The sequence below is a fragment of the Muntiacus reevesi genome, chromosome 5, assembly GCF_963930625.1.
Source record: "Muntiacus reevesi chromosome 5, mMunRee1.1, whole genome shotgun sequence".
Classification (NCBI taxonomy): Eukaryota; Metazoa; Chordata; class Mammalia; order Artiodactyla; family Cervidae; genus Muntiacus; species Muntiacus reevesi.
The window spans coordinates 54,557,568-54,629,656 of NC_089253.1; the positions used below are offsets into that span (position 1 = coordinate 54,557,568).

The 72,089-nt window shown below is 37.8% G+C and overlaps 1 protein-coding gene across 1 annotated transcript; it reads right to left on the reverse strand.

The window, feature by feature from the left end:
• Positions 1-1,188: 1,188 nt before the first annotated feature.
• On the reverse strand, positions 1,189-55,810 carry LOC136169339 (complement factor H-like). The gene is made up of 15 exons (XM_065937120.1): positions 55,696-55,810; positions 52,216-52,334; positions 51,791-51,909; positions 43,555-43,709; positions 37,133-37,309; positions 36,021-36,206; positions 35,731-35,910; positions 33,039-33,218; positions 26,946-27,128; positions 19,097-19,306; positions 18,236-18,409; positions 16,289-16,465; positions 15,012-15,185; positions 2,324-2,506; positions 1,189-1,879 (listed from the first exon to the last, which is right to left on the reverse strand). The coding sequence occupies exons 1-15, from the start codon at positions 55,808-55,810 to the stop codon at positions 1,671-1,673; spliced, it is 2,541 nt and encodes an 846-aa protein (XP_065793192.1). The 3' UTR covers positions 1,189-1,670.
• Between the last annotated feature and the right edge of the window lie 16,279 nt (positions 55,811-72,089).

A 72,089-nucleotide genomic window follows, 5' to 3' on the forward strand; every position in this document is an offset into this window, starting at 1 on the left:
TAGATTCTACAACCATTAGTTAAAAATTTTGGAGAAATAATATCTACAAAAATATTAACATTTACAGCAAAGATAAACTGTCAACTGTAACAATTTCATTTAAGGGTGAGAAAAGCAACTGTTACTAGCAATTCACATTTAAATAAATTAGCACCGAAAGTGATGGCCATGCTTCTTAGACTAAGAAGGTCACTTGACTTGATGCAGTACAAAGTAACAAGATATCACCTTAAATATTTTAGCTTAATTAACTATAGCTCTGTTTTAATAATAAAATTTTTATGATATTTAGAAATTTAAAATGTTTATAGTTAACTGATTTAAGCTTAATATGCTGTTTAAAATGTATGCACATAAAAACCACATTTCAGACTAGTGGTGAAGGTTTCTAAAATGCTCTGTACGAGCCAAATCAGGAAAAAGTTACTAGACCTGGAGATCATTACCAAATCGATCTCTAAAGCTCATGTTATATCACTTTGCATATTTCTTTTAGAAAATATTTTGTGGTTCAAAGTTGATATACATTAAAGACAGAAAAACTCAAGAATTCATCTAAGTAAAAAGAAGTTAAACACATTTTACACCTATTATCTGCGAATTCAACTCTAGCTATACTAAATATTTTCATACTTTTCTTGCCAATATTTTTCAATAAAAAATTATTCAGTATTTAAAGCAGAGTGTCTTTATGTGTGTGTGTTTATATTTAATGTTGAATTTTTTAATCACTTATATGCCATGTTATAGTAGTTATGCTATGTGATTCTCATTGTTCTTTATTTGAATTACTGTGTGTACTTTGATAACCATCTTATAAAATAATATGCGATCCACCAGTCCAGCATAAAGGAAATCTGTCCTGAATGTTCACTGGGAGGACTGATGCTGAAGCTGAAACTCTAACATATTGGCCACCTGATGTGAAGAACTGACTCATGTGAAAAGACCCTGATGCTGGGAAAATTTGAAGGAGGAAGAGAAGGGGATGACAGAGCATGAGATGGTTGGATAGCATCACTGACTCAATGGACATGAGTCTGAATAAGCTCCAGGAGTTGCTGATGGATAGGGAGGCCTGATGTGCTGCCGTCCATGGGATCACAGAGAGTCAGACACGACGGAGTGACTGAACTGAACTGAAAATATTATGTATTTCATCATTTTTGGTTTATTCACTTATTGATAGATGAGCAAAGGTAAGATAAACTACTGATATTTAATTACTGACAGAAGTATGACATAGTTTGCTTTTATATGTTTGTTAAGTGATATTATCAATATTTTGAATTTTTCCATTTCTTTCCACACTCTTTTCCCCATGTATTCTAAAACAGGGTTTCAGAAAGCCTCAGAAGTATTGGAGAAAGCTTTAAGAAAGTTAGGAAACTGACGGATGGAAGCAGGCATGAAAGTGATTGAATCTAATGCCTTGCTATAAGTGTCTCAAGAACAGGACACATAACATTTTGATTTGCCAAGTTTAATGAGGTACTTTTAAGAAGTGAGTCATTGGTTTCCCATCTCTCAATTGCATTGTCCCCATAATAATTAACACAAATCTGACTTATGATTCAAGATGAGTTAAAACATACTTGATAAAATAAACAGAACTGAATTAACAAGGAGAAATCTGAATACATGTACATATGCCAATTTTACAAACGCATTTAGCCAATGACTTTTCCACAGCTAGGATACACCACCTTTCCTTCCTGACAAGTTGTTCGAAATGTATGATCTGGTGTCGCTGGACGATAACCACGTTGACACGTAAATTCAATACTATCTTCTGTTTTAGAGTAAAGTTTTTTATCGTCTTTCCATTTTAACTGTATGTGATGTTTTCTCATTGTTTCTTCTGAAATTACACATGCCTCTAAAGTTAAAGAAAATAAACATGAACCTTTGAGTAACATGCAAATATTTTCTAGAGAATTTCAGGGTTTCAAGAAGTTTGGTTCAAAACTTCTTCCTCAAACCTTTGCCAAACCAATACAATGAAAATGTATAATGTAGGTATCATGATAGTAACAGAATTAATGTTCTAAGAATGTGATACTTTGTTTAGTGTAATCATTAAATGTTATAATGAAAGATGCATAATGTCAGTTGTCATATGAAGAGCTTTCATAAAGGAGCCATTGTTGCTCGAACATGAAATTTTCTAACTTTATTTCTATATACAGATATTAATACTTGATGGTCAAGCATGTAACAGAATGGTTGTTATTTAATCCAGAAAAACTCTATTATAAACAGTTAAACATCATGCTGAGTATAAGCATTATCCCAGGATTCAAGAGAAGTTTAAAGCATTTACCTAAGCATTTTGGTGGTTCTGACCACTCTCCACTCCGACATATTACGTTTCTGTTTCCCCGAAGTTCATAGTAGGCCTGACACCGGTACTCAACAATCATTCCTGAAGGATATACTGATTGCAGGAGTGAAGTAATGTCTCCATTGTCTATTGGTGGAGGAGGCCCACATTTTCCTTGAGGGTCTAAAAAATAATGGTGTTTGCTTTATTCAAAGACCACCCCTACAGTTTTAAAGGAATAAAACAAAAATGCAGCCAAATATTTCATATCAAAACTTATGATTTCTGATGACAAAAATGATTTATAGAAGGAATTTTAATCAGTTAATCAGAAATACACATTTTTAAGACCTTATTTTACCACCATGGAAGCACACATAGTACTTTAACAAATATGTCTGCTTTTCAGTGTCTTGATGTTCAAACATGTTTTCTTTCAGAATATATGCTGTAAAGATGGATAGTTAAGATAAAAGAAAATTACCTTTTTATACAACATGTCGCAGTGTCTGTGAAAGGAAATTTTGCCTTCCATTTCTGGACAGGATGAGGTAAAAACATTTGTGTTTAGACTGTCTGCTAAGTTTTCCTATTGCCAATTAAACGTCTTGACCATATTATAAAAGCCAACACAGGAGACTGTGAAATAAGGAGTAAGTCAATCTGCTTAGGGACATTGGGATTCAAAGAGTTACAATGATGAGAGTCCTTGGGGTTTTCATTTTGCCTTCTATGAATCCTGAATAGGTCCCTGAGACTGCAACCAAGAAATAATACAAGATCAGAAAGATAAAGAGTCTCATGAAGCAGTTGATCTCTTCAAGAAAAGGCCCAGAAAATAGTAGCCTAGCAAGACACAAACAGTTCTCACAATACTGACTTAGTCTAGAAATACACCTTGTGTGCACCAGAACCCAGAGATGCCACAGAGACTAAGCCAGATCACTGTCTAAGTGTCTCCTGCAGAAGTATGTGTCAGCAGTGGACTGCCACAGGGACAGGAAATCTGGGTGCAGTAGACCTGGGTTTGGCATAAGCCTTCTTGGAGGAGGTGGCAATTAACTTCACCATAGAGCTGCCAGAAATTACAGAGGACTGTGGAAACAGACTCTCAGAGGGCACAAACAAAACCTTGTGCCCAACAGGACCCAGGAGAAAGAAGCAGAGATCCCACAAGAGACTGACCCAGACTTGTCTGTCAGTGTCCAAGAGTCTTCAGTAGAGGCATGGGCTGGGGGTGGCCTGATGCAGGTTTGGGGGCACTGAGTGAAGCAGTGCATGCATAAGACCTTTTGAAGGAGGTCACCATTATCTTCCTTATCTCCACCATATTTGGCCACAGGTCAAAAAGAGTGAGGGAACACGGCCCCACCCATCAACAGAAAATTGGACTAAAGATTTACTGAGCATGGCCTTCCATCAGACCAAGACCCAGTTTCCTCCTAAGTCAGTCACTCCCAATAGGAAGCTCCCATAAGTCTCTTGTCCTTATCCATCACAGGGCAGATAGAATGAAAACCACAGCCACAGAAAACTAAGCAATCTGATCACATTGACCACAGCCTTGTATAACTCCGTGAATCACTGGACATGCTGTATAGGGCCACTCCAGACAGACAGGTCATGGTGGAGAGTTCTGACAAAAAGTGGTCCACCAGAGAAGGGAATGGCATAAATTACTTCAGCATTTTTGCCTTGAGAACCCCATGAACAGTATGAAAAGGCAAAAGAATAGGACACTGAAAGATGAACTCCACAGATCAGTAGGTGCCCAAAATGCCATGGGATATCAATGGAGAAATAATTCCTGAAAGAATGAAGAGATGGAGAAAAAGCGAAAACAACATCCAAATGTGGGTGTCACTGATGATGGAAGTAAATCTGATGCTGTAAAGAGCAATATTGCATAGGAACCTGGAATGTTAGGTCCCTGAATCAAGGCAAATTGGAAGTGGTCAAACAGGAGATGGCAGAGTGAACATCGGCATTTTAAAAATCAGCAAACTAAAATAGACTTGAATGGGTGAATTTAACTCAGATGACCAGCATATCTACTACTGTGAGCAAGAATCCATAAGAAGAAATGGAGTACCCATGATAATCAACAAAACAGACTGAAGTGCAATGCTTGGATGCAATCTCAAAAATAACAGAGGATTGTTATTCATTTCCAAGCCAAACTACTGACAAGCACAGTAATCCACATCTATGTCCTGAATAGTAATGCTGAAGAATCTGAAGTGGATTGGTTTTCTGAAGATGTACAAGGACTTCTAGAACTAACATGCAAAAAGATGTCCTTTTCATTAGAGGGGACTGGAATGCGAAAGTGGGAAGTCAAGAGATACCTGGAGTAACAGGCAAATTTGGCGTTAGAGTACAAAATGAAGCAGAGCAAAGGGTAACAGAGTTTTTCCAGGAGAACACACTGCTCATAGCAAACACCCTCTTACAACAACACAAGTGAAAACTCTACACATGGACATCACCAGATGGTCAATACTGAAATCAGATTGATTATATTCTTTGCAGCCAAAGAAGGAGAAGCTGTCTACAGTCAGCAAAATCACAACTGGGAGCTGATTGTGGCTGAGATCATGAACTCCTTGTTGCCAAATTCATACTTAAATTGAAGAAAGATATGAAAACCACTAGACCATTCAGGCATGACCTAAATCAAATCCCTTAGGATTAGAGTGGAAGACACAAATAGGTTCAAGGGATTAGATCTGATTAATTATGGACAGTGGTTCCTGACTTTGTAGAGGAGGAAGGGATCAAAATCATTCCAAATAAAAAGAAATGTAAAAAGGCAAACTGGTTGCCTCAGGAGGCCTTACAAAGTGCTGAGAAAAGAAGAGACACTAAAGGCAAAAGAGAAAAGGAAAGGTAAAACCATTTGAATGCAGACTTCCAAACTAGCAAGGAGAGATAAGAAAACCATCCTCAGCGATAAGTGCAAAGAAATAGAGGAAAACAATAGAATCGGAAAGACTAGAGATCTCTTCAAGAAAATTAGAGATACCAAGGACATTTCATGCAATGATGGTCACTACAAAGCACAAAAATTTTATGGATCTAACAGAAGTAGGAGATATTAAGAAGAGGTGGCAAGAATACACAGAACTATACAGAAAGGATCTTCATGGCCCAGATAACCACAAAGCTGTGATCACTCATCTAGAGCCAGACATCCTAGAATACAAAGTCAAGTAGGCCTTAGGAAGCATCACTGTGAAAAAAGCTAGTGGAGGTGATGGTATTCCAGTTGAACTATTTCAAATCCTAAAAGATGATGCTCTAGTGCTGTACTCAATATGCCAGCAAATTCAGCAGTGACCACAGGTCTCCAAAATGTCAGTTTTCATTCCAATCCCAAAGAATTTCTAACTACTCTACAATTGAATTCATCTAACACGCTAGCATGTGAAGAGTTGACTCACTGGAAAAGACCCTGACGCTGGGAGGGATTCGGGGTAGGAGGAGAAGGGACGACAGAGGATGAGATGGCTGGATAGCATCACTGACTTGATGGACATGAGTTCTGAGTAAACTTGGCGAGTTGGTGATGGACAGGGAGGTCTGGCATGCTGTGATTCATGGGGTCGCAAAGAGTCGGACACGACTGAGCACTGAACTGAACTGAACTGAACTGAACTGAACACACTAGTCAAGTAATGCTCAAACTTTGCCAAGTTAGACTTCAACAGCACATGACCCATGAAATTCCTGATGTTCAAGTTGGATTTAGAAAAGGCAGAGGAACCAGAGATTAAATTGCCAACATCTGACAGATCATCAAAATGGAAGAGAGTTCCACACACACACAAAAAATCCACTTCTGCTTTATTGACTACACCAAAGCCTTTGACTGTGTGGATCACAACACACTGGAAATTAAATAGACGGTAACACCTGACCTGCTCCTGAGAAATCTGTATGCAGGTCAAGAAGCCACAGTTAGAATCAGACATGGAAGAACAAACTGGTTCCAAATCAGGAAAGGAATACAGCAAGGCTGTATAGTGTCAACTGCTTACTTAACTTATATGCAGAGTACATTGTGCAAAACTCCAAGCTGGATGAAACACAAGCTGGAATCAATACTGTCAGGAGAAATATCAAGAACCTCAGATATGCAGATGACACCACCTTTATGGCAGAAAGTGAAGAAGAACTAAAGAGTCTCCTGACGAAAGTGAAAGAGGAGGGTGAAAAATTTAGCTTAAAAGTCAACATTCAGAGAACTAAGGTCATGGCATCCGGTCCCATCACTTCATAGCAAATAGATGGGGAAACAATGGAAACAGTGACAGACTTTTTATTTTGGGGGCTCAAAAATCACTACAGATGGTGACTGCAGCCATGTAATTAAAAGACATTTGCCCCTTGGAAAAAATTTATGACCTACCTAGCACATTAAAAAGCAGAGAGATTACTTTGCAAACAAAATTCCATATAGTGAAAGTTATGATTTTTCCAGTCATCATGTATGGATGTGAGAGCTGAACTATAAAGAAAGCTGAGCACTGAAAAATTGATGCTTTTGAATTGTGTTGTTGGAGAAGACTCTTGAGAGTGCCTTGGAATGCAAGGAGATCGGACCGGTCAATCCTAAAGGAAATCAGTCCTCAAAATTCATTGGAAGGACTGATGATGAAGCTGAAGCTCCAATACTTTGGCCACCGGATGAAAATACCTGACTCTTTGGAGAAAACCCTGATGCTGGGAAAGATGGAAGGTGGAAGGAAAAGGTGAATACAGAGGGTGAGATGGAAGGATGGCATCACCAACTTGATGGACATGAGTTTAGCTAAGCTCTGGGAGTTGGTGATGGATGGGGATTGATTCCTGGTGTGCTGCAGTCCATGCGGTTGCAAAGAGTCAGACACAACTGAGCGACCGAACTGCACTGATTTAGTCTAGAAACACATGATGGCAGAAACCTCAGACCAACCTTTCCACACCTTGATCTACAGGGTCCAAGTAAGCAGCCCACATTTCCACCCACATAATGAGTGAAGAAGAAATCTTGGCCCTTTCTCCTGGTGTCAGAGGAGGCCAGGTGGGAACCTTGGACTTGCACCCTACATGGCAGTAATGGAGGCCTGATTAATGCAGGAGTCCACTGACATCCTTAGTCTCAAGACATAAAAGCTCAAGTGTCTGAAAAGAGTTGAAAATCATTTATCAGACCAAAGACCAGGTAAACCTCAAAAGAGACAAAGCAATCAACAGGAGACTACACTAAGATGACACAGATACTGAAATTATTGGATGGTGGCTTTTAAAAATCAAGTCCAATTGATAGAACTAGAAAATAGATTATTAGAAAACCACATGGCTCAACAATATATTGCATATGGCAGAAGGATCAATAAGCTTAAATATTAACTAACTTTGAAAATAGACTGAAAAGAAAATGGACATGGCTTCAAGGACCTGTGGGAAGATAGCAAAGGACTGTTGAACATAAAGTTGAAAATAAAGAATAAGAGATAAAAAAAATAATGACTGAGTTCCCTGTGCCATATTTTCTGATGGCTTAAATGGAAAGGATATCCAAAACAACAGGTATATGTGCAGTTGATTCACTTTGATGTACAGTGAAACTAATTATATTGTAGAGGAAACATACTTCAAGATTATTTTTTTTAAATAATGGCTGATAATTTCTCAAATAGGCCATATGACTTAGTGACTAACCAAAAACAACAACTACATATTAAAACTGCTCAATGAATTCCAAATGGAATGAAGCCAAAGAACTTAATGTCAAGATACATCATGGTCAGTTCCTGTTGTGTTGTTCAGTTGCTCAACTGTTTCTGACTCTGCAACCCCATGGATTGTAGCAAGACAGGCTTCCCTGCCCTTCATTAACTCCGGGAATTTGCTCAAAGTCACGTCCATTCTGTCGATCATGCCATCCAACCATCTCATCCTCTGACGTACCTTCTCCTCCTGCCCGTAAACTTTTCCAACATCAGGGTCTTTTCCAATGAGTCAGCTCTTCTCATCAGGTGGCCAAAATGCTGGAGCTTCAGCTTCAACATCAGTCCTTCCAATGAATAATCAGGACTGATTTCTTTTAGGATTGACCTGCTTGATCTCCTTGCAGACTAAGGGACTCTCAAGAGTCTTCTCCAGCACCACAGTTCAAAATATCAGTCCAGGTTGGATGCATGAGACAAATGCTCAGGGCTGGTGCATTGGGATGACCCAGAGGGATGGGATAGGGAGGGAGGTGTGAGGGGTTTTCAGGATGGGGAACACATGTAAATCCATGGCTGATTCATGTCAATGTATGGCAAAAACCACTACAATATTGTAAAGTAATTAGACTCCAAAATCATTGGAACGACTGATGCTGAGGCTGAAACTCTAGTACTTTGCAGGAGGAGAAGGGAACGACAGAGGGTGAGATGGCTGGATAGCATCACTGACTCAATGGACATGAGTTTTGAGTAAACTGTGGGAGCTGGTGATGGACAGGGAGGCCTGGCAAGCTGCGATTCATGGGGTTGCAAAGAGTCAGACATGACTGAGCGACTGAACTGAACTGAACTGAATAAAAAAATCAATTCTTTGGTACTTAGCCTTCTTTGTGGTCAAACATTCACATCCATACATGACTGCTTGAAAAACCATAACTTTGACAATATGAACCTTTGTTGGTAAAGTGATGTCTCTGCTCCTTAACATACTGTCAATGTTTTCATAGCTTTTCTTCCAAGGAGCAAGTGCCTTTTAATTTCATGGCTGCAGTCACCATCCACAGTGATTGTGAAGTCGAAAAGAATGAAGTCTGTCACTGTTTCATTTTTTCCCCACATTTGCCATGCAGGGGTGGAACCCGATACCATGAACTTCATTTTTTGAATGTGGTTTTAAGCTAGCTTTCTCAATCTCCTCTTTCACCATTATCAAGAGGCTGTTTAGTTCCTCTTTACCTTCTGCCATTAGTGTCATGTCATCTGTGTATCTGAGGTTATTGGTATTTTTCCTGGCAATCTTGATTATAGCTTGTGCTTCCTCCAGTCTGATATTTGTATGATGTTAAACTAGCAGGGTGACAATATACAACCTTGACATACTCCTTTCCCAATATGGAACCAGGTTGTTGTTCCATTCTGGTTCTAACTGTTGCTTCCTGACCTGCATACAGGTTTCTCAGGAGGCAGGTAAGGTGGTCAAGTATTCCCATCTCTGTAAGAATTTTCCACAGTTTGTTGTGATCCACACAGTCGAAGATTTTGGCATAGTCAATGAAGCAGAGTGTTTCTGCAATTCCTTTGCTTTTTCTATGATCCAACGGATGTTGTCAATTTAATCTCTAGTTCTGCTGTCTTTCTAAATTTAGCTTGGACATCTCAAAGTTCTCAGTTCACATGTTGTTGACATTTAGTTTGAAGGACTTTGCCGACATGTGAAATGAGCCCAGTTGTGTTGTGGTAGTATGAACATTCTTTGGCATTGCCCTTCTAGAGACTGGGATAAAAACTGACCTTTTCCAGTCCTATAGCCACTGCTGAGTTTCCCAAATTTGCTGGCATATTAAGTGCAGTGCTTTCACAGCATCATCTTTTAGGATTTGAAATAGCTCAGCTGGAATCCCACCACCTCCACTAGCTTTGTTTGTAGTGATGTCCACTTGACTTCACACTCCAGGATTTCTGGCTCCAGGTGAGTGATCACATCATCGTGATTATCTGGGTCATTAAGTCCTTTTCTGTACAGTTCTTCTGTATATTCTTGCCACCTCTTCTTAATATCTTCTGCTTCTCTTAGGGCCATACCATTTCTGTCCTTTACTCTGTCCATCATTACATGAAATGCTCCCTTGCTGTCTCTAATTTTCTTGAAGACATTTCTAGTCTTCCCCATTTTATTGCTTTCCTCTAGTTTTTTTTTTTTTTTTCTTTTTTTTTGCATTGCTCACTTAACAAGGCTTTATCTCTCCTTGCTATTCTTTGGAATTCTGCATTCAGATGGGTATATTTTCCCTTTTGTCCTTTCCGTTTTGCTTCTCTTCTTTTCTCACCTCTTTGTAAGGCCTTCTCAGAAAGCCATTTTACATTGTTGCATTTGTGCTTCTTGGGGATGGTTTTGCTCACTGCCTCCAGTACAAAGTTACAAACCTGCATCCATAGTTCTTCAGGCACTCTCTCAGACCTAATCCCTTGAATCTTTTTAACCCTTCCACTATATAATCATAAAGGACCTGAATGGCCTAGTGGTTTTCCCTGCTTTCTTCAACTCAAGTCTGAATTTCACAATAAGGACCTCATGATCTGAGCCACAGTCAGCTTCCAGTCGTGGTTTTGCCAACCGTATAGAGCTTCTCTATCTTTGGCTGCAAAAAATATAGTCATTCTGATTTTGGTACTGACCATCTCATGAGGTCCATGTGTAGAATTGTCTCTTGTGTTTTTGAAGATGGTGTTCATTATGACCCATGTCTTCTCTCATCAAAACTCTTTTAGCCTTTCCCCTGTCTCATTTTGTACTCCAAGGCCAAACTTGCATGTTACTCCAGGTATCTCTTGACTCCTACATTTGCATTCCAGCCCCCTATATGAAAGGGAGAATTTTTTGTTGTTGTTTTGATGTTTTAGTCTAGAATGTAATGCAAGCCTTCATAGAACCAGTCAACTTCATATAGTTTGACATTAGTGGGTGGGGCATAGACTTGGATTACTGTGATTTTAAGTGACATGCCTTGAGAATGAATGGCGATAATTTTGTTGTTTTTGAGAATGCACCCAACTACTGCATTTCAGACTCTTTTTTTGGCTGTGAGGGCTACTCCATTTCTCCTAAGGAATTCTTGCCCGTAGTAGTAGATATAATGGTCATCTGAATTAAATTCACCCATTCCTGTCCATTTCAATTCACTGATTCCTAAGCCTTGATGTCATAATAAGAACCTTTTTTTTTTTTTTTAAATGTCTAGAGCTTTGTAGTATAGTCTGAAGTCAGGTAGTGTCATTCCTCCAGCTCCATTTTTCTTTCTCAAGACTGCTTTGTATATTTTTGGTCTTTTGTGTCTCCATTCAACTTTTAAGGGTTTTTTTCTAGTTCTGTGAAAAAATGCCATTGGTAATTACATACAGATTGCACTGAATCTGTAGGTTGCTTTGGGTAGTACAGTCATTTTGACAATATTGATTTTTCTAATCGAAGATAATGGTATATCCTTCCATCTGTTTTTGTATTCAATTTCTTTCATTAGTGTACTACAGTTTTCAGATTATAGATTTTCTGTCTCCTTAGGTTTATTCCTAGGTATTTGATTCCTCTCCAAAGAAGACATGTAGATGGCCAAGACACCCATGAAAAGATGTTCATATCACTAATTATTAGAGAGATTCAAATCAAAACTAGAGCATGATATCCCTTAACATGAGTCAAAAGATCTATCATCAAAAAATCCACAAACAATATACTGCCGAGTATGTGGAAAGAAGGTAACCCTCCTACACTGTTAGTTGATACAGCCACTATGGAGAACAGTGTTTATGCTCTTTTGAAAACTAAAAAAACTAATATATGACCCTGGAATCTTGCCCCTGGGCATGGATGCGGTGAAAAACTTGGTCTAAGAGGAAACACACACCCTAATGTTCATTGCAGCACTGTTTACAATAGCTATGATATGGAATCAACCTAAATGTCCAACAACAGAGAAAAGGATCAAGAAGATGTAGTACATATATACAATGGAATATTACTCATCCATTAAAAGAATGAAATAATGTCATTTGCAAAAATATGGATGGACCTAGAGAGTGTTATACTGAGTGAAGTTAGTCAGACAGACAAGGAGAAAAAATGTTAAGACATCCCCATATGTAGAACCTTAAAAGAAATTTTGCAAACAAACTTATTTATGGAATAGAAACAGACTCACAGACTTAGAGAAGGAATTCATGGTTGCCAGAGAAAATGATGGGAGAAGACATAGTTAGGGAATTTGGGTGGACATGAAAACACTGCTATTTTTATTACTCAGCCATTAAAAAAAAATTCATTGAATCAGTTCTAATGAGATGGATGAAACTGGAGCCCATTATACAGAGTGAAGTAAGCCAGAAAGATAAAGAACATTACAGTATACTAACGCATATATATGGAATTTAGAAAGATGGTAACGATAACCCTATATGCAAAACAGAAAAAGAGACACAGATGTACAGAACAGACTTTTGGACTCTGTGGGAGAAGGTGAGGGTGGGATGTTCTGAGAGAACAGCATTGAAATAAGTATACTATCAAGGGTGAAACAGATCACCAGCCCAGGTTGGATGCATGAGACAAGTGCTCAGGGCTGGTGCACTGGGAAGACCTAGAGGGATGGGATGGGAAGGGAGGCGGGAGGGAGGATCCGGATGGGGAACACATGTAAATCCATGGCCGATTTCTGTCAAGGTATGGCAAAAATCACTACAATATTGGAATAATTACCCTCCAACTAATAAAAATAAATGAAAAAAAAATAAATTAATAATAAAGTGGATGACCAATAAGGACCTACTGTATAGCACAGGGAGCTCTGTGGAGTGTAATGTGGCAGATTTGATAGGAAGGGAGTTTGAGGGAGAATGGTCACATGCATATGTGTGGCTGAGTCCCTTCTCTGTGTACCTGAAGTTAGCACAACAGTGTTAATCAGCTATACCCCAATACTAAATAAAAAGTTAAAAAAGGTGCAGCATAATCAAATTCCTGAAACTTACAGAAAAAAATCTCATAAGCAGTTTGATAGATATGCAATACTTATTTGAGAATAAATATTATGCAATATGTATTTGGAAAAAAGGATTCAAGCATCTGTGGAAATTTCATTGATGACCATAGAGCCGGGAAGAAATGAGAACATTTTTCCAAAACTGGATGAAAATAATTGTCAACTCCAAATCCTATATCTTGTAAACTATTCTTTAGAATTAAAGGGAGAAAGAAAGAATTTCCCGGACAAAGCAAAACTGAGAGAATTTGTCTCCATCAGAACTATACTTAAGAACTTTCCAAAAGAAAGCAAAATAGAAAAAGAATTGAGACTTTAGAATGGAGGTTTTTTTAAAAAATAATAAATAAGGGTAAATATAATAAGAGTATGATTTCCCTGTTGATTTTATTATAGTTGTGCAAAATTGTCATCTGATATGGTGCTCAATGTATATAGAGAGTACTAGAGACATTTATGTTAAAAATGTGGGGAGAACCAGTAAATCTCAATGGAAGTAAGCATTCCACATTTCATCTGAGGTGGTAAAATATCAGCAACAGTAGGGAGTGGTAAACTACCTATGTGTGTATCTTAATACCTAGAGAGATTAGGAAAACCATGCAAAGACATATCCTCAAAAACAATGAAGCTCCAAGTTAAATTGTTTTATAATGTTCAAAAATCCACAAGGAAGACAAGAAAGGAAAAACGGTGAGAAATATAGGAAACACACACAAAACAAATAAGCAAGTGGAAGAATGTCCCTAATAGTTAATAAGTCACTCGAAATATAAATGGCCCTAAATACATCAATTAAAAACCTGAAAAGGGCAGAGTAGACACCTAAACAAGACTCACCTGTATGTTGTCTAAAAAATAGTCCCTTCAAACATGAAAACATATTCAAGTGGAGATTTCAAAAATTACACACCAGGCAAAAGTTTACTTGAAATATTAGAAGTGGCTAATGTACTTCTTGGTTTGGATTCCCATCCTGTCTGATCTTAAACACTGAAGTGTCCAAGTAGGAAATTTCAGACTATTTTTTGTGAACACTAATTTCCTGAATGAGTTCAGCTAGTTATTGTTCACTTGCCAAGTCGTGTCTAACACTTTGCAACCCCATGGACTGCTCATGCCAGGTTTCCGGGTCCCTGACCTCTCCCGGAGCTGCCCAAGTTCACGTCCATTGAATCAGTGACGTCACCCAAACATCTCATCCTCTGTCACCCTCTTCTTTGTCTGCCTTCAACCTTTCCCAGTTTCAGGTCTTTTTCAATGAATCAGCTGTTCACATCAAGCTTAACTAGGAGGATTTTGAACATAACCTTACTAGCATGGGAGATATAATTGCAATGAAACAGCATGCAATTATCTGCTGATATGAACATTTTTAAGTACTGCCCTTCTTGGGAATTGGAATGAGGATTGACCACTCCTGTGACCACTGCTGGGTTTCCCAAATTTGCTGACCTTAATGAGTGTAGCACTTTTGTAGCATCATCCTGTAGGATTTTAAATAGCTCTGCTGGAACTCAGCTAGTAACCTACCTTTAAGTATCATCCATAGGTATAGCTGCCCACATCTATGTCAGATTTTGTGATCAGGACCCAGCTGCTTATTCCATGTCTCAAAGTGGAATTTCTTGGGCTGTTAAATGTAATTATGGTATCTTTTACACACTTATTCTTCACAAAATAACTGACTATCTTAATGTTTAAGACAGGAAATGTCCCATGATTCCAACTGCTCAAATCTGGTCAACACTGCCATACAATAAACATGTTAGAGTACATATTCAGACCACAAAAGAACGGGATTTTCAACACCATTTTTTTTTTTTTTTGCAACTAAAAATGATTTCAGAAAAGCTACTTCACCCTAATTTTGTATCAATATATTTTGTTCTTAATATATTCTCTAATTGGGTGGACAGGGTGAGTAAAATACTCTACCTTTGCACTGAGGTGGTTTTGTCCAAGTTCCATTTAAACATACGACATCTATCTCCCCAAAGAGGTCATAATTCCCAATGCATTCGTAACGTGCCTTCTCACCACTTTGATATCTAGACTTCTGATTTTGTATAACAGCATTTTCCACTTGAGGTGGATTCACACAGGAAACATCTGAATAGAAAGGTAAAAAAGTACCTCTAATATAATGATCATCATGAACAGCAAGGAGGAAACAGAATGTCAAATATACTCCATAGTCGTTCGATTATGAATTATCGAATCGTTCATTATGAATCGAAACATTATCGAATCATTATGAATCGTTCGATTCAACTGTTAATCTGTCATGAAAGACCGCTAATTTTCATTAGTTTATATGGAAGGTTAAGGGAAAGGAAATAAAGCAATATTTTCCAGCATGAATTACACTTCTGTATCTTAAATCTCTCCTCTATACTTCACTAGAAAAGTGATACACAATTTTTAGACCACTGGGAAAAAAAGAGTTTTCCTAGAAATCTCTTTTTGAGGTTAGTAAAATAAAATTATAAAGTATATAAATTCAAAATTAATTTATAAACCATAAGGAAAACAAAATATCATTTGATATCGAGATTTGATTTACATTCATCCTATTTATGAGGTAAAACTTAATGGCCTTTCAGAAAATAAACACAGTAGGTTTTTCTTTAGAGTCTTAATCAAGAATAAACACACTTTGAAGAATACTATAGTTGCAGGGAGAAGATGATTAATTAAGGATCTGAACAGAAGATCTGGAAAAAAATAGAAAAATAAAGTGTAAATTTACAAAACTATATGTTAATGATATTTGAGGCAAATGCTAAATGAACACCGTCAATGATGTTCATTCCTCAGTGTGATTCAGGGGATGCAGCAGCTCTAACTACAAGAGGCTGTAGCCATGGATCCTAAACAGAAATATACACAGAATTCCTTGGGAATCATCAAAACATTGTCAGAGTCGCAGCCCCAGAGGTTTAGATTCAACAAGTCCGAGTGAGCCTGTGAATCTGCTTCCACATCTAATAGTTTACAGAATGTGCTGAGAATGCTCTGCCAGGACTCTGCTTTGAGAACTATTGGGCTACAACACCAAATGCTGGGAACTCAAGTCCATGCCTCTTTATGTTCAGGCACAAACTGTTTTTGACCTGGCCTAAAAGTAATCTATGTCCATTTAATGATAGTGGAGGCAATTTTCTACATAATATTACTTCAGATATATAAATTTTAAAATTTTACCAAAGTACCTCTGCACGCTGGCCTTCCTATCCATTTGCTCTTCACACACTGTATAGTATTAGATCCATCTAACTGATAATATGGTAGACACTTAAAAGCCACTTGTTCTCCTGACCTATAGAAATCCTTCTCCTGATCTGTGAGTACAGCATCATCAAAGGTGGGCACGTTAACACAGTTTGTGCCTGAAAGAAGAAAGAATATGCATTTGTTTAGTACATCTTTAAAGATTCATAGCAACCACTGATTATATTCCAAAAAATAAATTGTTACATATCAAACCAATCTCTTATACCTTGAGACAAATGTCAGAAATGTTGATTTAGTCACATTGACCGTCTCTATATTATCAAAAATGCAATGTGGGATGGTGACATTCTAAGAGGTAGAACTGCATACTTCTCAAATTTAAATTCTCTTCTCTCATGACAGCCCACCTAAAATATGAATGTTTCTATTTTTCCTTTTATCAAAATATGTTACCTTGAATTATGTTAAATGTCTTAGAAAATTGCATATTACAAAGAAATGATCGACAAATTAACAGCAAATTGAGTAGTTATAAGAGCAGAATTCAGCCATGGTACAGGAACAGAGACCAGAAATCTGTGATGTATATCAGAGGATGTTCAAACTGCACCCTAGATGATGTGAAACAGATAATTTAGTGTTATCAAATTGCCAACCTCCACTGGATCACCGAAAAAGCAAGGGAATTCCAGAAAAACATCTACTTCTGCTTCACTGACTATGCTAAAGCCCTTGATTGTGTGGATCACAACAAACTGTGGAAAATTCTTGAAGAGATGGGAATACCAGACCACCTTACCTTCCTCTTGAGAAAACTCTATGTTGATGCAGAAGTAACAGTTAGAGCCGTACATGGACAACTGACTGGCTCAAAATTGGAAAAAGAGTACTTCAAGGGTGTATATTGTCATCCTGCTTATTTAACTTATATGCAGAGTATATCATGCAAAATGCCTGGCTGGATGAAGCTCAAGCTGGCATCACGGTTGCCAGGAGAAATAGCAATAACCTCAGCTATGCCTCTGATGACACCACCTTAATGGCAGAAAGTAAAGAGGAACTAAAGGGCCTCTTGGTGAAGGTGGAAGAAGAGAATAAAAAAGCAAGCTTAAAACTCAACATTCAAAAAATGTAGATCACGGCATCTGGTTCCATTACTGCATGGTAAATAGATGGGGAAGAAATGGAAACAATGACAGACTTCATTTTCTTGGGCTCTAAAATCACTGTGGATGGTCACTGCAGCCATTAAATTAAAAGACGCTTGCTCCTTGGAAGAAAAGCTATGACAACCTCGACAGAATATTAAAAAAGCAGAGACATCACTTTGCCAACAAAGGTCCACCTATCCAAAGCTATGACTTTTCCAGTAGTCATGAACGATTTGAGAGTTGGATAGTAAAGAAGGTTGAGTGCCAAAGAATTGATACTTTCAAACTATGGTGCTGGAGAAGACCTAAAAGAAATTGATCTTGAATATTCATTGGAAGGATTGATGCTGAAGCTGAAGCTCCAATACTTTGTTCACCTGATATGAAGAGCCGACTTATGGGAAAGGACCCTGATGCTGGGAAAGACTGAGGGTGGGAGGAGAAGGGGACAGCAAACAATGAGACGGTTGAATGGCATCACCGATTCAATGGATGTGAGTTTAAGCAAACTCCAGGAGACAGTGAAGGACAAGGACGCCTGGCTTGCTATAGTCAGTGGGGTCGCAAAGAGTCAGAAACGACTGAATGACTGAACTGCAACAACAAATCAAACTTTTATTATTTCTAGCGTTACTAATTCTCTACCAGAATTCAGAACTTTTCATAGGTACCTTGTTAAATTCTAGAATTACTGCTTAGTTTCATATTTGTGTCATTTACACTTTGAATTAAAAGATATTTGTCAGCTTTAGAATAAAAGGATAAACACTATACTTATGCAATCTTGTGGACGAGACCATTTCCCTCCTAAACATCTCATAGATGCAGGTCCATCAGTTCCAAACCCTTCATCACAGTCGTAAGTAACTTCTTCTCCATATTGGTAACTGTCTTTCTTGTGAGATAAAACACCATTCAGAATATAAGGTGGATGTCCACAAGGAAGTCCTGGGAAGAAATGAAAGAATGATTTCATGTTTTGCTAACTTTGAAATTTAATTTGATGTACTGGTCAACATATTTGGTAATTTTACTTGAAAAATAATAAATGATTATACAGGAACGTCCATGACATGAGAGGGAAGTGCACAAATTTTTCCTAAAATCACCATTCTGGTGTGTGTTCAGTTGAGCAAGAACTTGAAACTGAAGTTACCAATATATGAAAGAAACCATCAGTGTTTCTCTAACCTATTATGAGTAATAAAAGAAAAGCACATTGAGACTCCACACATCATCTTAGAAAAAGTACTATATATTGTAAGAAATTAAGGACATTTTAGGGAAGACATAGGACATATTTTTCAAACTTGAATGTATAGGGATATAAATAGGTTTACTAATATGAATAGTAGGTTTTATTTTATTGCCCATCCAGTGTTAATACAAAATAATTGCCAGATTGAAAAGTGATCCTATATAGAAGAAATGAAATTATTAATAACAAAAATGATTAATTTTATGTCAAATTTGATTTAATGTACAAATTTTATTTTAATACATAATAACCTATAAATAGATAAATTACTTGATGTATTTAGAAATTGAAATGATCGAGTCTCATGGCTTTGATGACAATTGATTAGTTGAATGAACGGTACTGAAAATAGATTTTGGTTTGCCCAGTGTCCTCACCTACACACTGAGGTGGAGAGCTCCACTTTCCCATTTGGCATATTATCACATTATGTTCAGATATCTCAAAGCCTTCTTCACAAGTATAACTTAACTTCGTGCCGTGTGCATACAGCCTTTGTTCATGTATTTCTCTCCTTTCTTCTGCAGAACTAGATGAGCTAATGGTTCCATGGTCTATTTGAGGTGGTTGAGAACATCCAATTTTTTCTATATGAAGTACAGAGGTCAAAGAGTAAAGTACAAATATAATCTTTACATTAAAAATATTAATACAGTCAAATATTACTTTGGATTTTAAAATAAGAAAAAAGAAAAGAATACTGAGAACAAGTTAAAGGATTTAAAAACTGACAAACATTTGAAACTTCCAAGCTATTTGTCTCCATAAACACTATGCCACTACCACTTGTTCAATATGCCCCTTCATCCTTTTTAAAATGAATTTCTTATTGACATGTTGGATGTATAACAGTATGCTAGCTTCAAATGTGCTACAAAATGATTTTACTTTTACATACATTATAAAATGACTAGCAGTATGTCTGGTAACAATCATTCCTAACAAATTTATTACAATATTATTGACCATATTCTCTATGCTGTATAATACATCCCCCTGGCTTCTTTATTACATAACTGGAGTTTGTACTTGTAAATCCCCTGTATCTACTTTGCCAACCCCCTCCTCCTTTCTTGCAACAACTCACTACTTTTCTGTATCTGTATGAGTCTGTTTTCCTTTTATTTTGTTTTGTTTTTAGATTCCACAAATAAGTGAAATCACGTGGCATTTGTCTTTTTCTATCTGACCTCCATCTCTTAGAATAAATACATCCTAGACACATCCACGTTGTTGCAAATGGAAATGTTTCATATTTTATGGCTCGGTCATAGTTCATATCGCGTGTATATATAAAATATCTTCTTTATCTACTTCTATATCAATGGATTCTTTAGGTGGCTTCCAAACCTTGGTTATTGTGTGTAATGTTGCATGAGCATTGGAGTGCATATATCTGTTTAGATCAGTGTTTTTGGTTCCTGTGAATAAATACCCAGTAGTTGAATAGCTGATTCATATGGCAGTTCTATTTTTAATTTTTAAAGGAAATTCCACATTCATAGCAACTCTGCCAGTTTACAATCCCACCAACAGTGCACAAAGATTCCCTTTTCTCTACATCTTTGACAACACTTGATGTTGCCCTTTTCATGACAGCCATGATGGCAGGTGTGAAGGGACACCACACTATGGTTGCAATATGTTTTTCCTGGACACAGTAGTGTTGGCTGCAAGTTTTTTTTCCTTTCATGGGTTTGTATATGTTGTGCCAGTCCCTTGTGACCAAAAACAGATTCTTCAGAAGCTGTTGATACTTGTAAGGGTCTCCTTGTAGGTAACTACTGCCTTTTCTCTTGAAGGAGAAGAGGGTGACAGAGGATGACATGGTTGGGTGGCATCACTGAATCAATGGAAAACTCTGGAATGGAAAATTCAGTGGGCAAACTCTGGGAGATTGTGAGAGACAGGGAAGCCTGGCCTGTTGCAGTCCATGGGGTCACAAAGTATTGGACATGACTTGTCAACAGAACAACAACATTTTTAAAATTAATTTTTCATTTTAATTGGAGGCTAATTACTTTACAATATTGTGGTGGTTTTTGCCATACATTGACATGGATCAGCCACGGGTGTACATGTGTCCCCAATCCCGAACCCCCCTCCAACCACCCCCCCCCCATTCCCATCCCTCCGGATTGTCTCTGTGCACCAGCTTTGAGTGCCCTGCTTTATGCATCGAACTTGGACTGATGATCTACTTCACATATGGTAATATACATGTTTCATTGCTATTCTCTCAAATCATCCCCCCTCGCCTTGTCCCACAGAGTCCAAAAGTCTGTTCTTATATCTGTGTCTCTTTTGCTGTCTCGCCTATAGGTTGTCGTGACCATTTTTCTAAATTCCATATATATGCATTAATATACTGTATTGGTGTTTTTCTTTCTGACTTACACCACTCTGTATAATAGGCTCCAGTTTCACACACCTCATTAGAACTGATTGAAATGCAATCTTTTTAATAGCTGAGTAATATTCCATTGTGCATATGTACCACAACTTTCTTATCCATTTGTCTGCTAATGGACATCTAGGTTGGTTCCATGTCTCAGCTATTGTAAACAGTGCTACGGTGAACTTTGGGGTACACGTGTCTCTTTCATTTCTGTTTTCTTCAATGGTATGCCCAGTGGTGGGATTGCTGGGTCATATGGCAGATCTTTTTTCAGTTTTTTTTTAAGGAATCTCCACACTATTCTCCATAGTGGTTGTAGTAGTTTGCATTCCCACAAATAGTGTAAGAGGGTTCCCTTTTCTCCACACCTTCTCCTGCATTAGACTTTTAGATAGCAGCCATTCTGCCCAGCATGAAATGGTACTTCACGGTGGTTTTGATTTGCATTTCTCTGACAATGAGTGATGCTGAGCATTTTTTCATGTGTTTGTTAGCCATGTGTATGTCTTCTTTGGAGAAATGTCTGTTTAATGCTTTGGCCCATTTTTGGATTGGGTCGTTTGTTTTTCTGGTATTGAGCTACATGAGTGGTTTATATGTTTTTGAGATTAGTTCTTTGTCAGTTGCTTCATTTGCTATTATTTTCTCCATTCTGAATGCTGTCTTTTCACCTAGCTTAGAGTTTTCTTCGTTGTGCAAAAGCTCTTACATTTAATTAGGTCCCATTTGTTTATTTTTGCTTTTATTTCCATTACTCTGGGAGGTGGGTCATAGAGGATCTTGTTGTGATTTACATCAGAGAGTGTTTTGCCTATGTTTTCCTCTAGGAGTTTTATAGTTTCTGATCTTACATTTTGATCTTTAATCTATTTTGAGTTTATTTTTGTGTATGGTGTTGGAAAGTGTTCTAGTTTCCTTCTTTTACAGATAGTTGACCAGTTTTCCCAGCACCACTTGTTAAAAGAGATTGTCTTTTCTCCATTGTATATTTTTGCCTCCTTTGTCAAAGACAAGGTGTCCATAGGTGCAAGGATTTATCTCTGGGTTTTCTATCTTGTTCCATTGATCTATATTGTTGTCATTGTGCCAGAACAATACTATCTTGATGACTGTAGCTTTGTAGTATAGTCTGAAGTCAGGCATGCTGATTCCTCCAGTTCCATTCTTCCTTATCAAGATTGCTTTGGCTATTCGAGGTTTTTTTTGTTTGTTTGTTTGTTTTTTGTATTTCCACACAAACTGTGAAATTATTTGTTCTAGTTCTGTGAAAAAATGCAGTTGGAGCTTGATAGGGATTGGACTGAATCTATAGATTCCTTTGGGTAGTACACTCATTTTCACTATATTGATTCTTCTGATCCATGAACATGGTAATTTCTCCATCTATTTGTGTCATCTTTGATTTCCTTCATCAGTGTTTTATAGCTGTCCATGTCTGGGTCTTTTGTTTATTTAGGTAGATTTATTCCTAAGTATTTTATTCATTTCATCACAGTGGTGAATGGGATTGTCTCCTTAATTACTTATTCTGTTTTCTCATTGTTACTGTATAGGAATGCAAGGGATTTCTGTGTATTAATTTTATATCCAGCAAATTTACTATATTAATTGATTAGGTCTAATAATTTTTTGGTGGGGTTTTTAGGGTTTTCTATGTAGAGGATCAGGTCATCTGCAAACAGTGAGTTTTACTTCTTCTATTTCAATCTAGATTCCTTTTATTTCCTTTTCTTCTCTGATCATTGTGGATAAAACTTCTAAAACTATGTTGAACAGTAGTGGTGAGAGTTAGCACCTTTGTCATATTCCTGACTTATGGTAAATGATTTCAATTTTTCACCATTGAGGATAATGTTTGCTGTGGGTTTATCATATATGGCTTTTATTATGTTGAGGTATGGTCCTTCTATGCATGCTTTCTGGAGGGTTTTTATCATAAATGGATGTTAAGTTTTGTCAAAAGCGTTCTCTGAATCTATTTAGATAATCATATGGCTTTTTTCCTTCAAACTGTTAATGTTGTATATCACAATGATTGATTTGTGAATACTGAAGAACCCTTGCATCCCTGGGATAAAGTCTACTTGGTCATGATGTATGACCTTTTAAATATGTTGTTGAATTCTGTTTGCTAGAATTTTGCTAAGAGTTTTTGCATCTATTTCTTCAGTGAGATTGGCCTTTAGTTTTCTTTTTCTGTGGCATCTTTGTCTGGTTTTGGAATTAGGGTGATAGCTGCCTCACAGAATGAGTTTGGGAGCTTACCTTCCTCTGAAATTTTCAGGAAGGGTTTGAGTAGGATAGATGTTGAAAAGAAAAGCGAAAGTGAAGTCGTTCAGTCATGTCCAACTCTTTGTGACCAAATAGACTATAGCCTACCAGGCTTCTTTGTCTATGGGGTTTTCTAAGCAAGAGTACTGGAGTGGGTTGCCATTTCCTTCTCCAGGGGATCTTCCCAACCCAGGGGTTGAACGCGGGCCTGCCACATTGCAGGAAGATACTTTACCCTCTGAGCCACCAGGGAAGGATAGGTGTTATTAGCTTGTCTCTAAAGTTTTGGTAGAATTCACCTGTGAAGCCATCTGGTCCTAGGCTTTTGCTTGGAAGATTTTTGATTCCAGTTTCTATTTCCATGCTTGTGATGGGTCTGTTACGATTTTCTCTTTCTTCCTGGTTCAGTTTTGGAAGGTTATACTTTTCTAAGAATCTGTCCGTTTCTTCCAGGTTGTCCACTATATTGGCATATAGTTACTGATAGTAGTCTCCTTTGTATTTCTATGTTGTCATTACTTCTCCATTTTCATTTCTAATTTTATTGATTTGATTCTTCTCCATTTTTTTATTTGATGAGTCTGGCTAATGGTTTATCTATTTTATTTATCCTCTCAAAGAACTGACTTTTAGTTTTAATGATTTTTGCTATAGTCTCCTTTGTTTCTTTTTCATTTATTTATGTCTGGATTTTTATGATTTCCTTCTTCTACTAACCCTGGGGTTAGTAGTTTTCTAGTTGCTTTAGGTGTTAAGTTAGTTTATTTATTTGATTTTTCTCTTATTTCTTGAGGTGAGCTTGTAAAGTTATGAACATTTCCCTTAGCACTCTTTTTACTGAATCCCATAGGTTTTGGGTTGTCATGTTTTCATTTTCATTTGTTCCTATGTATATTTTGATTTCCTTTTTGATTTCTTCCATTATTTGCTGGTTATCCAGAATCATGTTATTTAGCCTCCATCTGTTTGTGTTTTTAATAGTTTTTTTTTCCTGTAGTTGACATCTAATCTTACCGCATTGTGATCAGAAAAGATGCTTGAAATAATATCAATTTCTTTGAATTTACCAAGGCTAGATTTATGGCCCAGGATGTGATCTGTCCTGGAGACTGCTCCTTGTGCACTTGAGAAAAAGGTGAAATGCATTGTTTGGGGGTGAAATGTCCTAGAGATATCAATTAGGTCTAACTGGTTCATTGTATCATTTAAAATTTGTTTCCTTGCTAGTTTTCTGTTTGGTTGACATATCCATATGTGTCAGTGGGGTATTAAAATATCCCACTATTATTGTGTTACTGTTAATCTCCCTTTCATACTTGTTAGCATTTGCCTTACGTATTGAGCTGCTCCTAAGTTGGTGCATAGGGTGCATATATATTTATAATTTTTATACCTTCTTCTTGAATTGATCCTTTGATCATTATGTAGTGTCTTTCTTTGCCTCTTTTCATGGCCTTTATTTCAAAGTCTACTTTGTCTGATATCAGTATTGCTACTCTTGATTTATTTTGGTCTCCATTTGCATGAAATATCTTTCCCTGCCCTTCACTTTCAGTATGTATGTGTCCCATGTTTTGAGGTGGTCTATTTTAGAAAGCATATATAAGGGTCTTGGTTTGTATCCATTCAGCCAGTCTTTGTCTTTTGGTTGGGGCATTCAACTCATTTACATATTGGGTAATTATTGATAAGTATGATCCCATTGCCATTTACGTTGGAACAACATATTGTTAATTTTTTTCCATTGAAGGATAATGTGTGCTGGTATGGACCTCTTCAGGTTTATCTCTTTTTGGGATTGTCTGATTTCTAGACCTGAATGTCTGCTTCCTTCCCCAGGTTAGAAAAGTTTAGCTATTATTTCTTCAAATATGTCTCTCTCTCTCTCTCTCTCTCTATTTTATATCCTTATAATGAGAATGGTACTGATGTTGTCCCAGGTGTCTGTTAACCTATCTTCATTTTTTAAATTATTTTTTTCTTTTTCTTATGCTGCTTTGGAACTTTCCACTACTCTGTCTTCCATATCTCTGATCCGTTCTTCTGAATCCTCTAATCTGCTATTGATTTTCTCTAGTGTATTTTTCATTTCAGCTGTTGTATCCTTCAGCACTGTTTAGTTCATCTTTATATTTTTTTATTCTTAAAATTCTGTTTTTATCCATTCTTCTCTAGTCCATTGATCAGCTTTGTGGTCATTACCTTGCATGGTTTATTGGGCAGACTGCTTACTTTAACTTTGTTTAGTGACTTTTCTGAGATTTTGTCTGGTTCCTTTATTTGGAATGCATTTCTCTGTCTCATGATTTTACCTAACGCTTTGTTTATGTCTAAGAGTTAGGTGCATCCCTGATCTTAGAGAAGTGGTCGTATGTAGGAGAAGTCTATGGGGCCCAGCAGAATGCTCCTCTCTGTAGGATCTGAGCAGCAGACCTAGATGATATAGGGGTGCCCTTCTGCTGTACCAATGCCAACTACACTGGGTGCACTGGTAGGAAAGAATCCCACCTCCTCCTCTGTTGGCTGCCAGACTCTGCCTCATGTAGTGGCTGCCAGCCCACTCATAGGCAGGATGAAGTGCTGATGGAGCTGGGTTCAACGCCTAAGTGTACATGGGCTGATATCACACCCAAGAGCAGGGTGAGATGCAGGTGTAGCAGCTGTGGAGCTCAGCAGAGTCTGGGGCTGGTGCTGTCATGCTGGTGAGTTGTTAAGCCTCTGGTGCTAGTAAGCTATGTGTGTGTGTTGGGGAGAACTCTAAAGTGGCACTTGTCTCTCACAATGGCTGGCACCAGCATCTATGATCCCAAGTGTCTCCTATCCCTCTAAGAGTTTCACAAAGATAAGCAAATTAATCTAACCCAAGCCTCTTTCCCATTGATGCCTCTTCACTGGGGCACAGAGCACGTGAGATTTCTGTGTGCCTTTAAAGAGCAGCAGCTCTGTTTCCTACGGCCCTCTGGCTTTCTTGTGCACAAGTTATACTGGACTTCTAAGTCAGAATTTCTGTGGCTTATCTTTCAGGACCATGACTCCCAGGCTGGGCAGCCCAGCTGTCCCTTCATCCTTGTCCTTTTGATCATTAGGAAAAAAAAATTGCATAAACATAAATTTTACCTGTTATTTGCACAGTAGCCCAAAGAGTTTGCGTTTCTCATCAGAAGTGAAAATGTTCATCAATTCATAAACTGAAACTGTGATTTACTGTTTCAAGATAAATTGAAAGATACAGAGAGGACTTCATCTTGCTGATCCATACAAAGAATATGTGCTGCTTGGTCACTTAGTCAAGCCCAACTCTTTGCAACCCAATGGACTCTAGCCCACCAGGTTCCTCTGAACATGGAATTTCCCAGGCAAGAACACTGGAGTGGGTTGCCATTCCCCCCACCCCACCCCAGGGGATCTTTCCCATGCAGGGATTGAACCTGTATCTCCTGCGTCTCTTGCACTGCAGGAGGTTTCTTTACCACTGAGCCACCATGGAAGGATACGAAGCTTAGAGGAGTATTAATCTTCTTTAAAGAACGTTTTAAACAAACTTATGCACTACTCACCAATACAACGTGGGATTGACTGCCATCTTCCATCCTTGCACACAATTTCTTCTGCATCTTGAATTAGATAATTTTCTTTACACAGAATTGATATTTTTTCTCCATCTTGATATTTCACTGTAGTTGTCATATCTCGAGCATTGGAAATCTGAGGTGGAGGTGGGCACTGTTGTATTTGTGCTTCTGAAAATATTAAAATTAGATTTCTGGATTAGAAAGTGTAAGTTCAAATATTAAAGGAAATTTTTTCAATAAACAGAAATCTGTAATAATATATCATAAATGATCAAATAATATGATACTTTATAATTATACACTTAAGCTTGTTTAGCACTTTAATATATCACATTTGGTTCACAGTCTCGTGGTCTTTCTTGTAGTTTCTTCCTCTTATTCTTCCTATGGTCAATCTTGCATGATTTATGTAAACTGATTTTAATTTTTTCTAACCTTTAGGATGCCCTAAATGAATTGTTCACTCAGTTATAGGTACTGAGGAAAAACTGGTATCAGGGTCTTTTTGTTTGTTTGTTTTTTAATAGATACTCATGATCAGATATATTGGAATTGGATTGAAGCCCTCACAAATTTTTCTAGCATGGGAGCTGATTAGTCAAAGGATAAACCACATTTAGTTAATAAATATTATTTTGATGCTGATTTTTGAGCTAGGTAAGAGATAGATATTTTCACTGGGTTTTAGAGTGAATTGTTTACAGTTCAGTACTCTCCTGGAGATACAATTCACTAGCTTGCCTGCACTGTTAAAGGATATACACAATGATGAATGCACCTGCTTTAATGATTAGCAAGCCTGGCTTTTAGTACGTGACCAACCAGAGGGTATAAAAAATCCCTCCGTAAACTGTGTCTGAGTCCATCAAATGGAGATACCTCAGGTATACAATTCATAATCTGAAGACAAAACCTGTTCTGCTCAACTGAGGGAAGACTGTTTGAATACACCTGGAAGACTATGGAGCCCTTTATGACTCCTTGGTTTTGCTTTCTCCTGTCATGCTTCACTTGTGTGTGTGTGTGTGTGTGTGTGTGTGTGTGTGTGTGTGTTTTCATTTATTTTTATTAGTTGGAGGCTAATTACTTTACAATATTGTAGTGGTTTTTGTCATACATTGACATGAATCAGCCATGGATTTACATGTATTGCCCATCCCGATCCCCCCTCCCACCTCCCTCTCTACCCGATCCCTCTGGGTCTTCCCAGTGCACCAGGCCCGAGCACTTGTCTCATGCATCCAGCCTGGGCTGGTGATCTGTTTCACCCTAGATAATATACATGTTTCGATGCTGTTCTCTCCAAACATCCCACTCGCACCTTCTCCCACAGAGTCCAAAAGTTTGTTCTGTACATCTGTGTCTCTTTTTCTGTTTTGCATATAGGGTTATCATTACCATCTTTCTAAATTCCATATATATGTGTTAGTATACTGTAATGGTCTTTATCTTTCTGGCTTACTTCACTCTGTATAATGGGCTCCAGTTTCATCCATCTCATTAGAACTGATTCAAACGAATTCTTTTTAATGGCTGAGTAATATCCCATGGTATATATGTACCATAGCCTCCTTTTTATTTCATTAGAAGCACATGCAAGTATAGGCTGTAAACTCATAAATCCTTTCAGGGACCCAACATTTTGTATTAAATTCAGAGAAATATTTGACTGAATACACCTTATTCATCATTAGTAATATCATCAGATTTTCTATTCTGATCTGTCAGTAGGAGTATTTTGTGTGCTATGTTGTGCTTAGCTGCTCAGTCGTGTCGAACTCTTTGTGACCCCATGGACTATAATCTGCCAGGCTCCTCTGTCCATAGGGATTCTGGATTCTCCAGACAAGAATACTAGAGTAGGAAGCCTTTCCCTCCTCCAGTGGATCTTCCTGACACAGGAATCGAACTGAGGTCTCCTGCAACTCAGGTGGATTCTTTACCATCAGAGCCACCAGGGAAGACTTGGAATATTTTATGTATCATTAAAAATATTCCTCTTATTTCTGTTTTAACTATCTTGACATTTTTGTCAATGTATTTTCAAAAATTCATTTTCTTTTGTGTCTGATGTTTAAAATTTTTGTCCTAATAATTTTAATTTATACTTGTTAAAAGTCTTGCAAAAGTTAGTCTATACACTACATTTCCCCATAAACTATTTTGCAAATCAGCTATTTATGCTTTTTAGTTTATTATAAAAATTGACATTTTAATTTCAGTTTTTCTTTCCTTCTATGTTCTTTGGATGTATGTTCTTTTCTAGATTCTAGATTGTATTACCTATTACTTAGGTTCCTTTTTTTCTGTAAAGAAAGTTTTAATTTATACATATCTTTGTTTTTTGCTGTATACCATAGATTCCAAAGTATACTGTTTCATTTTACTTAATTTAACATATTTTCTGTCAATAAATCACAGAAAAAAATTTTTTTTAATTTTCAAGTGTTGTGATATGGGTTAATAAGTTGTTTAGCTAGTTTTCTTTTAATTTGCAATTGCTTTTAATTTAGAGAGAATAATTTGAGGACACATTACATGAAACTGATTAGGAGTTGCTTTATCACATGAAAATAATCAAGTGTTTTAAATTAATTATCTATATTTTGATAAATTGATGTGGACTTCCAGAGAAGGCATATTATGAAAACTGTGAAGACCTATTTTATAAATATTAAAGACGTAATTCACAAGGACTAAGCCATTATAAATATATGATATATCTAAGAATATATCAGAATACATGAAGCAAAGATATGCAGAACTGAAAAAAGAAGTAGACAAATCCACATCCCTTGTTAGCAATTCTGAGAGCCTTCCTACTCTGATGGATAGAACAATGAGAAAAAACTATTTTAAGACATAGGCACATTTCTTTAGAACACTAAGAACAATGTTAACCTGATCTAGAAACTAGAATACACATATACTTTATATGAAATGGAAACATCACAAAGATAGACAATATGTTGTGCAACAAAGAAAGAATAAAATTCAAAATATTAAAAATTTGCAGAGTGTGTTCTATGACAAGGAATTAGATTAGAAATCAATAAGAATAAATTATCCATGCAATCACACATGATAATCATCAAATTGTGTACAGTAAAAATAAGCAGCTCTCTAGATAAAAATCATACTGCAGTATGACTGCTAATGAAGAATGAATTATTTAGAAAATCATAAATATGTGAGAATTGAACAACAAATTTCTAAACAACTGTTATGTCAAAGAAGTCACTAGGAATATTAGGAAATGTTTCACATAGAGTTAAATGAAAATAAAATTGATACATATTTATAAATTTTTGAGGCACAGATAAAGCAATTCTTAACAGTCCAAAAAGGTAGTTTTACACAGGTAAAGCAATACTTAGAAGTTAAAAAAGGTAGTTTTGCAGTTTTAGATTTAAAAAGCAGGATGGTTTGAATCAATGTTTTCATTTTCTATCTTAAGAAACGAGAGAGTAAAATTACAATCAAGCCATTAGAAAAAAGACAAATTAAATCCACAAGAGAGAAAAAATTTGAGAAAGTTTAATAGAAAAGAGAAATCAGAAAATTAACAAAGTTAAAAATCAAGAATATTAACATGATAAAAATTAGACAAGAGAGGAAATGGAAGAAACTAAGGGTGCTAAAAAATGTTAATTTGAAAATGTTAATTTCGAAAAACAAAACTCTGATCACAAAATAAAGGTGGGAAACAACTCTCAATACCAAGAATGAAAGAGCTGATACCACCAAATATACTATAGGATTAAAAGAAAAATAGAATGTTAAGTGACTATTAGAAATGATTTTACATCAATCAATTTCATAAGTTAGGTAAAATAGAGGTATTTCTTGAAAAATGCAACCTTCACACAATGATAAGACAATGTAGAAAATGTGAATAGCAAACTCACTATTAAAGAAATTGAATTCTTCATCAAGGGAATGTTTCGAAGAAGCAAACTGTATATCAGATCTCACATGTGCTCAAGCGTTATCAACTCTCTGCAACCCTATGGACTGTAGCCTGCCAGGCTTTTCTGTCCATGGGATTCTCCAGGCAAGAATACTGGAGTGGGTAACCATTCCCTTCTCTAGGGGATCTTCCCCACTCAGGGACTGAACCTGGGTCTCCTGAATTGCAGGCAGATTCTTTACTGAGTTCCCAGGGGAGCCTACTGGTATGTCTAGAAAAATTGAAGCAGAAATAAATAGAGACATACCATGTTTATGATTTCAAAATTCAAAATGGTAAAGAAGTCAATTCTCCACAATTCGTTTCTCATTACAAAGTCACCCCTTTCCATATACAACCCAATATTTTATCAAAATTTGTAAGTTTCCCCTGAAATTTCTATGTTCAAACCCTGAATAACTAAAGTAATTTTGAGTGAAAGGAACATACTTGGAGACTATTATCAGACTTTCAGCCTACTAAAAAGCTAGTTACAAAGGTAATTTGGCACCAGTGAAGATTGTTAAATGACTGAATACAAAGTTCAGAAATAAATCAACATTTTCATAGTTAACTGATTTTCCACTTCAAAGTCTTTTCCACACATAGTGCTAAAATAATTGACAAATCCATCCATAAAAAATCAACTCCTACTTTATGCAATCCTCAAATGTTCACATAAGACAGATAACATACTTAAATATACTCACATAACACTATAAAGTTTCTAGAAGAAACTGTAGAACATACATAATCCACTACCTGTAAATGTTGTTTCCTTAAAGATGCAGTTGTGTAGCAAGCTTTTTTTTTATTTTTATATTTGCTATTAATTTAGAATAATTTACAAACATGAATTCCTTGAAATTTGTTTGGAATTCCTTCATCATGTGAAACAATAAATTGTTTTAATTTAATTATATTTAATAAGCTAATACAGATTTCCAGACAAGGTGCATGACAAAAATTAAGAAATATTTTATAATTATAAAAAAATTAACTCACAAGGGCTAAGCAATCACAAACACATAATGTATAATATACAATGCTGTGTTTAGCCACTCGGTCATGTCCCACTTTTATGATACCATGGCCTGCAACCTGCCAGGCTCCTCTGTCCTTGGGACTTCTCCAGGCAAGAATTCTGGAGTGGGTTGCATCCATGGGATCTTCCCAACACAGGGATTCACCAGGTCCCCCCCACCCGCGCCACTGCAGGTGGATTATAGACTGATCTACCAGGGAAGTTCAAGAATCCTGGAGTGGGCAGCCTAACTCTGCTCTAGTTGATATTCCTGATCTAGAAATTGAACTGGGATCTCCTGCATTGCAGGCAGATTCTTTACCAGCTGAGCTACCAGGGAAGCCCATAATACACAATGTACATTATCTTTGGGCATGGCAGTTATTTAGAAGCTTGTTGTTTAATTCCCAAATAGTTATGCTTTTCTAAATAATTTATTCTCCATTAATACAGCTTTACTGTGGTATGGTTTTTATATAGGGATCTTTATAAAAGGATGAATTATGAGGTTGAATATTAGACAATAGATTTGGTTTTGTATTCATTTGAAGCTTCTTTCTAGATAGTCTAGGCTTGTAGAAATTGGTAAAAATATTGAGGATAGGGAGTCAAGATGTCACAGTCGGAGAAGAGAAACACAGATATGAAAAGTGGAAAACTGAAATGAACCAATTCAACTGGAATTCATCGTGTCAACATGACTCAAGACTTTTCAAGACAGTTAAACAAATAGAAAAATAGATATATAGATTGATACATAAATAGATATGTGGATAAATACATAATAGTTCAGCATAGGCATGAGCACATTTATGTGTAATACACAAAATCAGAAGTAATGGCTTTCCCGTAGAAATGAGCACATCTACTGCCCAGATGTTAATTTAAAGTCACAAAGTCTCTGGGTGGTTTGTCACATAGCTGACTAAGGCACATTATACAATTAATATTTAGACACAGTATTTTGATTAGCTTCTAAATTACCTTGCAGAAGGAAAACATTTGTAATGATAAACAGCTAAATTTCCTTGAAGGACACAAAGATACTACTTTTACGAGTTAGAAATAGAATACATTTTTTAAAACATTACAGACAAGAGATTACCTTCTTTGCAGGTTACTTTAGGATCCCATTTTCCATTTATACAGATTGAGTGTTTGAGTTCTGATTTTCCTCGGCATTGGTAACTTTTGTTGGTGTTATGATCATATTCAATTTTATGTGCTAGTTCTCCATTAGGTAGAAATAATTTTGACCCTTTACACTTCTTAAGTTCATCTGTTGCTATAAAATGAAAACATTCCCTTGAAAAGACTAGTTCTAAAGAACCAAATTGCTAATAAAAAATAGCTATGGAGTCAATAAAATAATGATGTTAGCATTTATGCCTACAAATTCCAGCAGCCAAGTTACTGCTGATCAAATTACATGAGATGAAAAATTATACATGAGCCTGAGTCCTGCATCCAGTTTTTGAAATTTCAGAGAAAATATCTATCCTAAAGATTTCTGCCTTTTTGACTGGAAAACTTCTTGATGATCTACACAGCAAATAGTCATCACATGAATAAATTTGGTCCCAAATTTGAAATCTGTGCAAATGTTCATATAATTTTCTTGTTGACCTTAAGCATCTCGGCATTATTTTTAACTCATAATCTTAAAACAATAAAATAAAAACAATTATCTGTGAACATAGCATGCCAAGTTGTTATTTTATATATATTTTTTCAAGAAATGAAATGAAACATAATAATAAAACAAGTTTTATTATCCAATAATAACACCTATCCAAGGCATTTTGTATAGAATCTTAACTTTTAAGCAAATCTTTTATCTAACCACCAAAAGTGAACAAATACTTGAAATAAGAAAATGGGTACTTAAAGTTACAACATATCTTGTATATACACTTATAGAGTCTTTGAGACACTATGTTATGTATCAGATCATTCTATAATCCACTATAATGCCAAGATAACAATTTTTTTCCAGCTCCAGGATAAGTTAAATATGGACTAAGAAGCTTTTTATATAGATGCCTATTTCATAAATTCAATGCAGGTGGAGGTTCTTTTTGAATTTGACAAAATATCCATATAGGTCTTTGGCAGTATATGTTAATGATTTGTTAACGACAAAAGTATAGATACCTATTTCAGAAATTCAGTGCAGGTGGAGGTTCTTTTTGAATTTGACAAAATATCCGTATAGGTCTTTGGCAGTATATGTTAATGATTTGTTAATGACAAAGGTTAAGTGAAATGAATAAAATAAGGAAAAGTCAAGTCAAAGGAAAAGTCAAAGAAAAGCGATGATTTCAAAACGAAACTCTAAAAAATAAAATAAGGAGCTGAATTCAAAACACCCTGGAGGATTGAGAAATAGCCCTGTTTTTAGGATTTGTTCAGAGTATTGAAGGACACAAAATCAGTAGTATCCTTCAAGGATTGGTGGCCAAATGAAGATGTATACTCAAAAAGAGCAGTGGTGACTGTGGGCCTCATCCTATGATGGACTGGTTTCTGGAAGGAAAGCAGACTTATTTTATTAGAAGAAAATAAGCATACTAGGAAGAATGACAAGCTATATTAGACAGAGTTACAAAATAAACCTTGAGAGAACAAAACTGGAATAAGGTCTATTATAGAAAAGGGGACTACATTAAACTGAATACAGGTAGAGGATTAAACTTTGGAAGGAAAGCTCTGAGGTCAGAAGAGTAATAATTGAGGCAGACATTTTGCATAAGGTAGAATGTAAAGTTAAATGAAGTGAGGTCATTTGAGGAGATAGAGGACAAAGATGAGGTTTGGTCTTGAAGAACTGGCAATTCCTAGCAGAGGAATGTGTTCACAAAAATTAGGGATTAATAAGGAAAAATTTATTGTTTAACTAAATAAACTCCTACTGAATGTCTCCCATCTGTCAACTGGTCTTTTGAGTATGGGTCTTTCAACATACTGTCGGCGCAGAAAACAGCTATCAGTCCCTGTCCTCATTCAGGCCCTGAGCCTAAGCCCTACCTTCTTCTTGGAATAATTAATGACTAGAAATACAATGGAGTTAATAGGCCTGGACACCCAGGGCTCTCTTTGAATGCAGAGCCCAGGAAAACTCCAGGAAAGAGTCTATTCCAAGAGAAAAAATGAAAGAAGGCAGCTAAGATTGATTCTCCTGGTCAATCATCAAAGACTCAGTCATCCAAAGGTCAGGATGAGTCTCTTACAGGGAACTGTGTCAGGGCAGGTTTCTGGCCCCACCCAAAGTGCCTCCCATTACTGTTACTTACTAACAGGGTGGACTTGAGCCCACCCTACACAGCACAGAAACTTCTCTTTACAGAATTTGAAACAGACTGAGAAATTATCATTGTTAGAAGCTTTGAGAGAGGCAAGATTCTTACAGAAATGTATCAAAAGGGTATTCCCTCAACTCTAATTCTTGGTTTCAAATGTTCTAAAAGAAATAGTACCATATAAAAGCAAAAATGGCATTTCTGCAATGATAGTTGTATTTTCCTGGTAACTAGTACTCACATTTTAATCACATGAGTACCTATCAGTAAGATTTAGCTTCACACTTATCAAGATAAACAATGTTAACATCAGGACAGAAAGATGTATAAAATTCTATTGCTAGTTTATATATTTCCTCTTTAGACACATATTGAACTATAAAAATCAAATGTTTGGGATCATTATATAATTTAAGATCTGACATTTTCAAGGATAACTCTAAATTTCAACAGAATGCCTGCAAATACTAAATGTCAATTTGAGATGTGTATTCTGACCAATGCACTGAGGAGGCTGGGTCCACTCTCCACTAATACACGTGATAAATCTGGGTCCAATCATTGTAAATGCTTCTCTGCAACTGAACTCTACCAAGTCGCCATGCTGGTAGGGAGGGACAGAAGGCTTGACATCGCCATGATCAAGGTCAGGTATATCTCCACAGGTACGCTCCTCCTCTGAAAATTCACAAAAATAGGTTTGTCTTTAAAATATTATTTAAATGTGTATATGGATACAAATAAAAATATTGATTTACCTTTAAATATTACTAATTTTAATACATTACCAATACACACAGGTAAAGCTGTCCATTCTCCATCAACACACTGAATTTTACGAGAACCCTTCATCAGAAATCTGGGGTTGCAAGCATATTCCACGACCTCATTGTGTGCATATTCTTCTTTGTGTATTTCTTTCCCTTTCCCATTGAGAAGTTGAGGAGGTGGAGCACACGATTTTACTTTCCCTTCTGTAGAAATATTGTGTAAATTATGGTTATATTGTTTGTTTTATCACTGAAAAATCCAGCTAATGCAGCAATTTATTTCACTAACTGATCTTTTGTTTATTATATTATATACTTCAGCATTCTTAAGCAATGAAAAAGGAATAGTGTTTACACCAGACTCATGTTTACCAATTCTATTACTCATCTTGAACTAGCATATTGAAGTCTGTGTTTGCTCAGAAAGCATGTTCATTATCCAGACATGCTAATAGGTATGCAAGCCAATTACTCAGTCTGGGTGTATAAATTACAGCAATACTTTTATTCCACAGAAACACTGCATGAAAACTTTTTGGAAAAAAATATCGTTTGAGAGAAGCATTTGAACAGTTTAACTTTGATTCATGTTATTTGATACGTGTGATTGAACTGACTTTAAGTTACTTTAACACTCTTTAGACATACTTGAGGACACTAGAGGTAAAGCTCACAGTATATAAACTATTCAATATTAATGGTGGAATTGCAGGAAAAAGGAAAACAAACAAGTAATCCCGCCACTGTCAGGTTCCTCATGTATTTCTGTGGATTCTCCACCACAGATTTTAAGAAGCGCCTGGAGGTTAATTTCTTAAATAAAGAAAACTGAGGTATCTACTACCCAGCACATGTCCTTGGTGGGTTTGCTGTTGCTAAGTCGCTTCAGTCCTGTCTGACTCTGTGTGACCCCATAAACAGCAGCCCACCAGGCTTCTCTGTCTGGGATTTTCCAGGCAAGAATTCTAGACTGGGTTGCCATTTCCTTCTCCACCTTGATGGGTATATCTCTGGCTTAATGCATTCGACTATAGATGCACTGGAAGTGGACAGAAAATTGAGAGGGAAATAAAAAGGTTGATATCTGAAATCCCAACTCTTGCTCCAACAACTGTCAGATAAATATTTACCTTTACATGTTGGAAGTTTAGGGGACCATCCAAAGTGGTAGCACTGAACTGAATCTGCTCCAACCATAATACGGCCTTGACTGCAGGAGAATTTCAGCACATCTCCAACTTTAAATGTTTCTTTCCTGGGATAAGCATTTAAGTATGTATCCATTTCAGGAATACTGCATTCTCTTTCTAACGAAAAAGATAAATATTTGAGTGAGAATATTTAATCACTGCAAAATAAAGATTTGTGTCTCATAAAATGAGGTGCTGGGTACTGCATACACAGAGGGACAGCACATTAATGCTCTTCCTTAAAAATATATTCCATATTAGGTTTCATATACAATCTGGGACTTTTGAGAAATATTAAGGTATTGAACAGCAACATATACGTCCTGATACTTTATTTGTAAAGAGAACTCGTTAATACTGGATCTGATTTTATCACTGACATTTACAAAATATAGTGGTACCTTTTTGGTCTCAAAATGTATAAATATTCTCTCAGAATAAAAAAAATGACACAACTTTAAAATTGAATATAAATTTAAAAAACGGTATTTTAAAAACTATAACTGGAAAACTAGAACACACAAAAGAGCCATTTCTCTTGCATTTGAGTTACAGGTACAATAAAAATCACTTAATTTTATCTACAAGTGTAGAAATCAAACTGAAACATGAAACAAAATGAGTAAACATGTTCAAGGTCACATAGGCATATTCTAGGTGTCTTGATTATGTACATGACAACACAAACATCTAAACTTATTGTACCTATAAATGATCTTAACCATTAATATATGTTTGATTATTCTGATTCATTTTAAAAATGTGTAAACTTATCATTGAAAATTTGTAAAATCTATGAAATTTGTGACATTGTTGTGCGTGGATTAGTCACTCAGTTGAGTCTGACCCTTTGTGACCCCATGGAGTACAGCTAGCCAGGCTCCTCTGTCCATGGAATTCTCCAGGCAAGAATGCCGGAGTGGGGAACTCATTCCCGTCTCTAGGGGATCTTCCTAACGCAGGGATCAAACTCAGGTCTCCTGCACTGCAGGCAGATTCTTTACCATCTGAGCCACCAGGGATTGATACATATCATCAAAAATTGCATTATTCTTATTTGGAAACTTCCTATTGCTAAATAATTTACAAACTTCAAAACTGGAAATTAAGAATTAAAATCTCACCAAGAAGAAGGATCGTATTATCTAAAATTCTTCAAACTTTACCATAAAATTATATATAAGCTAACTAGTTTTAAAAGTAATGCCCCTCCCCCCAAAATCAATAACTTTGTTTCAGCTTTTGTTTTAATGTTGAGTTTTGTAGCTTAGATGACAGGTTACTATTGATGAGAACCATTGGTATTCCTTTCCTAAAATTCTATTCCAAACTTCCACATAGCAATACTTTTAATGGTATGTGACTTTGTTTACATATTTTGTGCTTGTCTTATGCAAAATTCCTATTTTATCATACTGTGTAAAACATTGCTTTAACAACAACAAAAAGATCTTGGCATTAAGCTGTTTTCCAACTGCTGTCTTCACAGAGTGACTGTAGGGAAGCCATGATCATCTTAAAAGCCTTTCCCTTAATTTAGAACTGTTAGTAGCTCAGTTGTGTCCAAATCTCTGTGATCCCCTGGACTGCAGCTCGCCAAAATCTCATGGAATTCTTCAGGCAAGAATATCCCAGTGGTTAGCCTTTCCCTGCTCTAGGGGATCTTCCCGACCCAGGGATCCAGTCCAGGTCGCCCGCGATGCAGGTGGATATTTACTGTCAGGTGGCTCAGAAATTTTGAAAGTGAGAGTGTAGTCTCTCAGGCATGTCTGACTCTTTTTGATCCCATGGACTACATAGCCCAGCAGACTCCTCTGTCTGTGGAATTCTTCAGGCAAGAATGCTACAGTGGGTTGCCATTTCCTCCTCCAAGAGATCTTCCTGACCCAGGGATCGAACCCAAGTCTCCTGCATCACAGGCAGATTCTTTACCAGCTGATCTTTTTTAATATGAGCCAATTTCTTTGCTGCCTCGGCTGCTGCAAAGGCATGTGTCTCTGCTGACAAATGGTTTCCAGGCTTCCTTTGCATAGACATCTTCCTACATAAAGTTGACCCTCAGTCCCTTCTATTTTCTAAGTGCTTGGATTCTTTTGTTCTTGGAATACACTTATTGGAACAATATAATAGAAATAGTTTTAATTTTTGGTTCATTATTTACCTTAATTCATCTTTTTTTTTTTTCATACTGGCATGAAAGCTCTTGAAAGGCATACCACCGACCCCCACTGTATTAGTCACAACAGGAAACAGGGATCAAGGCCATCCCCATGGAAAAGAAATGCAAAAAGGCAAAATGGTTGTCTGACAAGGCCTTACAAATAGCTGTTAAACGAAGAGAAGCAAAAAGCAAAGGAGAAAAGGAAAGATTTTCCCATTTGAATGCAGAGTTCCAAAGAATAGCCAGGAGAGATAAGAAAGCCTTCCTCAGTGATCAATGCTAAGAAATAGAGGAAAACAATAGAATGGGAAAGACTAGAGATCTCGTCAAGAAAATTAGAGATACCAAGAGAACATTTCATGCAAAAATGGGCTCAATAAAGGACAGAATTGGTATGGACCTAACAGAAGCAGAAGATATTAAGAAGAGGTGGCAAGAGTACACAGAAGAACTATACAAAAAGATCTTCATGACTCAGATAATCACAATGGTGTGATCACTCACCTAGAGCCAGACATCCAGGAATGTGAAGGCAAATGGGCCTTAGAAAACATCACTATGAACAAAGCTAGTGGCTGTGATGGAATTCTAGTTGAGCTATTTCAAATCCTGAAAGATGATGCTGTAAAAGTGCTGCACTCAATATGCCAGCAAATTTGGAAAACTCAGCAGTGGCCACAGGACTGGAAAAGGTCAGTTTTCATTCCTATCCCTAAGAAAGGCAATCCCAAAGAATGCTCAAACTACTGCACAATTGCACTCATCTCACACGCTAATAAAGTAATGCTCAAAATTCTCCAAGTCAGGCTTCAGCAATACGTGAACTGAGAACTTCCAGATGTTCCATTTGGTTTTAGAAAAGGCAGACGAACCAGATATCAAATTGCCAACATACGCTGGATCATCAAAAAATCAAGTTCCAGAAAAACATCTATTTCTGCTTTATTGACTATGCCAAAGCTTTCGACTGTGTGGATCACAAAAAACTGTGGAAAATTCTGAAAAAGATGGGAATACCAGACCACCTGACCTGCCTCTTGAGAACCTGTATGCAGGTCAGGAAGCAACAATTAGAACTGGACTTGGAACAACAGACTGGTTCCGAATAGGAAAAGGAGTACATCAAGGCTGTATATTGTCACCCTGCTTATTTACCTTCTATGCAGAGTACATCATGAGAAACCCTGGACTGGAAGAAGCACAAGCTGGAATCAAGACTGCCAGGAGAAATATCAATAACCTCAGATATACAGATGACACCATCCTTATGACAGAAAGTGAAGAGGAACTAAAGAGCCTCTTGATGAAAGTGAAAGAGGAGAGTGAAAAAGTTGGCTTAAAGCTCAACATTCAGAAAACTAAGATCATGACATCTGGTCCCATCACTTCATTGCAAATAGATGGGGAGACAGTGGAAACAGTGATAGACTTTATTTTTTCGGCTCCAAAATCACTGCAGATGGTGACTGCAGCCATGAAATTAAAAGACGTTTATTCCTTGGAAGTAAAGTTATGACCAACCTAGATAGCATATTAACAAGCAGAGACATTACTTTGCCAACAAAGGTCCATCTAGTCAAGGCTATGGTTTTTCCAGTGGTCATATATCGATGTGAGAGTTGGACTGTGAAGAAAGCTGAGCGCCGAAAAATTGATGCTTTTGAACTATGGTGTTGGAGAAGACTCTTGAGAGTCCCTTGGACTACAAGGAGATCCAACCAGTCCATCCTGAAGGAGATAAGTCCTGGGTGTTCATTGGAAGGACTGATGCTGAAGCAAAAACTCCAATACTTTGGCCACCTCATGAGAAGAGTTGAATTGTTGGAAAGGACCCTGATGCTGGGAGGGACTGGGGGCAGGAGGAGAAGGGGAAGACAGAGGATGAGATGGCTGGATGGCATCACCAACTCAATAGGCATGAGTTTGATGGACAGGGAGGACAGGGATGGATAGGGAGGTATGGTGTGCTGCAATTCATGGTGTCGCAAAGAGTCAGACACAACTGAGCGACTGAAATGAACTGAACTGAACTCTCAGCTAACTTCTGGCACATATTAGGTGCTTGCTGACAGCCTAAAAAGTGAAATTACCTGGGCTCTGGACACTGTTGAACAAGCCTGGCCTGTTTCTATAACAAGCTTACCCTGTGTGTCTATCTGAAATCTTGTGTTTCTATCCTGAACCTCTTGTTCTCTGCCACAACCAAGCCTTTTCAAAGAGTTATGTCCACATGCTGTATTGCATTTCTTACTAATAATTTATTTAGCAGGTTCTAAGTAGGTTTTTCCCTGTCTACTCCATCTGAAACTGTCTCTCTCACAATTATTGTTGGTTTCCATGTAGTCAAATCCACCATATTTTTCGTCTTTTAACCTGGCTCATTAACTGAATTAGAAGTATTCATTAGTGTAACTATTCTAATGTAGTTAAGTTTACAATTTCCTTGAGTAAACTGCATGGCAGGCATTATGACAAGAAGTTTATATGAATAAGCTATTTTAATAACTAAAAGATCTTTTAAAATATTAGAGCATTTGTAAATATTAAATCATTTTACAGACTCAGAGGAATGAACCAAGCTTCAAATAGGTTGTTGCCTTTGATTCATACTTAGCAAATGGTGGAATTGGATATAGAACCATTTCAGGCTAATTCCATAGGAATTACTATTAGTCCAGTTATTATTCCTTGTTCTTAAATCATTTTCTTCTGTCCAATCAATGCAACATTCATTCTGACATTTTTTCCCCCTAAATTTTCCGGGTCCTCCTTTCTTTCTGTCCACATTGCCATCTATTCCTCCTCTGTCAGATGCCTCAGTGTTGGAAGCTTCAGGACTCAGTCTTGAGCTCTCTTCTATTTTCATTCTACATCCTTTCCCAATCTGATGTCATTATTTACAGAGTGATAATCTCAGGTGTGTATCCCCTGGCTAAACCCATGCATTCAACACTGCAGTTGATGTATCCAATGTTTATGGTCCCCACTGGCCCAACCACATTGTGTTCAGGTCAAAGGTGTGTTGCTTTTGTGAGAGTGTTCTTTCTCCTGCCAGTATCACATACAAAGTCATTTCCATTTGCTTGCTTGCTTATGAGAAAATGGTATTCAAAACATGAGTCCCTTCACCTTTTGCTCTTTCTGACAACCAACATTTAGCAATGTTACCTGCATTATTACAAGGAAAATATATCCCAAATCTATTCTCTGCTCTGCATCACTTCAGCCAAGAGTTTATCTAATCCCCACACTTTTTCACCCCACATGGTTTCTTGACTCTTCTCTTGTCCATCATAAGCATAGCATACAGAAAAATCCACAAACAGCCTTCAAAAATCTAGATAAAATTATATCATTCCTTTTCTTAAAATTCCCTATGCCTTTTCATGAATCATAAAATCAATCAATGTTAATATGCCTTGAAATAACCCAGATCATCTTTCCTTTGCCTCATACCAGCTTCAGCTCATAAAATCCTCTCTCATTGAGTAGAATCTGCCCACCTTGAGATTTTCCAAATATTACTTTGCTGCAAAGTTTGCATATAATTCTTCCCTTGACTTGGGACACTCAACATCCACTCAGCTTACCAGAGACTGAAGCCCTGTTTTCAAACCTGGAAAAAACACTTCTGATTGGCAAAATAAAAGAGATCCGTGTCATTGTCCTCAGAACTTGTCAAAGTCAGAAAATAAAAGGCACCTGTCAAAACCTGCAGAAGTTAACAATAAGGTAGGAGGTATAGACAGAAACTCAGGAGCAAAATACTTGAACAGGATGCAACACCCTGTCATTTTGACAGCAAAAAGAGAGAGAGAAAATTAGCAGGCCGGAACACACTGCCAGCTGGCCGCAGAACAAAGGGACCGAGAAAGTCCTGAGAAGAGCTCACAGGCTGCGGACGGGCCCAGCCCCGCCGGAGGCAGGAGGCAGGGGGGAGGGGAAAGGGGGCAGGCTCTGCCCCACGGACCTCATTCCCTACCACACTGCAAACAGGCCTCCACCTTCTAATAAAAGATCTCCCGAGATTCTGGATGGTCGACATCCGCCGGGAGGGTCGCGGCTAGACACAGGACACACGCACCCGACCGGTGTGGGCGGGGACTGGGGCTGGGGACACGGAGGGCAGAGGGCGCACGCACCCGTCTGGCGCGGGCGGAAACTGAGGCTGGGATCGTGCAGGGCAGAAGACGTGCCGCACCCGGGGAGAGAGCGCCCGCCCTCAAGCGCCTGGCTGCCTGAGCCACTCGGGCGGCGTAGGGACGAAACGCAGGCGCAGCCTTGTATTCCGCGCTTTTGTGGATCACCCGAGGGCTGGAACCGCCCACACGCGCTCCATACAGAGCAGCCAGGAGCCTGAGCAGCGCAGACAGAGAAAATAGCACCAGCCCCTCCCCGCAGCGCCAGCCCCTCCCCGCAGCGCGAGGGAACTAGCTACCTGAATAAGAGTCCACCTCCGCCCGCCTGTGTCAGGGCGGAAATGAGGCCCTGAAGAGACCAGCAACAGAAGCCAAATAAACAAAGGGAACCGCTTCAGAAGGGACCTGTGCAACAGATTAAAATCCCTGAAGAAAACACCGACTACACCGGAAGGACCGGTAGATATCGAGAAGTGTAAGCTAGAACGAGGAGTTATCTGAAACTGAGCCGAACCCACACTGACCGCAACAGCTCCAGAGAAATTCCTAGATATATTTTTTCTTTTACTTTTTTTAAGTAAGAAAAAAAAAATTGTTTTTTCTTTTTTCTTTTTTCTCTTTTATTTTCCTTTAAAATTCCCTATTACTCCCCCATTACTCCTTAACTTTCATTTTCATAGATTTTTACGATTTTTTAATTAGGAAAAACATTTTATTTCTTTTTTTTCTTTTCATTTTCTTCTTTTTCTTTTTTCTTCTTCTCTTCTATTTACTGTTTTTCTTTTTCTCTTATTTCTTTTAAAGTCCCCTAGTACTCCTCTTACTACTCCTTAATTTTCATTTTCAATACACTATAACCTTACAGAAAAAAAAAAAAAGAAGACAAGCCCTATTTTTAAACCAAACTTCATATATATTTCTAAAATTTTTTGTGTGTTTTTGTTTTTGTTTTTAATATAGTATTTTTAAGAGTCTAACCTCTACTCTAGATTTTTAATTTTTGTTTTTCAGTATATGATATAAATTGTGAACATTTAAGAATCCAATATTCAGCTCCCATTTTTATTCAGGAGTGTGTTGATTATTCTCTCCCAATCTTGACTCTCTGTTTTCTACCTCAGAACACCTCTATTTCCTCCTTTCCCCTTCTCTTCCCCAATCCAATTCTATCAATCTTTGTGGGTGTCTGGGCTATGGAGAACACTCTGGAATCAGACAACTTTGTAGATCTCTCTCCTCTTGTGTCCCCCTTTTTATCCTCCTGCTCATATCTATCACCCTCCTCCCTCTCCTCTTCTTCATGTAACTCTGTGAACCTCTCTGGGTGTCCCTAACAGGGGAGAAACTTTTCACCATTAACCTAGAAGTTTTATTATCAGTGCTGTATAGTTGGAGAAGTCCTGAGACTACAGGAAGAATAAAACTGAAATCCAGAGGCAGGAGACTTAAACCACAAACCTGAGAACACCAGAAAACTCCTGATTACATGGATCTTTAAGTAATAAGTGACCGTCCAAAAGCCTCCATACCTACAATGAAACCAACCACCACCCAAGAACCAATAAGTTTTAGAGCACGACATACCACGCAAATTCTCCAGCATAGCCCTGAACGTCAACATACAGACTGCCCAAGGTCACACCAAACACATAGACCCATCTCAAAACTCATTATTGGGCACTCCATTGCTCTCCAAAGAGAAGAAATCAACATCCACGCACCAGAACACCGACGCAAGCTTCGCTAATCAGGAAACCTTGACAAGCCAATCGTCTAACTCCACCCACTGGGTAAAACCTCCACAATAAAAAGGAACCACAGACCTCCGGAATACAGAAAGCCCACTCCAGACACAGCAATCTAAACAAGATGAAAAGGCAGAGAAATACCCAACAGGTAAAGGAACATGAAAAAAAGCCCACCAAGTCAAACAAAAGAGGAGGAGATAGGGAATCTACCTGAAAAAGAATTTAGAATAAGGATAATAAAAACGATCCAAAATCTTGAAAACAAAATGGAGTTACAGATAAATAGCCTGGAGACAAAGATTGAAAAGATGCAAGAAATGTTTAATAAAGACCTAGAAGAAATAAAAACAGAGTCAATTAAAAATGAATAATGCAACGAATGAGATCAAAAACACTCTGGAGGGAACCAAGAGTAGAATAACGGAGACAGAAGATAGGATAAGTGAGGTAGAAGATAAAATTGTGGAAATAAATGAAGCAGAGAGGAAAAAAGAAAAAAGGATCAGAAGAAATGAGGACAACCTCAGGGACCTCTGGGACAATGTGAAACGCCCCAACATTCGAATCATAGGAGTCCCAGAAGAAGAAGACAAAAAGAAAGGCCATGAGAAAATACTCGAGGAGATAATAGCTGAAAACTTCCCTAAAATGGGGAAGGAAATAGCCACTCAAGTCCAAGAAACCCAGAGAGTCCCAAACAGGATAAACCCAAGGTGAAACACACCAAGACACATATTAATCAAATTAACAAAGATCAAACACAAAGAACAAATACTAAAAGCAGCATGGGAAAAACAACAAATAACACACAAGGGATTCCTATAAGGAAAACAGCTGATCGATCAGTAGAAACCCTTCAGACCAGAAGGGAATGGCAGGACATACTGAAAGTAAAGAAAGAGAATAACCTACAACCTAGATTACTGTACCCAGCAAGGATCTCATTCAGATATGAAGGAGAATTCAAAAGCTTTACAGACAAGCACAAGCTGAGAGAATTCAGCACCACCAAACCAGCAGGTCAACAAATGCTAAAGGATCTTCTCTAGACAGGAAATGCAGAAAGGTTGTATAAATGTGAACCCAAAACAACAAAGTAAATGGCAACGGGACCACACCAATCAATAATTACCTTAAATGTAAATGGGTTGAATGCCCTAAGCAAAAGATTGGCTGAATGGATACAAAAACAAGACCCCTATATATGCTGTCTACAAGAGACCCACCTCAAAACCAGAGACACAAACAGACTAAAAGTGAAGGGCTGGAAAAAAATATTTCACGCAAACGGAGACCAAAAGAAAGCAGGAGTCGCAATACTCATATCAGATAAAATAGACTTTCAAATAAAGGATGTGAAAAGAGACAAAGAAGGACACTACATAATGATCAAAGGACCAATCCAAGAAGAAGATATAACAATTATAAATATATATGCACCCAACATAGGAGCACCGCAGTATGTACGGCAAACGCTAATGAGTATGAAAGAGGAAATTAATAGTAACACAATAATAGTGGGAGACTTTAATACCCCACTCACAACCATGGATAGATCAACTAATCAGAAAATTAACAAGGAAACACAAACCTTAAATGACACAATGGACCAGCTAGACACAATTGATATCTACAGGACATTTCACCCCAAAACAATCAACTTCACCTTTTTCTCAAGTGCACACGGAACCTTCTCCAGAATAGATCACATCCTGGGCCATAAATCTGGACTTGGAAAATTCAAAAAAATTGAAATCATTCCAGTCATCTTTTCTGACCATAGTGCAGTAAGATTAGATCTCAATTACAGGAAAAAAAACTGTTAAAAATTCAAACATATGGAGGATAAATAACACGCTTCTGAATAACCAACAAATCATAGAAGAAATCAAAAAAGAAATCAAAATATGTATAGAAATGAATGAAAATGAAAACACAACAACCCAAAACCTATGGGACACTGTAAAAGCAGTGCTAAGGGGAAGGTTCATAGCATTACAGGCTTACATCAAGAAACAAGAAAAACGCCAAATAAATAACCTAACTATACACCTAAAGCAATTAGAGAAGGAAGAAATGAAGAACCCCAGGGTTAGCAGAAGGAAAGAAATCTTAAAAATTAGGGCGGAAATAAATGCAAAAGAAACTAAAGAGACCATAGCAAAAATCAGCAAAGCTAAAAGCTGGTTTTTTGAAAAAATAAACAAAATTGATAAACCATTAGCAAGACTCATTAAGAAACAAAGAGAGAAGAACCAAATTAACAAAATGAGAAATGAAAATGGAGAGATCACAACACACAACACTGAAATACAAAGGATCATGAGACTACTACCAGCAGCTCTATGCCAATAAAATGGACAACTTGGATGAAATGGACAAATTCTTAGAAAAGTATAACTTTCGAAAACTGAACCAGGAAGAAATAGAAGATCTTAACAGAACCATCACAAGCAAGGAAATCGAAACTGTAATCAAAAATCTTCCAGCAAACAAAAGCCCAGGACCAGATGGCTTCACAGCTGAATTCTACCAAAAATTTAGAGACGAGCTAACACCTATCTTACTCAAACTCTTCCAGAAAATTGCAGATGAAGGTAAACTTCCAAACTCATTCTATGAGGCCACCATCACCCTAATTTCAAAACCAAAGATGCCACAAAAAAAGAAAACTACAGGCCAATATCACTGATGAACATAGAGGCAAAACTCCTCAACAAAATTCTAGCAAACAGAATCCAAGAAGATATTTAAAAAATCATACACCATGACCAAGTGGGCTTTATCCCAGGAATGCAAGGATTCTTTAATATCCTCAAATCAATCAATGTAATACACCACATTAACAAATTGGAAGATAAAAACCATATGATTATCTCAATAGACGCAGGGAAAGCCTTTGACAAAATTCAACACTCATTTATGATTAGACCTCTCCAGAAAGCAGGAATAGAAGGAACATACCTCAACATAATAAAAGCTATATATGACAAACCCACAGCAAGCACCACCCTCAATGGTGAAAAATTGAAAGCATTTCCCCTGAAATCAGGAACAAGACAAGGGTGCCCACTCTCACCACTACTATTCAACATAGTCTTGGAAGTTTTGGCCACAGCAATCAGAGCAGAAAAAGACGTAAAAGGAATCCAGATAGGAAAAGAAGAAGTGAAACTCTCGCTGTTTGCAGATGACATGATCCTCTACATAGAAAACCCTAAAGACTCTTCCAGAAAATTACTAGAGCTAATCAATGAATATAGTAAAGTTGCACGATATAAAATTAACACACAGAAATCCCTTGCATTCCTATATACTAACAATGAAAAAACAGAAAGAGAAATTAAGGAAACGATAGCATTCACCATTGCAACAAAAAGAATAAAATACTTAGGAGTATATCTACCTGAAGAAAAGAAAGACCTATACATAGAAAACTATAAAACACTGATGAAAGAAATCAAAGAGGACACAAACAGATGGAGAAACATACTGTTTTCATGGATTGGAAGAATCAATATTGTCAAAATGGCTATTCTTCCCAAAGCAATCTATAGATTCAATGCAATCCTTATAAAACTACCAACGGTATTTTTCACAGAACTAGAACAAATAATTTCACAACTTGTATGGAAATACAAAAAACCTCGAATAGTCAAAGTAATCTTGAGAAAGAAGAATGGAACTGGAGGATTCAACCTGCCTGACTTCAGACTCTACTAGAAAGCCACAGTCATCAAGACAGTGTGGTATTGGCACAAAGACAGAAATATAGACCAATGGAACAGAATAGAAAGCCCAGAGATGAATCCATGAACCTATGGACACCTTATCTTTGACAAAGCAGGCAAGGATATACAATGGAAAAAAGACAATCTCTTTAACAAGTGGTGTTGGGGAAACTGGTCAACCACTTGTAAAAGAATGAAACGAAAACACTTTCTAACACCATACACAAAAAATAAACTCAAAATAGATTAAAGATCTAAATGTAAGACCAGAAACTATAAAACTCCTAGAGGAGAACATAGGCAAAACACTCTCTGACATAAATCACAGCAAGATCTTCTATGACCTACCTCCCAGAATATTGGAAATAAAAGCAAAAATAAACAAATGGGACCTAATGAAAATTAAAAGCTTTTGCACAACAAAGGAAACTATAAGCAAGGTGAAAAGACAGCCCTCAGATTGGGAGAAAATAATAGCAAATGAAGAAAGAGACAAAGGATTAATCTCAAAAATATACAAGCAACTCCTGAAGCTCAATTCCAGAAAAATAAATGACCCAATCAAAAAAATGGGCCAAAGAACTAAACAGACATTTCTCCAAAGAAGACATACAGATGGCTCACAAACACATGAAAAGATGCTCAACATCACTCATTATCAGAGAAATGCAAATCAAAACCACAATGAGGTACCATTACACGCCAGTCAGGATGGCTGCTATCCAAAAGTCTACAAGCAATAAATGCTGGAGAGGGTGTGGAGAAAAGGGAACCTTCTTACACTGTTGGTGGGAATGCAAACTAGTACAGCCACTATGGAAAACAGTGTGGAGATTTCTTTAAAAACTGGAAATAGAACTGCCATATGACCCAGCAATCCCACTTCTGGGCATACACACTGAGGAATTCAGATCTGAAAGAGACACATGCACCCCAATGTTCATCGCAGCACTGTTTATAATAGCCAGGACATGGAAGCAACCTAGATGCCCATCAGCAGATGAATGGATAAGGAAGCTGTGGTACATATACACCATGGAATATTACCAAGCAGTTAAAAAGAATTCATTTGAATCAGTTCTAATGAGATGGATGAAACTGGAGCCCATTATACAGAGTGAAGTAAGCCAGAAAGATAAAGAACATTACAGTATACTAACACATATATATGGAATTTAGAAAGATGGTAACGATAACCCTATATGCAAAACAGAAAAAGAGACACAGAAGTACAGAACAGACTTTTGAACTCTGTGGGAGAAGGTGAGTGTGGGATGTTTCGAAAGAACAGCATGCATATTATCTATGGTGAAACAGATCACCAGCCCAGGTGGGATGCATGAGTCAAGTGCTCTGGCCTGGTGGGCTGGGAAGACCCAGAGAAATCGGGTGGAGAGTGTGGCAGGGGGGATGGGGATGGGGAATACGTGTAACTCTATGGCTGATTCATGTCAATGTATGACAAAACCCACAGAAAAATAAATAAATAAATAAATAAATAAATAAATAAAAGACTCTGAATCCCTTCTAGGAAATTATTAGAAATCTGTTTGTCTAAAGGATCTGGAATTCCACAGCATGTCAGAAATATATTAGCAATGAGTTCCCTTTCCTGAGACTTGTTGAAAGTATTGTCTAGTCTGGATCTCTTACACAACCCGGAACAAAAATCAGGTGACAATCACAGAATCTTCCACCACAGTGACCCCAGCCATTGTCTCTGAGAATTTGAAATTTTGTCATCAAAACTGGGTGCTTAAAGCCATATCAATACATGGAGTTCAATGAAGATAACAAGTATCGAAACATGCATTCATTCTACTAAGGACAAAAAGATGATCCTTCAAACCATGAATAACTAAACTTGGAAAAGTACAATTCTGTCACCTACTAGATATCTTCATAGAATTCAGCTAACTTTTTTAGTACTTTATGGATTAATAAGATATCAAAAGAGAAAAGTTTGAATATTTGAATTGAATGAAAATAAAACCATGATAAGTAACGTTTTATATGATTTATGAGATGACACAAAAGTGTGCTGAGGGGAATTTTAAAATTACATAGCAATAACAGTAATGACAGAGACTAAAAATCAATTTTTGCTTTTACTTAAATTGGAAAATGGAAAAGCAAACAAGCCCAACACATATAACTTGGGAACAATGCAGTGATATTAGTAAAAGAGTGTACTAGGCCACCTTGACCTCCCCTTCTCTCCACAGACACACTGAATTAACAGCTATGTGTGAATCAGCTCCATTTATTCAAAATAAAAAGGGTAGATGAGCAGTTCTGCATTCAAGGCAAGGGAGAAAATGCCAAATCCTAAGCGGCAGGGAAAGCAAAGACACATTCCCGCAATAAAATCCATGCAGCAGAGCACCATACAATTTGAAGGGAACACTCAACTCCCAGCTTCTCCTGGTGGAGCGAAGAGTTTGATCCTAATCTAGGTCTCTGATTTTGCAAATGCCAGTCCAGGGTCCAGCTTCCAATTAGCCTGCCTCTGGGAGGCCTAGCATTTCCAGTCTCCTGGGATCACAGAAATGAAGTGGCAGTTATGAATCTGTACCAGCACTTCTCACAGGTCGTCCCCTAGCTTAATGCAGAGTGAGCAACTCTCAGTTTCTCCATGGAAGGAGTCAGACGGCACATCTGGATCTTGTGCTTTTCCAGCTCTGCCTGAAGAATTGGCTTCACACTAACGTGTCCTTGAGAGTTGATGAAGCGCAAAATTTGCATGGTGCCTGGGGATTACAGAGGGCTAAAGCATGGTGCAGAAGGCACAGGGTTTGAAGCAGCATGCAGGCATTTGCCACAGCTCCTCTCCCCAGTTCAGGGCCGAGTGAGCGAGGTGATAAACTCCAATTGCCTGCTCCACCAAGTATTCTGACTTGAAGACTACTGCATACTCTAGACTCCTGGAGGAGACTGACTACAAACACAGAAGTTTGGATGATCAGAGAGGTCAGAGAGGCACCCAAAATTCTGGCCAGGCTGATTGAAAAGGCTGAATTCTGGAAAGGTTCTACTTCTGAGGCTAGTCTGTGAAGATTAGGAGAAGTGGATGTTTAGACTAATGCACAGATATCCACACCGTGAGTCAAGAAAAATGATCAAGTGGGAAGTATGTTCAAATGAGAAGAATAAAACATCCATTGCTTTTTATCCCGACCCAACAACAGAAATTGGACACCCACCCACAGCAAGCCTGACTTGGAGTGAGGTGTGGGCTCTATACCATACACTGAGTTCCATGATGGTGGAAGAGTAAGTGCACGTGGAGTACATCTCTCTCCACAGATACGTCAGGAATACACCTCCAGACACAGAAGATCTTGCGGAATGCCAGCTGAGAACCTGGCCACCGGAAAAGAACATATAGAACGACGCAACACTCAGTAGGACCAAAGGAGGGCAAAAAGGAGAAGAGTGAGAAGAATTGGATCTACACCTGGGGTTGGGGAACTGAAGCAGGGACAGAGCTGCAAGGGGGAGGCAAATGTTTGTGACAGAGTTGAAGCACTGAGGCTGCTGGAGAGTGAAAGAGCTGATCTGTGTGCGTCTGAATGGAGTGAGGTTCACACAGATGATCCTTGCCACAACCACACACACCCCAGACAGGGACGCAAGTCCCCTAGAAAGTGCTGCAGCTTGGAGCTGGAACATAGAGATTGGAAAGCTATCCCAGGTCAAGGTCTGCTGTTGACTGAAGGGAGATGGCCTGAGGAAACCTGAGAGAGGAAAGCACAGTGGGATATGCTTATGAAGGAAAGCCAGCTAACCTGGAGGCAGGGTGATACTGCTGAGTCACACACAGAGAATGGAGCCATCTCTGACCCTCTCTCTCTGCACATATCAGCACCAGACTGTGGAAACAAAGCAGGGAGGTGGCCCTTTAAGGACCTGATGTGCAAAGCAACACAGAAGGACCCCAGCCAGGGTGATCTTTAAGTCTCTGATATGATGAACAACAGAGAATGACCCCAACAGGGGGGCCCTGTAAGCGCTTGAAGGGGTCAAGCAACAGAGAAGGACCACCAGCTAAAGAGGCCCTCTGATGGCCAGGTGCCAGAAGCTAGGGAAAGACTCTAATAGAGCCATAGCTCCTGGAGCTGAGTCTGTTGGCTTCCCTGCATGCTTGGCACTGCCAGGGTTCCCATAATCCAAGCAGCTGTGTCACCTCCATGCTCAATCCTCCCTGGGCAGAGCTGTCAGAAGCTAGAAAAATCCCTAATAGTCACATACCTCCTGACAATAGCCTGAGCTGCTACCACAACAGGTAAGGGACCAGCCCAGAACTGGAGGGCATCCTAGGGAGGTGAGGTGGACTGTGACTCACATTGAGGAAAAGGATGCTGACAGCTGATCCAAGAAAAATATTTATTATTCTTATATTTTAACTTATTTTGTATTTGCTACTAGGTTTTTAAATTTTTACTTGGTTTTTGCTCTGTGTTGTTGTAGTTGTTGGTTTTAATACTACAATTAAATCTATTTACACTTTTGAGAACTTTTTTTAACAACACATTTAATTTCCTTTAAATGCTTCTGCCTCTACATTGGTCTATTATGGTTTTGAGGGTTGTTTTTCTCTTTTCATTTTCAAAGTTTTTAAAAAAATTATTATCACTATTTTTCCACATATATTCTTTGGTTCGCTTTTCTTATTCTTTTTCTGTTGTTATTTTTCTTTAATATATGTAAAACTTCTTTATCTACCTCTATTTAACTTTGCTTTTCTAGCCTTTCTTTCTTTTTTCTTTTTTCCCGTTTCTTGCTTATCCTCACTATGTTTATTAGTCTGTTTAGCTTTAGTTGTTTTATTCCCCAGTTGACACATGGCTTTGGTTTTGTTTTCCAGTTTACATTTTCAGTCAGATTTGTTAATAGCTAGTTGATATCATTTTTGCTCTCCTTTGCTCACTGGATCAATCTCTTCTACTTTTTTTTTTTCCCCACTGTTTTGGTTTTGTCTCTGTGTGTACATGTATGTGTATATTTCCCATTTTTTGGTTAGTACTTGCCTGATTCCGTATTTGTCATTTTTCTGGGGGTTGTAATTTGTTTCTTGCTTTAGTGTGTTTGTTTTTATTCCATTTAATGCCATTACAAGTCACCTGTGGAATATCACTTCCCCCTCAGAGATCAGGCCCAAAGGCTTTGGAGTGACCACACTGCCAAGACTCTAGACTGCCATAAGACTCCTACGCCAGGGAGTGTCTGTTAGTGAGAACTCCCATAAAGGCCTCTGCTGTTCACACCTGCATCACCCAACTGCCAGCAGCACCCAGTGGAGGAGGCCTCACCCAACAACCAACATGATGAAACACAAACCCAGTCATCAGCAAACAGGATTCCCCTCACAAAGTCCTGCCCCTTAGAGGGGGAAGAAACACGATGTAACTCAAACCCAGTCATCAGCAAACAGGATTCCCCTCATGAAGTCCTACCCATTAGAAGGGGAAAGAAAAAAATATGAAACACAAACCCAGTCATCAGCAAACAGGATCCAGTCATCAGCAAACAGGATTCCCCTCACAAAGTTATGACTGTTAGTGGGGGAAAAAAACACGATAAAACAGAAACCCAGTCATCAGCAAACAGGATTCCCCTCATGAAGTCCTACCCATTAGAAGGGGAAAGAAAAAAATATGAAACACAAACCCAGTCATCAGCAAACAGGATCCAGTCATCAGCAAACAGGATTCCCCTCACAAAGTTATGACTGTTAGTGGGGAAAAAAAACACGATAAAACAGAAACCCAGTCATCAGCAAATAGGATTCAGTCATCACCAAACAAGACTGCCCCTCACAAAGTCCTGCCCATTAGAGGGGAAAAACACGATGAAACACGAACCCAGTCATCAGCAAACAGGATTCCCCTCACAAAGTCCTGCCCATAAGAGGGGGAGAAACAAACAAGATAAAACACAATCCCAGTCATCAGCAAACAGGATTGTCACCTCATACAGTCCTGCCCATTAGAGGGGAAAAAAACTTACCTCCTTTCACCAGAGTACAAACAAAAGTCACACCCAAAAGAAGCCTACACAAACCACTGGCACAACCTTACACACCAAGGTCAGAAACCAAAAGGAAGGAGAAGTTCTACCTGAAAGCCTGAGAAATGAGACCTCAAATACAATAGTGGGGGGAAAAAAAAGAAAAGGCAAAAAAAAATATTACTCAAATGAAGGAAAAAACTAGAAGCACAGAAGACCAAAAAAAAAAAAAAAAAAAAAGAAGAAGAAGAAGAAGAAGAAGACGATGAAATAGTTCAAATACCTGAAAAAAAATTCAGAAAAATATTTTAATTTTGAATGGCAAAAATTTAAAGAGATTTTAGTTTACAAAAATGTTTTTATCCCTTATTAGAATTGCCTACTTTAAGAAACAAAGAAAATGCCTCTAAAAGCCCCTAATTAGCATACACAGTAGGGCAGATACTTGGATTTGCCCTACTGTGTAGGGCATTGTGCTCCGTTGTTGTGTGTTTAAGAGAGAAATTTCACAATTAAGAAGAAGGTCAAGATACGAATGGAAGGTACAGGTACATCTCAGAACAGGTGCCCAGCCATCTCTGGTACACGTTGCAACATTTCCATGGATCTCAGGAATAAAACCCTTTTTATACTCATAAATGATTGTATCTTGGCCTCTATTTTTGCTTAATTCAGGTCTGTACACACCGTTTGTAATATGAGGAGGATCACTTACACTTCCCTTCACTGTGTTTCTCATCTGATGTATCTGTACCCTCGGTACTCTTGAACCCTCTTTCTCCACAGTCAGCGCACACTTCATGATATTCCACATCTGGCAAAGAATTCATGATGTATCACTTCAGCTATTCTTTCCACTTTCTGCAAGTTTCTCGGCTTCTGTATTTCTTACAAGTACTGCTAGCAAATATTCTCCTCCCTCAGACACATGTTGCAATAGTACACCCTGTCTTTTTGAAATAGACTTAAATACAGGGATTGCATAGGGCAATGAAATGAATGTGGAAGGAATGTTTTCCTTTAGGGAGGGAGTTGAAAAAGTCATTAAATTTTCCTGTTCTCTTTCCCACAGCTGCAGTGATTAAAGAAGAACATGGAAGGTCATATCTCCATTCCCTGATTCTTAACAATTAAAATAATGAGGAGGGTCCCTCCTGACCTATGTTTTCTGGGATATTTGTTAATTAAGACGATATGTGTAATACAATGGGCTTCCCAGTTGGCACAAGTAGTAAGGAATCCGCCTACCGATGCAGGAGACATAGGAGATGCAGGTTCCAATGAAGGTTGGAAGTGAGCATGCATAGAAAATAAACTTTAGTTTTTAAAGCCCCTAAGATTTTGGAATACATTATTCTTATTGCAATAAAATAACTTAATGCAGATTTCAAAACTCCTCTTTCATATAAAGATTCAGGTTAAAGGTGTCTTGTCTGTTGTAAATACTGAGCCCCTCCATTGTAGGGCAGAAGTAGCCATAGACAATACAAATAAGAAATGGACAGGTCTCTGTTTCAGTAAGTCTAAGTTTGGAAATATACCCGTAGTCTTATTCTACTTGATTAATAAACCATCACTCATATACCTGGGAATCATGAGAAACTGAATCAGCGACATGTCTGCCTGCTCCTCAGCAAGAATAATGGTGATGCAGCCTTTCTTATAAGTGATCTGGGGCCTGAGCGGCTCTTAATTGTAACACTTAGGATTGGACAGGGAGCTTTATTGTGCTGTAAATGTTGTTCATGAAGAAAATTGCTAAATGGACTAAAATAACATGCAACAAATTATGAGATGAATAATGCAGAGTGATGTGTATTCTATCCACACTTGGAATTTCATGAGGTATCATAAAACTCATTAGAGGTTTCATTTACAAAAACTTGAAGGCAACTGGATTATTAAACAAAATGAAAGACAAAAACATCATGATGAAGAACCTATACATTTTATTTTTTGGAGTAAAATCTTTGTTTCTAATATGATTTAATTGCTTATATTAATATATTTATATAAATTAATTTTTGTTTTTCATTAATTTTTATTGGAGTTGCTTTAAAAATGTTGGGTTAGCTTCTGCTGTACATCAAAATGTATCAGTTATATGAATATATATATATGTATACATAAATATATATTCCCTTTTTTTGGATTTCCTTCCAACTAGGTCCCCAGACAGCATTGAGTGGCGCTGCCTATGATACACAGTAAGTTCTCATTAGTTATCTATTTCATTCACAACAGCCAGGACATGGAATCAACCTACACGTTCATCAACAGAAGAATAGATACAGATGAAATGGTACATATATACAATGAAATATTACTCAGCCATAAAAAGAGATGAAACTGTGCAATTTGCAGAGGTGTGGATAGACCTAGAGACTGTCATATAGAGTGAAGCAAGTCAGAAAGAGAAAAATAAACATTGTATAATATTGCTTATATATGGAATCTAGAAAAATGATACAGATGAACTTATTTGCAAAGCAAAAATAGAGATACAGCCATAGAGAATGGATGTATGGATACAAGGGGAACCAAGGGTAGAGGGATGAATTGGGAGATTGAGCTAGACATATATACTTTATTGTATAAAAAATAGATAACTAATGAAAAGAACTGATAAGTTTAAAAATAAAAGTGACAAGTTTTTTTTAAGGTTGTCAACATTTCCATTTCTCTCTGAAAATAATTCTAAATGTATTGGCACTACACTGGAAATTAAGACTGTATTCCACATTTTGTAAAAGGAAAATATATCTGATACCTAAGCTGGTTTTTTAAAAGTCTTAAACTAACAGTGATATTAATAACCTTTAATAGGTTTATTAAGCTATAGTCACAATACAGTCAATTGAACATATTTAAAATGAGATTTGAACCTGTAAAATTATAAAAAAATAACCATTGTTCTCCAAAGTTGCCTCATATACAAGTAAGACCCTCCTAAACACTCTGGAATTATAATCTACTTTTCAGTGACACAATTTCTATTCACATTTTCATGAGCATATTCACATGACCCCATAATCTACACAGAGTACCTCTTTGCACTGTGGAAATCAGACAGCATAGAAAAGTATTCATTCTCTTTTCCCCTTTTAGGTCAATATCTGATCATTTTTCCATTAAGGTATCCTTATGGTTATCTCACAGTGCAGACTATTTTAACCAGTTTATTCGATCAAAAATACACACAAAGGAAAGTAGACAGTTATATTTAGGAGGAAGCCTGAGTGTTCACTTCTGTTTCCACTTACCCTGTCCGTGAGCAGTGTAAAACCACGAGGTGAGAAGGACATTAATTAACAACATGTTAGATTTTCCCAGTGGTACATTCACACAAATACTCCAGTTGCACTGTTTAGGGTTCAAAATTTGCCTCACTTTCAGTTACCTAGTGTGACTGAATTTAAATGCATTACCATGAAGTTAGTTAATTAGTGACATTGTGTAAATATCAAAGTTCAAAGTTTTGAAATGACCCGAAGTTGTTTCTGTTGGTAGTTTCACAATAAGTCATTGTATTCATCACCTGATATCTATGTGCACAACTTTCTGTGGCTAATATGGACTGGTTGCAAAGCCATATATCAGATACTAACTTTCAATAATATACTTTAAGAGAGTAGGTGAAGTTTTTCCCAGACATTTGAGTCATCTGTATTTTCATGGGTAAGGGAAGCGAATAGATTAAAAAAAAAAAAATATATATATATATATGTATATATATATAGTAGAGCTTAAAAACAGTCACATAAATTAGAGCACAATCCCTTCATTTAAATGCTATTTATGTGTGGGTTTTATGATTATCAATTTTCCCAATTTTGATGGCATGTAATTGTCATAAAGCACTGCATAAGTTTCAGGTGTATGGCCTAACGATATAATTTACATATATCATGAAATGATTATAGCAATAAGGTTTGTGAATATCCATCATCTCATGTAGACATAAAATTAAAGAAATATAAAAAAATTGTGATGAGAACTCAGGACTTACTGTCCTATTAACTTTCATACTTAAGATACAGCAGAATTAATAGTATTAATCATGTTGTACATTACATCCTTAGTACTAATCTATCTCACAGCAGGAAATTGGTACCTTTTGACTGGCTTCATCCAGTTTCTCTATCTCCAGTCCTAGTAACCTATTCCAGTCCTGTGGTAACCAGTCCTGGTAACCACAAATCAGATCTCTTTTTCAAAGCATTTGTTTGCTCTTTTAAGTACAGCTGGCCTACAGCATTGTGTTACTTTCTGTTACACAGTGTAGTGATTCCATGTTTCTGTCCATTTCAAAATAATTGCCACAGTAAGTTTAGTTACCATCAATCAAGATTTTTAACATTGCATAATCATTGACTATATGCACCACACTGAATATTTCGTGTTTATGACTCATCTATTTTGCACCTGGAAGTTTATCCCCTTAACCTCTCCCTCACCAGAGGATCTGGAGTGCATTCCCTTAAAAAGACACATACAGAACTGTTCATTGCAGCCTTACTCATAAATGGCAAAAATGCAAATGGTTCCCATGAACATTCAGAAAATGAATAAAACATTTGCAGCATTTTCATACAATGGATTCATATTCACTAATTTAGAAAACAAAATGAAGTACTGATATAGACAGCAGCTTGGGATCATCTCACAGCTCTCGTAAATGGAAAAAATCAAACACACTCACTAAGTACGTATCTTATAATGTCATTGGTAGGCATTTCAAGACGTGGAAAAGCTCATCATGAAGGCAGTGCCTATGAGATAAGGTGTCATACAGAATGGGAAGAGACACAAGGAAACCTGAAGATATGCTTGACATTTGCTCAATTTAGTTCTGGGTAATAGTTACACAGGTATACATATGTGTTAAAAAATCATCAATCAGAACACTTAATATTAACTTTACTTTAGGTATTTAGCTATTTATGTGTTAAACTTTGCTTTAATGATTATCATTTTCAGAATAAAATGTAAAGTTAAAAGTTATTGTTTTTCTTCACAAGTTCATTTCTCAGTGAACCCAAACCTCCACTCCAAAAAGAAATAGTGTAGCTATGGAATATGGAGAGACTTCAATAGGCATGAAGGAACATTGGGATGATGAAAATATTCTACACCTTGACTATAGAGTAGTTGTATAGAAGTATTGGAGAAGGAAATGGAAATCTACTCCAGTATTCTTGTCTGGGAAATCCCATGGACAGAGGAACTTGGCAGGTTACAGTCCATGGGATAGTAAGAGCTGGACAGAGCCTGTCAAATAACCATGACATAACTATATATATATTTTATAAGACTGATCATATTGCATATTTAGAATAGGCAGGTTAAAAGTGTCTTCTCTCTAAAGGTAATGGGAATTTCCTCAGAGCTCTAGGTGATTAAAAGGAAGGGGGAAATAGAAGGACTTTAGAATTCTCCAAAGCAACTAAAAGACCAAGGCAGTAATAGAAGAGCATTTTCATAAAAGTTAAAAAAAGAAATTGAAAACCAAGAGTTTTATATCCATACAACCAGACAGCCAAGTATTAAACTACAGAAAATATTTTTAAACGTGCAGGAACTCACAGGACACTATTGATATACAGTTGTGCACATTCCACCGTTTTAGCTACATGCTTAGTCACCAGTCATGTCTGATTTTTGCTGTCCTTTGGATTATAGCCCACCAGTCTCCTCTGTCCATGAGATTTTCCATGCAAGGATATGGATGAGGGTTTCCATTTCCTCCTCCACAGAATCTTCACAACCCAGGAATCAAACTAGTGTTTCCTGTGTCTCCTGCAATGCAGGCAGATTCTTTAAACGTTGAACCATCAGGGAACTGCCTCCATGCATGTAGGGGGCACCGTAAATATGGACTTTACCTTATTCCACCTGAATGAAGTGTTCGAAAGAATAGAAAGAAGAGATAAGAAAGCATTCTTAAGTCAACAATGCAAAGAAATAAAGGAAAGCAATAGAATGGTAAAGACTAAAGAAATTTTCACGAAAATTAGAGTTTCAAAGGGAACATTTCATGCAAAGATGGGCACATTGAAGGATAGAAATAGTTTGGACCCAACAGAAGCAGAAGATATTAAGAAGAGGTGGCAGGAATACATAGAAAAACTGTACAAAAGAGGTCTTAATGACCCCGAAAATCATGATGGTGTGATCGCTCACCTAAAGCTAGAAATCCTGGAGTGTGGAGTCAAGTGGGCCTTAGGAAGCATTACTACAAACAAAGCCAGTGGAGGTGATGGAGTTCCAGCTGTGCTACTTCAAATCCTAAAAGATAATGCTGATAAAGTGCTACACTCAGTATACCAGCTAATTTGGAAAACTCAGCAGAGGCCACAGGACTGGAAAAGGTCAGTTTTCCTTCCAATCTCAAAGAAAGACAATGCCAAAGAATGTTCAAACTGCCACATAATTATGTTCATTTCACATGCTGGCAATATAATGCTCAAAATCCTTCAAGCTAGGCTTCAACAGTATGTGAACTGAACCTAGACTTTCAGATCTTTAAGCAGGATTTAGAAAAAGCAGAGGAACCAGAGACCAAATTGGCAGCCTCTGTTGGATCACAGATAAAGCAAGGGAATGCCAGAAAAACATCTACTTCTGCTTCATTGACTACACTAAAACCTTGGACTTTGTGGATCACAAAAAACTGTGGAAAGTTCTTCAGGAGATGGGCATACCAGACCACCTTGGAAACCAGGACACAAGTCAAGAAAGAATAGTTAGAACCAGACATAGAACAATCAGTCAGTTCCAAATTGGGATAGGAGTACATCAAGGCTGTATATTGTCACCCTGTTATTTAAATTTATGTGGAGCAAAGCATGCAAAATGCTGGGATGGATGACTCACAAGCTGAACTCAAGATTGCCAGATAAATATTAAAACCTCAGATGTGCAGAAACACCAGCTCTTTGCAGAAAGCAAAGATGAACTGAAGAAACTCTTGATGAAGGTGAAAGAATAGATTGAAAAGGCTGGCTTAAAAGTCAGCATGAAAAAGCTTAGATTATGGCATCCAGTCCCATCACTTCATGGGAAATAGATGGGGAAACAATGGAAATAGAGACAGACTTCATTTGTGAGGACTACAAAATCACTGACAAAAGAGTTATTGCAGCCTCAAAATTAAAACAAAAAAACATGCTTGCTCCTTGAAAGAAAAGCTATGACAAATGTAGATAGCATTTTAAAAAGCATCACTTTGTCAAAAAAGGCCTGTATAGTCAAGCTATGGTTTTACCAGTAATCATGTATGGATGCAAGAGTTGGATTAAAAAGGAGGCTCTATGCCAAAGATTTGATGCTTTCAAACAGTGGTGTTCTCCTGAGAGTCCCTGGGAGAGCAATGAAGTGAAACCAGTCAATCTTAAAGGAAATCCACCCTGAATATTCATAGGAAGGACTGATGTTGAACTTGAAACTCCAATACTTTGGCTACCTGATATGAAGAGCTAATTCATTGGAAAAGACCCTGATGCTGGGAAAGATTGAGGACAGGAGGAGAAGGGGTTGACAGAGGATGAGATGGTTGGATGGCATCATTGACTCAATGGATATGAGTTTGAGCAAACTGCTAGACTTAGTGAGAGACAAGAAAGTCTGGTGAGGTGCTGTCCAAGGGGCTGCAAATATTGGGACACAAGTGACTGAACAACAAAATGAAGCTTCTTCCACCAGATGGCGCTGTTCAGGCTCTAAAGAAGATTTTCTGTGTGTTTTTTTTGTTGTTTTGTTTTGTTTTGTTTTTTATTTTGTGGGAAAGGTAGGAAGGGGCCTTGGAGATCAGAGACTCTTTTTGCTTTAATATACATTTCAAAAGATGACATGGGAAATGGGCAATATCATGATGCTATACATTTTGTATTTTTTTTCCCAGAGCTGAGACTGAAATAAGGATTGGGGCATGGATAGACTTACATTTGTGTAAATTAAATATTCTGCAAAGTAGAAAGAATGTAACCAAATCATGACAGGAGAAGGAAGAGATGAGGGGAATATAAACACTGACCACTGAGAAGTAGGTGAGTGTTCAAACATCCCACTTACAACTGGCAGCAAGATGTCAAATAGTTGAGTATAATGAAAACAGGAATGGTGTTCTATGAAGTGTACTATACAGGTTTAGACATATAGAAAAGACACTAAACTTTCTCAGATAACAAAGTAAATGTAAAAGCACAAGACGAAAGAGGAGTGTATATATTTCAACATAAGAGGCTATATAGCAAAGTTTCCACCAAACATGATTCATATCTATAAGCATGTACAGTGTGAAATTGTCTGTTAAAGAAAGAAAGCTAAGAAAGAAAGTTAAGTTGTTCAGTCTTGTTCAACTCTTTGGGACCCTGTGAACTGCAGCCCACTAGGCTCCTCTGTCCATGGGTTTCTCCAGGCAAGAATACTGGAGTGGGTGGCCATTTCCTTCTCCAGGGGATCTTCCCGACCAAGGGATTGAACCCAGGCCTCACGCATTGCAGGCAGATGCTTTAACCTCTGAGCCACAAGGGAAAATGTCCTTCAATTGACTTAACCATATTCTGTGCTGTATACAAGGAGTGCACGTAATAAGAGCGACCTAGGAAACTAAACCTGACTTATGCACTGCAACTGGCCAGGCGTGGAGGAGAGAGACTGGGAGAGGCAGGGAGAGCGAGACAGAGTGTTATGAGGTTAGTTAGAATTTAGGTTTAACAAGAATTAAAGGAATTAGCTTCCAACTAATAAAAATAAATGGAAATAAATAAATATTAAAAATAAAATAAAAAAAAATAAAAGAAATAAAGGAACGATGGCTCAGAAGGTAAAGAGTCCACCTGCAATGCAGGAGACACAGGAGATGCAGGTTGGATCCCTGGCTCGGGAAGATGCCCTGGAGGAGGGCATGACAATCCACTGCAGTACACTTGCCTGAAGAATTCCATGGACAGAGGAGCCTGGCGGGCTACAGTCCATGAGGTTGCAAGGAGTCTGAGAGGACTGAGCGAATAAGCTCACGACTAGGCACACAAAGGAACATAGGGCATTGCACAATGCAAAAAGTCCAAATCACAATAAAACTCACCAGGTTGGGAAACTTGTGCCAGATCCAGAAACAAGAGGTTCTACTGCTTCCTGGATGTACCTTCAGCTTGCAACCACACCTCTCTTGTTGGAGATATGGTTTTGCAGTTAGTTCTGAGTCTAGAGAAGAAGAGGAACAGGCTAGCAGGAATCTAACAGGATTTTCCCTCTGGATCACTAGACCTCCACGTGGCAATCCTTCACCAGATCTCTGTCTCTAACTACTGTGGGCAGCTGCCACACTGGTAGAGCTGGAGAAATCCTCCTTGTTTGTGCTTTCCCACTCCAATTTCTATGGGCAAAATTCAGGGAAAACCTGCAAACTAGAAGAGTGTGAAACATCGTTTATAAGCGTTAACCTCTAAGAGGGCATAGCAGTGCGAAGAAGGTGGATGTGGTGCTTGGCAACCCCAAGTAAATAATCAGTTAGTTCATCACTGTCCACAACAACAACAATGATGCTTCCACATAGCAGTATTAAACCTGTCTTCTAAAATGAAGATTTCATTGTTCTCTTTCTATAGACTGAAGTCCAAACTTCCAAGAGTCACCTTATTTATATTTGGTGACATTATTGCCTTCTTTAGTTTAGTCACAACTCCACACAGGTGTCTTGTTCTTTAAAAAAGGGAATGCTTTTTTTTTCTTTAAAACCATAGGGCAAAGAGATAAATGTAGTTAAAAATTTACAAGTATATTTATAAAAATCAAACTAGAAAGCACAAGGAAGCAATCTTCACTTTAGTAGTCATCTTTAGAGTCTGCTGAAATTATTAATTCGTTCTTCTACACCTGATCATACATCTGCCTTGTCTTCAGCCTGCAATGAAACAGTCCATGTCCCTTACCTTGTGGGGTTAACCTAAACTTCATTTCCAAATGGACAGAATCTAGAGGGATCTCACACTTAATAGGTCCCTGCTGTCTTCCATTAACCTTTATAGGAACATGGAAAAATGCAAAGGAGAAGCCTCAGAGAATCTCCTGTATCCAAATATAATTTCCCTGTCCACATCATGTAGCAATAGACAATGACCGTTTGGTGGCTGAGTTCAATGTCCCCAGCCTGTGTTCGTATCGATTTCTGTGCCCGACAGTTCGATGACATAAGAGGCCTAAGATAATACATAGTTACTTTCCATTTCCAGGAAAGGGAAATATCCATTTTTCTGGTGAAAAGACCTTATGCTGTGACCTAAACCTTTCACTTTGGCAGAGTAAGAAACTGTAAGCCTGGAAAAAAAATGTTATTAATGACTGTACATCTTAACAAATGCAGACAAAATAGTAATCAACACAATCTAACACTAATATTTGGTTAAAAAAAGAAATACAAAAAATCAAGTTCTTGCAAAGACAAATAGGAAATTTCTTTGTTCAAGCAAATTATAGAGATTGATACAATACACTGCCAATATGTTAGCATCCGAACAAACTTGCAATGAAGTTAGAGTTTGTGATATTGTGATTTTCAATAAAAAAGATATAGTTGGTCTTTGTCCCCGTTTTGGGCACAGAATTCTAGAAACTCTTGGAATTTCCTATATGTCTTTTGTTATGTGAATACAGTGACTTTTGAAAATCTTCTAAAGATGGAGGCTAGTTGCCCCGGAAGCCAACCATGTGATTAGATGATTGAAACAAAAATCTTACCCTCCAGATGTCCAGCAAAGGGCAAGAGACTGGAAGTTCCAACAGTCAGCAATGGTGAATAAATAAGTAATTTACACCCATATAGTGATGCCTAGGTTCTGAGGACGTCCAGGACACATAGCTTGGAGGAACTGTGAGTGTGGAGCCCTGGACGAGAACCTCCAGGACTGATGACTTGGAGGAACGGGGAGAGTGAGCCCTGGACGAGAACCTCCAGGACTGATAGCTTGGAGGAACGGGGAGAGTGAGCCCTGGATGTGAACCTCCAGGATAGATAGCTTGGAGGAACGGGGAGAGTGAGCCCTGGACAAGAACCTACAGGACTGATAGCTTGGAGGAACGGGCAGAGTGAGCCCTGGATGTGAACCTCCAGGATAGATAGCTTGGAGGAACTGGGAGAGTGAGCCCTGGACGAGCATGGAAGCTCTGACCTTAGTAGGTTCCTGCTGTCTTCTATTAACTTTTACCACACCTTGCCCTGGGCCTCCCTTCCATCTGGCTGGAATTGAGTTAATCCATTGAGTTTCTTTTGTGTTCCATGGGCCACACTGGCAAGTAACTGAACCTGAAGTCAAAGTTGTAGCTACCTTCTAGTCTAATAATTAGAGCAGAAGTACAGGGTCACATGGATTTGTGACAGACTTCTGAAGTGGAGAGGGTGGCATGTTTGTGGGACTGAGCCCTTAACCCCTGGGATCTGAAGCTGTTTCAGGTAGATAGTATTAGTATGTACTAAATTGTAGGATACCCAGCCGGTGTTGGAGAATTGCTTGGGGGTATGGAAAAAACATACACTTCATGATAGAGAAGATCATCAAACTACTTGAATAGCATATTTCAGTTTGGATAAGAAATATACTTGTCCTCAGTGGGAATAAACTTACAGCTGTGTGTGGTAAGTTAAAATGTTCAATTTCACAAACTCAACTTTGCACAGTTACAATAAAGCTTCTTGTCTTCCCACCCTCTGTTTCCTTCATATGTTGTTATTGTTGTTGATCAGTTACTCATTCGTGTCTGACTTCTTGCGACTCCATGGACTGCAGCACACCAGGATTCCCTGTCCTTCTTATGCACCATTTACTAATTTGACAACTGTCTGGGTTTCTCATAACTCTCTTCCCAAGGAGGAAGCATGTTTTAATTTCATGGCTGCAGTCATCTAGAAAACGTACTGGAAGGAGAGACATCATATTCCTGACAATGGCGCATTCAGTCAAAGCTATGGTTTTTCCAGTAGTCATGTATGGATCTGAGAGTTGCAGCATAAAGAATGTTGAGCACTGAAGAATTGATGGTTTTGAATTGCAGTGCTGGAAAAAACTCTCGAGAGTCTTTGAACCATAGCGTCAAACCAGTCAGTCCTAAAGGAAATCAATCCTGAATATCCATTGGAAGGACTGATGCCAAAGCTGAATCTCCAATACTCTGGCAACCTGATGCAAAGAGTTGACTCATTGAAAAAGACCCTGGGTGCTGAGAAAAATTGAAGGCAAAAAGAGATGGGAGGCGGCAGAGGGTGAGATGGGTTAGATAGCATCAGAGACTCAATGGACATGAAACACTTCAGCAGACAGTAGAGGACCGAGGAGCCTGGCGGGCTACAGTCCATGGGGTCAGAGAGTCAAACACTGGTTAGTGATTGATCAACAGCAAACCTGAAATTTGACCTTGTTTGAGTAACTGAACTGTGCCACTTCTTAAAGTTTTAGGAGAGAACTTCCTCCTTCCATTTCTTAAATATTCATTTGCTTTAATAGATTCATGATTGCTTTACAATATTGTTTTGAATCTGTCATACATCAACATGAATTAACCATAGGTGCACATATATCCTCTCCCTCTTGAGTCTCCCTCCCACCTCTCAGCCATTCCCACCCCATCTAGGTTTTTACAGAGCCCTAGTTGAGTTCCCTGTCAGACAGCAAATTCCCGTTGGTATCTGTTTACATATGTTAGTGTATATGCACCCGTGCTGCTCTCTCCATTCATCTCACCCTCTCCCTTTTCTCCCCCATCCTTGTCCATAAAAGCGTGTTCTCCATGTCTGCATCTCCATCATTGCTCTGTGAGCAGGTTCATCAGTACCATGCCTCTAGATTCCTTATAAGTACATTAATATACGCTATATGCTTTTCTCTTTCTGACTTACTTCACTCAGTACAGTAGGCTCTAGGTTCATCCACCTCATCAGAACTGACTCAAATGCATTCCTATTTATGACTGAGTAGTATTCCATTGTATATGTGTACCACAGCTTCTTTCTCTGTTAAACTGTCCATGGACATTTGGGTTTTTTGCATACATTGACTACCATAAATAGTGCTACATTGAACGCTGGGGTACAGGTGTCTTTTTCAGTTTTGGTTTCTTCAGGGTATATACCCAGAAGTGGTATTGCTAGGTCATTGTGTGGCTTTATTCCTTGTTTTCTTTTAAGGAATCCGTACTATTTCCATAGTGACTGTATCAATTCACATTCCCACCAGAAGTGCAGGAGGGTTCCCTGTTCCTCAGACCCTCTTCAACACTCATTGTTTGTTACTTTTTGGATTATGGCCCTTTGGTCTGGAGTGTGGTGATATCTCATAGCAGTTTTGATTAGCATGTCTGTAATAATGAGTGATGTTCATGGCTTTTTTGGCCATCTGTAGGTCTTATTTGGAGCAATGTCTGTTTAGGTCTTTTGCCCACTTTCTGACAGGCTTGTTGGTTTTTCTGGTATTGAGTTGTATGAGCTGCTTGGATACTTCGGAAATTAATACTTTATCAATTGTTTCATTTGCGATTATTTTGTTCCATCCTGAGGGTTGTCTTTCACTTTGTTTATAGTTCCTTTGCTGTGCAAAAGCTTTTAAGTTTAATTAGTTCCCACTTATTTATTTCGTTTTTTTTTCCTGTTATTTTAGGAGGTGAGTTATAAAGGATCTTGCTATGTTTTAGTCCATGCAATATTCTGCCTATGTGTTCCCCTAAGAGTCTTACACTTCCTGGTCTTACATTTACTTTTTAATCCATTTTGTGTTTATATTGGGGTATGGTGTTATAAAGTGTTCTAATTTCATTCTTCTGCACATAGTTGTTCAGTTCATCCAGCATCAGTTATTTAGGAGAGATTGTATATTCCCCATTGTATATTCTTACCGCCTTTCTCAGAGATAAGGTGCCATGGATGTGTGGGTTTTTCTCTCGGCTTTCTATCTTGTTCCATTGGTCTATGCTTCTTCTTTTGTGCCAGTGCATTGCTCTCTGGATGACTATAGTGTTGTAATAAAGTCTGAAATCAGATAAGTTGATTCCCCCAGTTCTATTCCTCTTTCTTAAAATTACTTTGGCTATTTGGGGTCTTCTGTGTCTCCATACAAATTGTGAAATTTTTGTTCTAGTTCTGTGAAAAATGCCATTGGTAATTTGATATTGCTTTAAATCTCTACATTGCTTTTGGTAGTGCAGTCATTTTCATGATAATGATTTTTCAAACCTAGGAGCAAGGACTATCCCTCCAGCTTTTATGTCATCTTTCATTTCTTTCATCCATGTCTCATAATTTTCTGTATATAGTTCTTTTTTCTCTGTAGGTAGGTTTATTCCCAGGTATTTTATTCATTTTTTTGCAATGGTAAATGGGACTGGTATCTGAATTTCTCTTTCTGATTTTTCTGTTATTCTATAGGTATACAAGGGATTTCTGTGTATTGATTTTATATCCTGCAATTTTACTGAATTCACTGATAATTTCTAGTAATTTTCTGAGAGTATTTTTATTGTTTTCTGTGTATCAGTTCAGTCGCTCATTGTGACTGACTCTTTGTGACCCCGTGAACCTCAGCACGCCAGGCCTCTCTGTCCATCATCAACTCCTGGAGTTTACCCAAACTCATGTCCATCGAGTCAGTGATGCCACCCAACCATATCATCCTATATCATCCCCTTCTCCTCCTGCCCTCAATCTTTCCCAGCATCAGGTTCCTTTCAAATGAGTCAGCTCTTCGCCTCAGGTGGCCAGAGTGTTGGAGTTTCAGCTTCAGCATCAGTCCTTCCTGTGAACACCCAGGACTGACCTCCTTTAGGAGGGACTGGTTGGATCTCCTTGCAGTCCAAGGGACTCTCCAGAGTCTTCTCCAACACCACAGTTCAAAAGCTGTGTGTTTCTATGTATACTATCATGTTAATGTAAGTGGTGAGAGTTTTACTTCTTCATTTCCAATCTGGATTTCTTTTATTTCTATCTCTTCTCTGATTGCTGTAGCTAGACTTCCAAAACTATGTTGAATATAGTGGCATGACTGGGCACCCTTTTATTGTTCCTGATCTTAGAGGGATTGCTTTCAGTTTCTCAACATTAAGAATAATGTTTGCTGTGGGTTTATTGAATATACCCATTATTATGTTATGGTACGTTCCTTCTATTCCCATTTTTCAACAGTTTTTTTTTTATCATAAATGGGGCCTGAATTTTGTTGAAAATTTTTCTGAATATATTTGAGTTATCATGTGATTTTAGCTTTCAATTTGTTAACATGGTGTATCATTAATTGACTTGTGTATACCCAAGGATCTTGCACCCTGGGATAAACTCAAATTGATCATAATGCAGGATGTTTGTACTGTGTTCTGTATTCTGTTTGCTATAATTTTATTGAGGATTTTTGCACCTCTGTTCATCAGTGATATTGGCCTAAAATTTTCTTTTCTTTTCTTTTTTTTTTTTTTGGTCACATCTATATCTGGTATTGGCATCAATGTGATTTCGGTTTCATAGAATGAGTTTGGAAGTGCTTTTTCCTCTGCAAATTTTAGGACAGGTTATACAAGGATGGGTATTAGCTTTTGTCTAAATGGTTGATGGAATTCACCTGTGAAGACATCTGGCCCTGGGCTTTTGTTTCTGGAGAGATTTTTGATCACAGCTTTGACTTCAGTGTTTGTAGTTGGCTTGTTCATAATATCTATTTCTTCCTGGTTCAGTTTTGAATTGAAGGAGGTTGAACTTTGCTAAAAATCCGTCCATTTTCTCAAGTTTGCCTGCTTTACTAGCACACAGTTGCTCATATTAGTCTCATGATCTTTTGTATTCCTGCATTGTCTGCTGTGACCTCTCCTTTCTCATTCCTACTTCTGCTGATTTGATTTTTCTCCCTTTTTTTTCTTGAAGAGTCTGGCTAATGATTTGTCAATGTTGTTTGTCTTCTCAAAGAACCAACTTTTAGTTATTAATCTTTACAATCGTTTTCATTTCTTCTTCACTTAATTCTGCTCTGATCTTTATGATTTACTTCCTTGTACTAATTTTGGGTTTTGTTGTTGCTGTTGTTGTTCTTTTATTAGCTGGTTTAGGTGTCGAGTTAGGTTGTCTGTTTATGATATTCTTGTTTCTTCAAGTAGGATTGTATTGCTATAAACTTCCCTCTTAGAGCTGCTTTGCTGCATCCCATAGGTTTTGTGTCATTGTGCTTTTGTTCTCATTTCTTTCTATGAATCTTTTGATTTCCCTTCTGATCTTTTCAGCAACCTCTTTATTATTTAGAAATGTATTGCTTATTCTCCTTGTGTTTGTGTTTTTTACAGTTCTTTCCCTGTCATTGATGTCTAGTCCCATAGCACTGTGGTCAGAGAAGATGCTTGGTATGATTTCCATTTTCTTAAATTTACTGAGGCATGATTTGTGGCCCAAGCTGTGGTCTATCATGGAGAATGAAGGTTCCATGTGTAGCTGAAAAGAAAGTTATTCTACTGAATTTTTGGATGGAAAGTTCGGAAGATATCAACTAATCCAAGAGGTCTAATGTTTCATTTAAGGCTTGGGTCTCCTTATTGATTTTCTGTTTTTGATGATCACTGGTGTAAATGGGATGTTAAAGTCACCTGTTATTATTTTGCTATTCTCGATCTCCATTTTTATGTCTGTTCGTATTTGCCTTATGCAAGGAGGTGCTTCTATGTTAGATTCATTGATATTTACAATTCTTATATCTTATTTTTGAATTGATCCCTTTACTATTATGCAGAGTCCTTTTTTATCTCTTGCAATATTCTTTCTTTATTTACTTTTTTAAAGTATTTGGCACAGTACTTAGGAGAAGGCAAGGGTGGGATGTTCTGAGAGAATAGCATTGAAATATTCTTTACTTTATTATTATTATTTTTTTAAATATTATTTTATTAGTTGGAGGCCAATCACTTTACAACATTTCAGTGGCTTTTGTCATACATTGACATGAATCAGCCATAGAGTTACATGTATTCCCCATCCCGATCCCCCCTCCCACCTTCCTCCCCACCCGACTCCTCAGGGTCCTCCCAGTGCACCAGGCCCGAGCACCTGACTCATGTATCCCACCTGGGCTGGTGGTCCGTTTCACCGTAGAT

What these genes read in the sequence shown, in the direction of transcription:
- LOC136169339 (XM_065937120.1), bottom strand. Translation starts at nt 55,810, where the DNA reads ATGAATTCTTTGCCAGATGTGGAATATCATGAAGTGTGCGCTGACTGT. An exon ending in ATCATGGAACTCAGTGTATG is followed by an intron (nt 51,910 to 52,215) that starts GTATAGAGCCCA and finishes CTGTGTTTGTAG; the next exon opens with TCAGTCTCCTCCAGGAGTCT. An exon ending in CTCTCCACCTCAGTGTGTAG is followed by an intron (nt 18,410 to 19,096) that starts GTGAGGACACTG and finishes ATTTCTTCCCAG; the next exon opens with GACTTCCTTGTGGACATCCA.